General features: G+C 43.7%; 2 protein-coding genes across 3 annotated transcripts; both read right to left on the bottom strand.

Moving 5' to 3' along the window:
- Nucleotides 1-6,620: 6,620 nt before the first annotated feature.
- c2cd2.L (C2 calcium-dependent domain containing 2 L homeolog) lies at nt 6,621-50,550 on the bottom strand. 2 transcript variants are annotated; one of them, XM_018245876.2, is made up of 15 exons: nt 50,395-50,550; nt 45,042-45,917; nt 29,087-29,185; nt 26,343-26,462; nt 25,125-25,232; nt 17,760-17,861; nt 17,454-17,568; nt 16,919-17,024; nt 16,067-16,131; nt 15,619-15,740; nt 14,906-15,077; nt 12,993-13,106; nt 11,654-11,781; nt 11,057-11,369; nt 6,621-7,110 (listed from the first exon to the last, which is right to left on the bottom strand). In XM_018245876.2, exons 2-15 carry the CDS (start codon nt 45,288-45,290, stop codon nt 6,893-6,895), a joined length of 2,031 nt encoding a protein of 676 aa, XP_018101365.1. In that variant the 5' UTR covers nt 45,291-45,917; nt 50,395-50,550; the 3' UTR covers nt 6,621-6,892. The 2 variants fall into 2 exon arrangements, with proteins under 2 accessions (XP_018101365.1, XP_041437446.1); XM_041581512.1 differs by lacking the exon at nt 50,395-50,550 and adding an exon at nt 49,816-49,963.
- Nucleotides 21,752-23,169, bottom strand: LOC121399811. Its single transcript, XM_041581513.1, has 2 exons — nt 22,624-23,169; nt 21,752-22,556 (listed from the first exon to the last, which is right to left on the bottom strand). Exon 2 carries the CDS (start codon nt 22,446-22,448, stop codon nt 21,813-21,815), a length of 636 nt encoding a protein of 211 aa, XP_041437447.1. The 5' UTR covers nt 22,449-22,556; nt 22,624-23,169; the 3' UTR covers nt 21,752-21,812.
- Nucleotides 50,551-56,064: the final 5,514 nt, after the last annotated feature.

Here is a 56,064-nt window from a genome sequence, read left to right as displayed (position 1 = left end):
AAATCTTAATTTTCAGTGACTTTCGGCGCATGCGCAAAATCTAGGACAGCAGCCCCGGGCCCCCTGGTCCGACCCTGGAAATGTGTAATTTACACATCAGATTTTTGCATCACTCCCATTATATTTGAACCCATGTGACTACGTCCGACGCATGTGGAGTTTAGTCCAAAATAGTGGATTCGGTGCATCCCTAATATATATATGTGTGTGTGTGTGTACAAGATACTGTTTTATTATTACAAGAGAAAAAGGAAATCATTCTTTTAAATGATTAAAACTGGGTCTATTGGAGACGTCCTTCCTGTAATTCGGAGCTTTCTGGATAACGGGTTTCTACATAACTGATCCCATAGCAGTATATGAGCAAAAGCCTATAAAACAGTGTAACATCCCTTATAGAAGTGGGGGGAGTTGGGCTGATGGGATTTCATTTCTCATGTTATTCTTTACCCCAGACCTATTCGTCCTTTCAGCTGTAGAATTATATATAAATGGCGCCACACGAGATGCAATAAAAAAACTTTTTTCTTTTTAATTAAAAACAAGGCAAATACATTTTCATTCTGAGCACAGGAAACCTCCCCCGGGAATGTATCAATGTGGACCTTCTTATTTTGTGGGTGTTTCATAGGCTGGTGCAGAGGGAATACACGTGTATGTAACATGCGTGTGCGTGTAGCTTCTGCCTTTCTCACATGTAACACGTGAGTGAATTAGCAACGTTCCCTGCTATGTTTTTTTTAATATCATCCCAAACAGAGAATTTGTCCAACATTCCCATTCCTGCCAAGACGTTTCCTTCAGACAATCTTATTCCTAACGGCACCAACACTGAATTATAAATAAATCTCTGTATAACGGTGGCACAACTACGACCAGCTTTGTTATGTCCTGCACCTCAATCAGCCAGAGAGAGAGAATTATCCTGCCACAGTCATATACTGATGTGGTTAATGTACCAATAAAGGAAAGTCAGTATTTCTCTGTATCATCCAAAGTGTTAGGGCACCATTTTTGTAGTGATAGATAAAAACATTTCAAGAATTATGAACCAGCCTTTAAATTGGTTCATAGTCTGTACAGAGAGATCCCATAAAACTATGGCAGTGTAGGTATCCCCTGTACTAAGCACAATTCAGCAGGAACAGCCCCTAAGTTTGCTCATAGCCTGTACAGAGAGATCCCATAAAACTATAGCAGCATAGGTATTCCCCTGTACTAAGCACAATTCAGCAGGAACAGCCCCTAAGTTTGTACATTGTCTTAAAGGACCAGTAACATCAATTTTTTTTTTTCAAAAATTCGTTAGTACATAACGAAAAAATAACACCAACACAAATTAAAATTTAAAATAGCAAAGCCTTTATTAAGAAATAACTTACAGAAACTCCACTTCCTGTCCTCTTCAGAAACGGCGAAAAGGTGACCATCCTTCCTGCAGCGCTCGATTTGTCCTCCCTGGCTAGCTCCAATATTCTACTGACAGCGTGTGAAGTGAGGTGAAGCGAGTTGAAGCTGCGGATCAAGACCCTGCGGGACCGACACATGAAGACCTTTCTGCTGTACGAGTGCAAGAAACACCCACGGGAAACCAACTGGTGCAGGCAGCCAAAGATGCAGGCAGTTTCCTGGGAGCAAGCGGTTCTCCCTCCACAGGCAGCTGAGCGCTGAGGTGTCACCCGGCTGACTGAGCGATTTCAGGAAAAACTCAGGTTCCGGTTGAGAGAAGCAGTCCTGATTCCGGATCTCTGTCCCCATGCCCTCCCGGTTGCACACAGTTGATCCCAGTATCTCCACAGCTCAGTGCTGTTTCTGCAAGTTATTTCTTAATATAGGCTTTGCTATTTTAAATTTTTATTTAAATTTTGTTATTTTTTCGTTATGTACTAACGAATTTTTGAAAAAAAAAAAATTTGATGTTACTGGTCCTTTAAGTGTCCACATTGTAGATCAGTAAGTCACAACATAGCAGACAGCCTATAATATACCCCCCTCCATCTGCGCAGCCCTGTAAAAGTTTCAAAAGGGAATATGATTTCCAAGATGGAAATGCATCGTTTAAAAAACAAACTCATTAATAGTCTTTATTGCATATCTTCATTTTATTTTTCTTAAAAGTCAATAGTTCAGTGTTTTATAAAACTTTTCTTACAGCAGAAATGGCAACAGAACCCAGTGCCGCCCCCTCGGAGCACAAGCCTGTCACTGCCTTGAGGGATTTGATACGGAATCTTTGGCTCTAAACCCTGTTTATAATAACAATATACTGGTGGGTTTAACTTAAAGGGGAAGTTCACCCCTATATTAACTCCTATGGGCAGATTTATCAAGGGTCGAATTTCGAATTTGAAGTACTTAGAAATTTAAATTCAAACCGAAATGTAATCAAAGTTTTTTTTTGGCTGAATAGGTCCGTTACCAATCGTACTATTCAAAGTTGTTCCAAAAAAAAGTCCACCAATTGACTCAAAATAGGTTCATTGGCTAAAACAGCAATTTGGCAGGTTTTAGATGGCGAATGGTCGAAGTCGACAGAGACAGTACATGATAAATTTCGAAATTCTAATTTTTTTCAAATTCAAATCGAATTTGGACTATCCCGAGTTGAAATACACAAAAATTAGCTCAAAGTTCGATTTTTTTTTTTCACTTCGAAAATTCTAATTTTTTTTTTCACTTCGACCTTTGATAAATCTCCCCCTTAGTATGTTATAGACGGGCCTATTCGAAGCAACATTTCAATTGGTCCAAATTATTTTATTTCGTATGGCTTTACAATTTGTTTCCTATTCTGTCTATATCCAACTAAAAAACAGATCAACTGTGAGGCTTCCGTCTATGTTCTATTTCATTGCTTATCTTATTATCTGTCCCTTTGCTGCTATTCTTCCAAACCCCTGCATAGTTGCTATGGTAATTAAGCCCCAGAAACCAGTAAGGAGCAGAACATTTCAAGCCTCGAAGTTGCAAAACAAAACATTTAAATATTTTAAAAAAAACAAGACTAATTGCAAGTTACATTGTGCAAAAAGTTAATTATAAGGTGAATTTCCCCTTAAGTCTGATAAATTGGGAACGGCGAGGGGGTTGACTAAAAAGACATTTGTTGTGTTTTCTTATATTTAATTGAACAGATACATGTATGTAGCGTGTTAGCTGTGCATTTAATTTGCAATAAAAATGGGCAGTTGGGCACAAAGGGCCAGATTTATTAAGGGAGGGGCTAAATTGCACCAGTGCAGGAGGCCACAGCATCAGGGTCTTTGTATTCATTTTCTAACTGGTAGTTCACTGGATAGAGTTTATTAATGAGCGGTGGCCATAGACCTGCCACCCCCTCCATGTTTTTTAAGAACCAAATGTATTTATACCCCATGGGGGGGGCAGAAGGGGGAGTGGTCAAAAATCCCCCAGGTTGCTTTAGGAAGCTGCACTTGTACAATTTAGTACATTAGTAAATGATCCCTGATGAGTCTTATTTATGTGCATGCCTGTATATAAATAAATATATATATATACACAATTATCTGCGCCAAAGTAAACCACGCCCACAAAACGGTAAAACCCATGTTCTTAGTTGTATTCGCATGAAGTGCTGAACAGACACGGGACTGTGGAAAGAGATCGATTTCATCACCTCCCTCTGTAGAGAGAGAGTGACAATAAATTAGGGATGCACCGAATCGAGGATTTGGTTCGGGACTCGGCCTTTTTCAGCAGGATTCGGATTCAGCCGAATCCTTCTGTCCTGCCGAACCTGAATCCTAATTTGCATATGCAAATTAGGGTCAGAGAGGGAAATCACATGACTTTTTGTCACAAAAAGTAAAAATGTTTTTCCCTTCCCACCCCTAATTTGCATATGCAAATTAGTATTTGCATATGCAAATTAGGATTCAGATTCGGTTCGGTACTCGGCCGAATCCTGTGTGAAGGATTCGGGGGTTCGGCCGAATCCAAAATAGTGGATTCGGTGCATCCATACAATAAATAATCTCCTCCTATAATGTCTAGGCAGGGCAAGAAGAAATTGCAGAGTAACACCTGTTTATTAGGTTTATTCAGAATGTTAGGGAAAGACATTTCTCCTGATGTGGGACGCACATTAAAAAAAATAGGGACGGGGGTTTAAAACATTAAAATCGTCATTATAGTTAAAAAAAAAAAAAAAAAGTAAGGAAGGTTGGGAATACGCTAAATTGAAATGTGTTTAATGGGAGTAACAATTCCAGTGCTTAAAAGAAAATAAATCAGTCATTTAGTATCAGTTTATTCCACTCGCTCACATTAAATAAAAGTCAAGTTCTCTGCAGCATGAATAGAATACATTGTTTCTATCTAAAGCTGAGGGGGAGCAGTACTAACAGGCTTGTGATCACCAGACTGATCCCTAGTCTCCTTAGTTGGCAGGGTTTACCCACTAGGGGGCCTAGGCAGGCAGTGAGCTATTAACATGGGCCCTTGGGGGGAGGAGCAACTAAGGAGAAGGGGACCCTATAATGTCTCATAGAACTTCAGTTTGGGTTCATATTAGCAGCTATGGCAGATCCAGATGAAAGGTTGCCGGAACGCTGCTGATCCCCAAAACAGATATTCATACCTGCCATATCCTAACGAATATTTTAAAACCTTTGGCCACCCAAATCCAGAAATAAATCCACCCCTTTTTCAGTAAAGCAAACCCCATTTGCCAAAACTTAAGACCGTCTTGGTGAAAATCGGAGGCAGTATGAGATTTGCTGCAAAATAACTCCGTATGGCTAGTAAATGCAACCTGAAGTTGAACTTTACACTGCAGGAGGGTCGTCCAGGCTAACGTGTTTGCAATACACTTAAATGCATAAGCAGCTAGGTTTAAAGGGGAAATATCCCATTTATAAGGAGAGCTTATCTGTCTGGTTTAGTTTCTCAAAAATAAACCAAATATGATGGCATGCTATACTGTGTGCCACAAACAGCGCCACCTATAGATGACAATGTTCTTATTTTTGAAAAAAAAAAATATTCTTCTGTATTAGTTTCTTAATTCTACCCTGACTGAAGAGTAGAACATTCCTCCTTATGAAGTGGATATTCAAGTACTTGCCCTTTGAACGTTATTCCTCTCGAGTCCCCAGAAGACCAAAGGATACCCGCATTTATGAACGCATATAATGCACTTCTTGCCCATTCACCCCAGGCAGCAGCAGCAGCCCATCCATATTTTAGTCTTTTAGAAATTTAAAATTAATTAAAAAAAAAAAAAAAATCCTATTCCATGATTTATTTAAGCAATAAAAAAAAAAAGACTGAAAACACACCCGTAAGAGTCTTAAGTTCCTATTTTTTTAAGGTGTCATTAGTTGGATGTCCATGCAAGGTTTGCTACACATACCATTACTAATGTACCATACCTCTCAATATTTCCAATTTAAAGGGATACTGTCATGGGAAAACATGTTTTTTTTTTCAAAACTAATCAGTTAATATTGCTGCTCCAGCAGACTTCTGCACTGAAATCCATTTCTCAAAAGAGCAAACAGATTTTTTTATATTCAATTTTGAAATCTGACATGGGGCTAGACATATTGTCAGTTTCCCAGCTGCCCCCAGTCATGTGACTTATGCTCTGCTAAACTTCAGTCACTCTTTACTGCAGTACTGCAAGTTGGAGTGATATCATCCCCCCAGCAGCCTAACAACAGAACAATGAGAAGGTAACCAGATAGCAGCTCTCTAACAAAAGATAACAGCTCTCTGGTAGATCTAAGAACAACACTCAATAGTTAAAGCCAAGTCCCACTGAGACTGATTCAGCTACATTAAGTAGGAGATATAACAGCCTGCCAGAAAGTAGTTCCATCCTAAAGTGCTGGCACAAGTCACATGACTGGGGGCAGCTGGGAAACGGACAATATTTCTAGCCCCATGTCAGATTTCAAAATTGAATATAAAAAAAATCTGTTTGCTCTTTTGAGAAATATATTCCAGTGCAGAATTCTGCTGGAGCAGCACTATTAACTGATGTGTTTTGAAAAAAAAAAATGTTTTTCAATGCAGTATCCCTTTAAAGATATTTAAAGCCCCTCCAAGGGTCCCTCCAAATCATGCCTACTCTTCCCACTTTTTGGAAAACCCTTCCCATGCCGATTCGGATGAGCATGGAGGTATATGGAGCCTTCAACGACGGCAGGTCATAAGAGGTCACCTTGGATGATGTTCAGGGGCCAAGAGTAACAAGAGACCTATAGAGCCACTGGGAAGTTAGGGGCTCACATATACATAAGGGGGGACCAAACACATCTCTGCTACTATGTATCTGCTACATATCTAAGCCTGAACAAGCTACACACAGATCTGGTGACTGGTCCACAGAAGTTCTGTGCCAAACACTAATGCAGCAAACGTTGCACGGATATGAACCAATGAGAATTCATCTTCAACAAGCGTCACTATAACCATTGTACTTAGGAGGCGGGATGGGCCACTGCTTTGGACTGCACTTATTACATGAGTAGAGAAACTGCGCTAAAAGCCGCCTCCCTGTGTTCTCTATAAAAAAATGTCTCTCCGGAGACTCGTGGCACAAGCCTTCTAACGGTGATATCAACACAAGCATAAATATATTGCTACCAAGAGACTGAAGCCCTTCCCCAAGGCGTATCTACTCGCCTTCCATCAAGACGTTGGCTTCGTTGCAAGCAAATGCTATTTTCCTTCCCTGCCCACCAGGGTGAAGAGAAGGTTCTTATGGCTTTTTCTGGGCTTCAAAAAAACCTCACAGTGTTGAGCTATAGGAAAAAGGAGTGTTCACAGGTTCTGTTAATTCCACCTGGGCATGGGGGGTAACTCCATGATTTAGTTTGAGTGCACTGATAGTAATGCTGATATGTAGCCTTGAAATGAAAGGTCTTTAGTTCTCTGTTGGAGTGCCCTGAGGTGGGCTCTTGCCTTTGTTCTTGAAGCGTTTTCTGTGCAGGAGTCGAGAGAGAGTTGCTCCCTTCTTGGGGTGTTCCCCAGATCTTGCCGTCTCCAGGTAGACAAGGTCATTTTGGGACTGACTCATGCCTGGTTCTTTTTGCTGGTGCCTCCTTCGGAAAAACATCTTTGCCCCTTTCTTTAAAAATCCACCTGTAAGACAGACGGATAAAGATCAGTAGTCCAATTTTAGTGTCATTATCTCAAATTATCTTAATAAATTGTCTACTGGCATTGTTCCCTATGATTATCAGGAAATAATAAGGCAAAAAACCCAAAAAATACAATATTTTTCACTGGTTAAAATGGGTTGCCTATGTTTTCTGATCTAATATGAGCATTTTGTGTACTAATGCAGGACAAACATGGCAGGATTTGGTCTTTCAGTTAGCCCAACTTCAACCATACTTCTAGACTATCACCTTGGGAGGCAGTTTGAATAAAATTAATGGATCACAATCAGCCTGTTCAAACCAGAAAATGCACAAGCAGATGAAAATTCAACTTTAGACATTCTGCAACCTCACAGGAGCAAATAAGAAAAGCTTTTGGGTTTCTCCTCACATCCTAAAATCTACTCAGTTGGGTTGATGGCCCTCAGATGATTCGGTTTGTTCTTGCCCTTGGATAGCCAAGGCCTATGGGACAATTGGTTAGACACCTGTCTGGTCAGTCTATGTCAGGGGTGTCCAAACTTTTTGCAATTAGGGCCAGATTTGGTGAGATGAAAAAGTGCGGGGGCCGACCATTCATCTTAACATTCAGCCTGACACCGATATCCCTTCCGAGGTAGCTAACTAGCGATTTAGGCCCTAAATGCGTAATAAAAAGTAGCAACCCTGGGTGTGTCAAACGAGGGCATGGCCATATAGTATTCAGTGCTGTGTACAAATCTTTGTAGCCCCATACATTTGTCCAAGACCCCATTGTTGCAATTGCTTTTCAACCCCATTGGAACAATAGGATGTGGGCCCTGCTTTTTCAATCCCTTCCAGACCCCACTTTGCTCATCATGGAGCCCTATTTCACATGACCTCCAGCTCCAATTTCACTTCCCCATCCTAGCAGCTTCTTACTCCCCCTTCTCTTGATACTGGACCTCTCCCCTTCACCCACCTCCACCATTCTCTCCCCTGTCCCTTTCACTTCTCACTCACACTACCGACCTCCCTCCTGTCCAGGCAGCACTTGGAAGATGGCTGCAAGAAGCAACAAAATGTTGATCATATTTAAATGCTGCCGTCTCAGGGCCATCGATGCTCCCTGCTGCGCTGTGCGGAGGATGCGCGTGCATGCAAGCAGGAGCGCACTGTTTTCTACAGGCGTCAGGTCCTTCTTCTGGCCAGTCGCGTCAGGAAGAGGAGTCACGGGGTGCTGCGCAATCAAACCCTGCAAGCAGACTCAACGCACGCCGCAAGTGCCCCGGCAGGCCCGTCCGACCCTGTGTGCGGGCCATATTCTGGTATACTTTTGGAATTTGCTGCGAGTCAATTAAAAATGGATCACGGGCCAAATAGTTTGGACACCCCTGGTCTATGTCCATCTTAATGCTGCAGGCAGAGGCTCTCGGGTACAGGAAGGGGTGCTGAGATTAAGGTCCCAGTCTTCAAAAATTGTTGATGGCCTCCTCTCTGTAACGTCTACCCTGAATACAATAACTTTATTCTTTTACAAAACTTGAATGGAAGAAAAATGATGTCTTTGGCATTTCTATTTTCAGGTATAAAGAAAATAATTTTAAGTCCCAAATATTGGTTGGTAGGGAGATCTGAAACTAGAAGGAACATTCAAAGTAGGAAAAGCCCAGTAACGAAATGGATACTGTACACACAAGCTTAAGATCTGAATGATATAAATAAGTTAATGGGGGAAGAAAATAGAATGGTAATGTTAAAAGAACAGTGAGATCTGATGTTTGTCCTAAGATCTAAGTTTATGTTGGGACATAAGGCCAGACCCAGTTGTTCAACATGACCAAACCAGAGGAGTTATTGCCAATGTAGCCACACACTGCAGATCTGGTCCTTCAAAACCCTATGGATGAACACGCCATCCTACTGTACCTATTAAAATGGAAGAGTAGTGATTGGTGGACACAAATGGCTATTGCTTACCCTAAAGAGCACTCCCTATGTGGCCTTTGTTGTACGTTCTACAGTTAGTCTTTGAACGTTGAAGGCTTGATGACCTTGATAGGTTGATGACCCCATACAATGGACCAATGCAATCGGTTAAACACATTTTTCAAAGTGTCCTATCAGAATACCATTCTATAGTGGCCCATTCTCCTGCTCTGACAGTAATCTCAAATCACAAAACATTAAAGAACAAAGGAATTGACTTACTGCATGAGCAATTAACTTGTGTTGATGGAAAGTTCCTCTTAAGGTTAGAAAAGGAATGGTAAGAGATAATGAAGAGAGAAGACAAGATAAAGAAAAAACGTACATGATGAACGATGAAGGAAGAAAGAGTGAAGACTGAACATCTGAGCATATTTGACCATATGGTTTAGGTTCCCCACCACCACCAAAAAAGCAGTTCACAAAGCTGTGTGCTGTCCTAACAAGTCTCTAGTCTTGGTCTAAGCAGCTCTCAAAGTCAGGTATTAAGAGTGAAAAAGCATGCAGAGGCCAATTCATAATTTTTTCACCAGCATTTTCCACAGCAACCTGCAGCAATAAAACAAAAACAGAAAGAAATATAGTTTACAGCAGGCCTGTCTATCTTCACACCGGGCCCTCCAAGACACAGCCTGCCAAAAGCTCCATGCAGTGCTTACTATGATGCTGACCCACGTGCACACGATATAGCTGATGCCTCACAGCACTGGCTTAGAACTATTACCTACTTCAAGCTCAGAGCAAAAATGGCCAATTTGGTCAACACTCACCAAAGGTTTCACCTATATTAGAGGACACATTTAGACTCACAGCTAACAGATTTTCCTTTTCCAGAGTTGAGAACAAAATAAATATTTTAGTTGGAGGACCTCATTGGGCCATCTTCTACAACAGAGGTCCCCAACCTTTTCTTTTTTCACCCAGGAGCCACATTCAAATATAAAAAAGTTGGGGAGCAACTAAAGGATGAACAAAGTCCCTGAGGATGCCAAATAAGTGCTGTGATTGGCTATTTGGTAGCCCCTTTTGGACTGGCTATTTAGAAGTAGACTTGGATTTATGCAACCAAGCCTGGAATTCAAAAATAAGCACCTGCTTTGAGGCCACATGTTGCTCGCGAGCCACCGGTTGGAGACCACTGTTCTACAAGGAATGTTGAGTATATCATGATGAAATTGTGTAGAGCTGCCAAAGACAAGGCCTTAATTTCAGATAAAATTTGCATTGCTCTAGTTACCGGGTTATTTATACATGGGAACGTTTTTTTAGCAGAACATGAGCATTGCCTTTGACATTTCTGGAGCCCTATATTTAAAACCTGCCTACACGTTGCACTTGGCTTCCATGAAGGTGCTACTGGTTCAGCAGGTAGTTGTAATCCAGCCTAAGTTAACGCTGCCTCTTGGGCTGGTTAATCACGGCTTCCTTCGACAGTCCTCCAGCTCTGTAACCCCCCCGCCCTTTAAAAGAGGTAATAATTCAGAATGAAGACCGAGCACTATAGGAAGTGTACTGTGATATCACAAGGGTGAGGGGGACACCTCATAGCAAAGAGAACTTCCGATCCTGTATACATTATGGCCAAAAGTATTGGGACAACTGTTTGTCCTATATGTCATTCCCAAACCAAGGTAATGTTTATGAAGTTTGTCCTACCTTTGCATCTCTAACAGCCTCTACTCTTATCAGAGGGCTTCCCAACAGATGTTGGAACATTGTTGGTGGGATTTGCTTTCTAATCAGTCACAGGATGGAAGACCAGGCCTGGCTTGCAGTCCCGAGTATCCAAACATGAATCACTAAGTTTGTTCACAGCATGTAAAGAATAGTATAAACCTTCCCCAAATTCTTATGGAAGAAGCAGAATGTTGCAAGAAAATTGAGGGTAGGGAGGAATTTAAAAGCGGATATGCCAAAAGATTCAGGAGAAAATCTATCTGCCAAGACAAACATTAGACACTGTATCAAGCTCAGACCTTTGGATTTCTTTATGCTTCCTGTTTCAGAGACGCTCAAGTTGCTGATGGATATTCCTTCACAATCTGGGTCCTCTAAACCATTGATGTTCCACTCCTCTAGCTCACTGCCTTGCTCCCATGTACCAAGAAGTCCATCCTCAGAGATAGGAGATGGGAGAGTCGGCACAGAGAACTCCAAATGGTCATTATCTGCAGCTGACGAGGGGGTGGCATTTTCATTTATGGAATGGGGAGAGTTCATAACCGAGTTGTCCATGGCTTCAGCGTAATTCAACATGAGTGATACCTCTTCATCCTGAGATACGGAAGTCTGGATGAAATAGACAGTACAACTGAATGAAAATCAGAAACAAATGCAGGGATTCACAACTAAAATTCAGGACCACTGGTTCTTCCAGCATAAATATTATGTTTCTGGAAAGCTCTAGATCTGAAAAGTTTAAAGAAAGCTAGAATCTCAACCATAAAGCAGGGCAGGACTGCTGCTTACAATGGGGATCAGATAGGATCTGTGCAGCCACTGGGACAGAAAAGCCATAAAGCAGGACAGGACTGTTGGATGGAAGTTCCAACTGAATGTCAAACTACACAGACCTTGGAGATTCCTGAAATAATAATGGTGCTCTTCTTTCTTGGAGACTTGAATGACTGTTTGGAAGATTCCCGGAGCTGACGGATAGCAGCTTCTGCAACAGGATCTGACCCATTCAGAAACAAAAGCTCTGTATGAGAAAGAAATGATAGGATAGTCAATACTTTTTACTATACTCATATATATATTTTAACTTTTGACAACCTGAAGGCTAGATATAGTAATATTTGGGGTGAGTGATTATTTGTGCCCTGGGTACCCCTGGAACTATAGCAGGGTGACTGTTACCCCAATGTTTCTATATATCTGTAACCTTGTTATGAGCTAAGGGGGCCCAGCCTGAAGGTCAATTAGGGTAAGATTTGGGGTGATGCTTATTTGTGCCCTGGGTACCCCTGGAACTATAGCAGGCTGACTGTTACCCCAATGTTTCTATATATCTGTAACCTTATTATGAGCTAAGGGGGCCCAGTCTAAAGGTCAGTTAGGGGGAGATTTGGGGTGAGTGTTTATTTGTACCCTGGGTACCCCTGGAACTATAGCAGGGTGACTGTTACCCCAATGTTTCTATATATCTGTAACCTTGTTATGAGCAAAGGGGGCCCAGTCTGAAGGCCAGTTAGGGGGAGATTTGGGGTGAGTGTTTATTTGTGCCCTGGGTACCCCTGGAACTATAGCAGGGTGACTGTTACCCCAATGTTTCTATATATCTGTAACCTTGTTATGAGCTAAGGGGGCCCAGCTTGAAGGTCAGTTAGGGTAAGATTTGGGGTGATGCTTATTTGTGCCCTGGGTACCCCTGGAACTATAGCAGGCTGACTGTTACCCCAATGTTTCTATATATCTGTAACCTTGTTATGAGCTAAGGGGGCCCAGTCTGAAGGCCAGTTAGGGGGAGATTTGGGGTGAGTGTTTATTTGTGCCCTGGGTACCCCTGGAACTATAGCAGGCTGACTGTTACCCCAATGTTTCTATATATCTGTAACCTTATTATGAGCTAAGGGGGCCCAGTCTGAAGGTCAGTTAGGGGGAGATTTGGGGTGAGGGCTTATTTGTACCCTGGGTACCCCTGGAACTATAGCAGGGTGACTGTTACCCCAATGTTTCTATATATCTGTAACCTTGTTATGAGCTACGGGGGCCCAGTCTAAAGGTCAGTTAGGGGGATATTTGGGGTGAGTGTTTATTTGTACCATGGGTACCCCTGGAACTATAGCAGGATGACTGTTACCCCAATGTTTCTATATATCTGTAACCTTGTTATGAGCAACATGGGGTACAGATGAGATTTACTTTAGAAAGGATAATTATCCCCCAATCCTGACCAAGCTGACCTATTACCTGTGTCGGACGATGACAAGGCTTTGCTGACCACCATGCTCTCAGAAGGCATCGTTTGCACAGAGAAGTCCCTCTCTATCACCTTCACTTTAGGAGGAGTCTTTGCAGGGGATTCTGTAGGGGTAGAAATAAGGAGAAAGTCATAAGTAAACAATCCACAATCAGCAGTTTGGCTTGTCCCCCCCGTTCTCCAATCATCGCTCCTGATGGCAGTGAATGAAGATGCCGTATTGGACAGAAATAGAGATGTACTAACTACCCACCAGGGGGCAATAAAAGCCAACAGAGCCAGAATGAAGTAGAAATGGATCACTGGCAGCCTAAGGAATCACTGTAGCGAATAACAGACGGGTATTGCCAGAAAGCCACAGCAGTTTATGTCCAATCGGCACCTACATATAAACTCTGTTTTTGAAAACAAATGTCCTGAATTATATGATATAGGTTTTTATTGTAAAGTTCTGTTTGTCTCCCTGATTAAATACTATAACTGCTGCTTAACTGGCATCTGTTATACATATAGGTGCCCTTTTGCCCTGTTTCAGCTTGAATGGCTGCCCCCGTCCCTACACAGCAGCTTATCTATAGAAACTATATCTGAGCCTGTGAAGCAAACACACGCTTTGTACCGGTACTTTATCTTTAAATACATTGGAAAACCTTTCTTTTTTAATTGTTTGGTGTTACATTTCCTTTATACAGTATATCCTCACACTGCACAGATGTTGTAGCGACTGCTATTCCCAAATCGGATATATTTCACGGCACCATTATCCAATCAAATCATGGGAGGCATGATCTAGCCTAATGGTTTGAATAATGCATTGTGTGTGAGTGTCAGACCATCTGCAGAACAGGGTAGTGTATGAGTCAGACACACAGACTGCTGAATAATGTAACAGAAGAGTATAGAGCTTGCACAGCATCTTTAATATGTTTAAATACTGGTTAGTTTGCGGTGACTATTGTACCCATACTATGGGGTATCAGTTGCACCAATACCATTATGAAACTGACAGCTCCACCACTCATTTCTGCAAACTGAATTTCCCCTGTACTCACCATAGCTCTGAGCTTGACCCTTTCTGTCCCTTGTACTCATTACATTTCTCAGCTGAACCCTTCCCATCCCTTGTACTCACCATAGCTCAGAGTTGGACCCTTTCCATTCCCTTGTACTCAGCATTGCTCTGTGCTGGACCCTTCCCTTACGTTGTACTCACCATAGCTCGGAGCTGGACCCATCACAGACCTTGTTCTCTCCATAGCTCTGAGCTTGAACATTCCCATCCCTTACACTCACCATAGCTCTGCACTGGACCCTTCCCATCCCTTGTACTCACCATAGCTCTAGACTGGACCCTTCCTATCCTTGTACTCACCATAGCTCTGCACTGGACCCTTCCCATCCCTTGTACTCACCATAGCGCTGAGCTGGATCCTTCAAGGACTTTGTACTCACCATAGCTCTGAGCTTGAACATTCCCATCGTCTTATACGCACTATAGCCTTCCTATCCTTGTACTCACCATAGCTCTGAGCTGGACCATTCCTATCCCTTGTACTCATCTAAGCACTGTGCTGGACCATTCCCGTCCCTTGTACTCACCATAGCTCTGAGTTAGATCCTTCCCATCCCTTGTACTCACCATAGCTCTGAGCTGGATCATTCACAGACCTTGTACTCACAATGGCTCTGAGCTGGACCCTTCACGGACCTTACATAGTTAGTTACATAGTTAAATTGGGTTGAAAAAAGACAAAGTCCATCAAGTTCAACCCCTCCAAATGAAAACCCAGCATCCATACACATACCCCTCCCTACTTTTATTTAAACCTTGTACTCATCAAAACTCTAATTCCTTGTACTCACCATAGCTCTAAGTTTGACCCTTCCCATCCCTTGTACTCACCATAGCTTTGAACTGGACTCTTCCCATCCAGTCGAGGTTTTGATGTCACCGATGTCACTGTGGTGACCACAGTCCCACAAGGCATCACCGTCCGATCCTTCTCTACCTTCTTTGCAGCGACCGGTGTTGGAAATGTCCAGGATTTTCCATCGATCGGTTCAATATAAAGGAACTGCAGAGTCATAATGAGAACAATAATGATACAAATCAAACAAAACACTGCTAGGGCATGCATCATTCTGATTCCTATCTAGAAATGTAGGAATGTTTTGCACATTCAGATACACATGCACTTTCCTGTGCCGTTTCCGTGTGGTACAGAAACCAAGATTCTCACAGACTATAAAGGGAAGAAGCTTTTGGTGGTTTTCTGTTGTCTGGTTCCAATTCCTGAAACAATGTAGCCACTCAAGTTAACTAACAGATTCTTGAATAAATTGAATCTTGATACTTTGTTTCAAGAGTCAGAACCAGAAAGGAATAGACAAATACCGTTATCCATGCAATATCCATGAGCCCTACAGACTTGCATGGGTGCTCCCCACTGCAGCTATAATTGTTACATAAACCGCATTCAGATTAGATATTTTTTTTTAGATTTGAGCAGGTTTGGGATATCGAGCCCCTAATATCAGTGTAACATGGATGGATGAGCATCTCGGTTTCTCTTTATTCAAGTACAAGGCAGAAAACTAAACAGCTGGGGCACGAACCTGTGCACTGACGGATCCACTCACTGCCTTTCCCGAAGCAGCTCTCAAAGGGAAACTCTGCCTCCCCGACGGCTGCTTGTGGAACAGGTCCAAGGGCACATTCGCTGAGGCTAGAGGGGCACCTATCACCAAAAAATAAACATTAATACTATGGAGATGGATACAATTAACTACAAATATATATATATATATATATATATATATATATATAACTGTAGGACATGCCCTAAGGTGGGAGTTCTGCTTCATAGGCTAAATATTGCTGGTCTAAACACTCTTGTGTTTCCTACAAACAAGACTTACAAGGTCCGATCAGATATCTACTCTTATAATGCTGTATAAGCCAGCTGCTGGTTGGTTGCCGTGGGTTACTAGACCGAGGCAAACTTGACATCACTTTCCAAGTGTTTATTACAGCAACAGCTAATAAACGTGGCAAAATACTTACCCTCTGAGGACTTCCCTGTTTCCACAATCTGTAACTGAAGTTCCCTGGATTTAGCATTGAGCTCACTGCCAAAGTAAAGGAAAATATACCTGTCAACTGCTATACCGAGTTATTATGCACACAGAACGTTCCTTCTCTGTACAAATCTTTAGTTGGGGGGGTTTCAAATTGAAAGTTGTAACTCACCACATAGGAAAGTGGCCCAGGTGCAGCGCCCTGAGCCCTCGGCACGGGGAGCGGACAAACCGAAAATTTCTTTGGAGCAGGCACTCAATGAAGGCAAACTTCCACCAGGCAGTCAGCTGAAGGTAAAAGGAGTTTATTGTGTCTACAGCCTTACGCATTTTGTGTTAACAAACACTTAATTGTGTCCGCAACCTTACGCTTTTCACTTAAGTGTTTGTTAACACAAAATGCGTAAGGCTGTAGACACAATAAACTCCTTTTACCTTCAACTGACTGCCTGGTGGAAGTTTGCCTTCATTGAGTGCCTGCTCCAAAGAAATGTTCAGGTCCTTCTCTGTACACCTGTAATCATTCATCGCTTAGTTATCAATGGGCCTGTATATACATAGGACCTCCCCAACAGCCTTCCCAAATCAATATTTGGCTAAAAGTTGGGGCAGAATAACAATCCAGTTGGTTTCGTTCCTGGCAGGCCCACGTTATGATCCGATGACTTCAATGGGCATAAACCATCATCAGATCAAACGGATTTAGACCAGCACGTGGCCCAACTGGACAAGATCCGCACATTTAGCATCATTTTTGTATATCTATCCAGGTTGTAAGTGATACGGATACCAAGGAAAAGGCAACATGTAAGAAATAGGTGTGTGTCAATAAACGTACAAAATGAATTCTTCTTCCCAAGAAGGACTTGTAGTGTTGGAGGCTGCTGTAGTGACGTTCTGGACGGGGTCATTTATCTGCACAGTGCAAGCTGCACTCGAGATCCCTGCAAAGGACACATATGTATATTCAGCTACGACAGCGCCACAATACTTCTGCTACACACTCTATGTCCATATGAACCCTCTCTCTTCCTACAACCGTCTCCCCTTCCATGTCACAGGTGTGGTTGATAGGTGGGGCCACATGATACAAAATATACAAGGCAGTAGACCGTTCTGCATGAAATATTTGCACCTCTGCCCAACCTTCTCCTCTGATGATTTCAGAATTTTCCTGACCAGGGTCAAACCCAAACTGCCCTTTTGCGACCCACCTCGAGGCTGGCCTGATAAACAAGATACTGTTGGAAACATCAACAGAGGAGGTGGCGTATTGGTGGCGACATCCCAAGAGTTATTTTTCAGCCCAAACTGGTCCCCCTTCAAATTTTGGTGTAACTCAAACCATCTCTACTAGCAAGCCCATCCTGTACCTGATAGATCATCTCCAGAGAGTGTGGCTCTGATCCCTTTCAGCTGAAGCTTCAAGTCGTGAACTCTCGGCGGCTTGGGAGGACACATTAACTGAGAACTGGCTCCATAAATATTCTGAAGAACAGACAGAAATCGGTCATGTAAATACTTCTTGTGGGCAAGTGTAGAGGCAAAAGCAGAGCAACATTTAGCACAACCCCAGTGATTTACTCTTTTTCTTCTCCTTTAGCTACAGCCACTTGGGTTACTATCAAAACAGAGCAAACTCTTTGCACACATCTCCAAATGGAGCCCAGAGGACTTACTCCTGTTGGTCTGGTACTGAGATCTACTGACGGCTGGACCAGTGTCATCAGGTTCTTCAGAATATCTTCAAGAGCTTCCAATACTGCACTTGCTCCTGGGGTCTGCCAATAAATACGTCCATTAGTGAAGAAATATAGAAATTTTTTCATACTCACCGTAATTTCTATTTCCAAGTCACTTCCATGGCAGCATTCACCAACATGGGTTAATCCCGCCTATCAGGTCACTGGACAGGAAAGAGTTAACGATCGGTATAAATACCTTGCTCCTCCCAGCAATCCTCGTCTAGTAACAAGCTCCAGAAGAAGGGAGGGAAGTTGGTGAATGCTGCCATGGAAGTGACTTGGAAATAGAAATTACGGTGAGTATGAAAAAATTTCTATATTTCCCAAGTCACCCATGGCAGACAATTCACCAACATGGGATTTCCCCAAGCTTAAAGAAGGGAGGGACCATTATCGATCAACCAAAAAACTTTATTTAGCATGAACAACAGATTGCAAAATCTTTCTTCCAAACTTTGCATCTTGAGACAGCATCACATTCAGTCTGTAATGACGAATGAAGGTACAAGAAGATGTCCACCTCGCAGCCTTGCAGATGAGGTCTGGCGGGGCCTTGGCTTCCGCCGCCCAGGAAGTAGCCATGGCTCTTGTAGAGTGAGCCCTCAGGTCCTTAGGAATCTCATTGCCTGTCAACCGATAAGCTAGAGCAATGCAGGAGACAATCCAGCGGCCAATCGTAGATTTAGCTGGTGCCATACCCTTTCTAGGGCCCCTCGGAATCAGGAATAACTTGTCAGATTTTCGCCAATCCTTCGTTCGCGTCAGATAATGCGAAACGGCCCTCACCAAGTCCAAAGTATGCCATTCTCGCTCCTTGTTAGACTTTGGAGACGGGCAGAAAGAAGGTAGTGTAATTTCCAAATCGGCATGAAATTGGGAGATTACTTTTGGAAGAAACTCAAAAGATGGTCTCATAATCACTTTGTCCGGATAGACAACTGTGTCTGGCTCTTTTGCTGACAAAGCAGAAATCTCACCAACCCTGCAAGCTGAGGTAATAGCGACCAGAAACAGGACTTTCAATGTCGCATGCCAGTCCGAGGCTTTCCGCAAAGGCTCAAAAGGTGAAGACATTAAGGCTCGTAAGACAATCGTAAGGTCCCAAGGTGGAACTCTGGATTTCTTGAAAGGACACACCCTTCTCATTGCGTTGAAGAACCGGTTAACCAGAGGCTCCTCCGCCCAGGAATGACCACACAATGCAGATAATGCGGAGACTTGACCTCGCAGGGTGCTTGTGCTAAGTTTTCTCTGGAAACCCACAAACAGGAACTGAATCACCTGTTGGACAGTAGGATCTTTTGGGTCAAACTTGTGTTGTACTGCAAATTCTGCGAAACACTTCCAGACCCTGTAATATTGAGCCGAGGTAGAAGCCCTCCGAGCCTTCAATAAGAAATTCACCAGATCTTCCTGGAAACCATATTCTGCTAGCCTCTGCCTTTCAATTTCCATGCCGTCAGTGACAGGGAATCCACTCCCTCGTAGACCACTGGGCCCTGGGATAACAAATCCGGCTGAAGAGGCAGTCTCAGAGGTGGCTCCACTGCCAAACTCTGCAGGAGCGGAAACCAAGGGCGTCTCGGCCAATACGGAATTATGGCTATGACCAAGGCTTTTTCGATATCCACCTTTTTCAACACCCTCCAAATCATTGGAAAGGGCGGAAAAACATAACCAAATATCCTGCTCCAATCCTGGAGGAGTGCATCCACTGCTTCTGCCAGAGGACATGGTGCCCTGGAGAAGAACCTGCTGCACTTGTGGTTTTGTCCGTGGCCATAAGATCGATTTCTGGCCTTCCGAACCTCTGTACTACGCCTTGAAAGGTTAGCAGACATAAACTCCATTCTCCTGGTTGCAAGGTGTTGCGACTGAGAAAGTCTGCCTCCGTATTCTGACTGCCTGGAATATGTAAGGCTGTCAGCCCTTCTAGATTTTCCTCTGCCCACGTCATTATTGGGGCCAGTTCTTTTAGCAGTCGGGCGCTTCTGGTGCCACCTTGCTTCTGCACATAAGACACAGTTGTAACATTGTCTGACTGAATCTTTACCCAGGCATGTAGAATCTTTTCTGAAAAGGCCAGCAATGCCTCTTTCACGGCCCGTAGTTCCAGAATGTTTGAGGAGACACCCTGCAGGTTCCAATGACCTTGAACACTGCGGCCTTCCAGTACTGCACCCCAGCCTCTCTCTGAAGCGTCTGTCGTGATCACCACATACGGGGGGTTTGCAAGGACCATCCCCTGAGTCAAATTTCCTACAACCAGCCACCAACTTAAACTGTCTTTGGCGTCCTCTGAAACTATAATTCGTGAATTTAGTTTCAACTGTCTTGAAGCATTCTCCCTCAGGAAGAATTGTTGGAGAGGCCTCATGTGCCACCTGGCCCACTTCACCATCTGGATCGTAGATGCCATGAGACCTAGGACCGACATGCATGATCTTACTGAGACTCTTTGTTGTTCTTTGAACTGTCTTATTTGTCTCAATATATGCTGTATCTTTTCTTGAGGAAGTGAAACTATTCCTTCCTGCGTATCCAGGTGTGCACCCAAGAAGACCATCCTTTGTGACGGAAGTAAGCTGCTCTTCTCCCAGTTTATTACCCAACCGAACTGTTGGAGTACCAGGATTGTTCTGTCCCTGAATTTCAGAGCTTCCTCTCTTGATGAAGCCACCAACAGAATGTCGTCCAGGTAATGAAATATAGGCACACCTTCTACTCTTAGAAAAGCCACGACCGTGACCAGGACTTTTGTAAACGTTCTTGGGGACGTTGAGAGGCCAAAGGGAAGACAGGTAAACTGGACATGTTGACCTCTGAAAACAAATCGAAGATACTTCCGGTGTGTCTTGTGCACTGGTACATGGAAATATGCGTCCTTCAAGTCCAGATTTATTAGCCATGATTGTGGAGGAACTGCTTGTAGGATGGACGTCAGTGATTCCATTTTGAAGCGCCTGCAGTTGACAAACTGATTCAGAGGGCGTAAATCCAGTACCGGTCTGAATGCCCCCGAGGCCTTCCGGACTAGAAAGAGCTTCGAATAGAAACCTAAGCCCTGTTGGGACTTCGGAACCCATTCCACTGCCCCCGAGTTCAGGAGTTGATCTACATACTCCTGTAACACTTGGTCCGAACCTGGTACCTGCGGGACTGAAGACACCTTGAACACATTGCGAGACGGCACCCTGTGGAACTCCAACTGATATCCTTCCTGAATCACCCTCAGGACCCATTGGTCTCTGATTTTTGAGGCCCAGACCGCATAAAAGGATGTTAGACGTGCCCCCACTCTGCTGGTCTGAGCCGGCCTGATCTCATTGCTTCTTCTCCGTATGGCTTGAGCTGAAAGTAGAACTTCTCCTATTGGGAGGCCTACTTTCCCCCCTTGTGGGCTTCCAATTAGTCTGTCTTCCGGCAGTCCTTCCATATCTAGGCTGTCTTGAACCCCGAAAGGACCTGTTAATGGGGGAACTAGGCCTCCCCCCTTGACGCCTGAATCTCTTCTCCTGCGGCAAAAATACACTCTTGCCCCGGAAGCTTTCTTAATGATGGAATCGAGTTTCTCACCGAAGAGCATCTCTCCCTCAAACGGCAACTGACATAAATTCCCCTTAGAGGCTGAATCCGCCAGCCATGGCTTCAACCACAAAGCCCTTCTTGAGGACACCGAAAGTGCCATAGTTCTTGAAGCTAGATGTACCAGATCTAGAGAGGTATCGGTCATGAAATCCACCGCTAGTTTCAATTCAGACAACATTTCACGTAACCCAGACCTTTTGACATTAGAAGAAATGGCATCTTCCAGGTTATTCAACCACACCTTCATAGCTCTTGATGTGGAGGTCATAGCTACTGCCGGTCTACAAGTTGCTCCTGCCGCTATAAACGTCTTCTTGAGGTTGGTTTCGATCCGTTTCTCCATTGGATCACGGAAAGCTGCTGCATCATCCACTGGCAGCGTCGTCTTTCTTGCCAACCTTACCACCGCAGCGTCGACTTTAGGCGGATTGTCCCACAATTTAGAGAAAGACTCCTCCACCGGATACTTTTTTGCAAACTTCCCCTGGATAACAAACTTTTCTCTGTTCTCTTCCACTCAGAGCTGATGATTTCCTTAATTGAATCATGCACCGGGAAAGTCACCTGTCTTTTCCTGACCGATGGGAAGAATTTATCTGCTGAACTAGACTTAGGTAGCTCTTCCGAAAGACATAGCGTCTTCCTTACTGCCTTTACCAGATTCTCTATCGCTGTAGGATCAAATGCAATCTCTTCCTCAGAAAACACTTCTCCCTCCTCTGAGAGTTCTGAATGTGCGTCCCCTGGAGAATACAATTCTTCATCTGACACATCTGATAGAGACTCATATGGCAAATCTCTGACCCTCTTAGCTTTCCTCTGTACCCCAGAGGTAGAAGCAGTAGCCTCTTGCATGCCTTGTACTACAGCTTGCTTGATGATGGAGACCAGAGCATCCAATTGTGGGGCTCCTGAAGGCTGAGGGTCTGCAGACGCTACTGGGTCCGTAGCTGAAGCCGCTTTCTTTGAGAGAGTAGGCTCCCCTTTCTGCAATTCAGTTGACATATGTAGGCTGAAAATGGAAAAGACAACCATCAGCCACTAATTATCGTTCTCTCTCATTACATCCATATATCCACAGCCAGCTTACCTAGGACCTTTGGGCTGAGATCCTTTTCCAGAGCCAGGCTGATCCATAGTAACCTGTAACACATTATTCCATAAGCATAATTCAATTACAAAAGCAAGATTCCACTGGAAAGGCACTCACAGTCTGTAGCCGAGTGAACCAACGCTCTCCAACTTCCGGCGAAGTGTACAATCACATCCAGCCAAAACGCCAGCCTTGCACACACTGCCAGCGTCTTCTTATTGCGTCACTTCCTGACGCCGTTTTCCCGCGCGTCAGTCCGGACGCGCGTCACTTCCGGGCGCGCGCGTCCATTTCCGGGCGCGCGTCTTCTTTGAGCGCGCGTCTTCCGCGTGCGTCACTTCCGGCACGCGTCACTCCGTTCGCGTCAACTCAGGCGCGCGTCTTACACGCGCTTCCGCGTCCGTACTCGACGCGCGTCCGCGTCAGTATTGGCGCGTGTGCTCTTCCATGGAACAAAACACTTTACCCAGCCTCGAATCCATCTGAAACGGCTGATCCTCTGGACTGCTTCATCCTCCTCTCTACCTTTAGGAGGGAATTCTTACAGCAGCTCCAGCACACAACCCTGCCCAACGGGTTCTTCTCACCACAACCCGTATAGGGTGCACTTGGAGGCATCAGAGGGGAGAGAGAGAGAGAGAGAGAGACCCACTCTGGTATGGTAAGCTTAGCAGCCTTTTAGCCATCTGTAGCAGCCTGTAGCAGTCTGTAGCAGCCTGTCGTGACCTGGACAGGAAAAAAGACGAGGATTGCTGGGAGGAGCAAGGTATTTATACCGATCGTTAACTCTTTCCTGTCCAGTGACCTGATAGGCGGGATTAACCCATGTTGGTGAATTGTCTGCCATGGGTGACTTGGGAAATCAAGTCAACATTAAAAAAGAGCATTAATCAGTGCACTGCCATAACACAGGGAGAATACAGTTTATGAACGACAATGATAAACACACCATGGCCTTATCTTCTTATACTTCTCTTTCTATTCATAAATGGCATAAGCTTGAGGGATACGGGTTGGAATTCCCTTTTATATTTAGTGAAGAGCATTGAACAATTGAAACCCAATAGGAGCAGATGGATCTCAAAAAGGGCACCAGATACAAATTGGAGGGTTTAGGCGGAATAGGTTTGTGTGTTTTTACATAAGTGGATGAGGACTGTCAATGACGTTGGTAAGTAACTGGTGAAGCTGATGGTGGTGGCTCATGTAGGAGCCAAGATGTTCTCATGGCCAGAGTATCAGTAAATGGGTATTTCCAGGCAGGTCCTAGTTCTCCGAGCTCCAGCCAGTGGTTTGTGAGCAACATGTTGCTCCCACCCCTTTGATGTGCTCCCAGTGGCCTCACAACAGACTCATTTTTGCATTTCTGACTTTAAGGAAAGTTTTGGAGGCATAAAGACACAAATTGACTGCCAAAATGAGCTTCCTGTAGGCTGGCAGTTCACATGGGGCAACCAAATGGCTAATTCTAAGCAACCTTTGTCTTCATTGTTTATTTTTTTTTATTTAGATTTTGAATGATTTGCCTTCTTCGCCTGACTCTTTCCAGTTTTCAAATGGGGGTCATTGACCCCATCTAAAAAAATCAAATACTCTGTAAGGCTACACATTTATTGTTATTGCTACATTTTATTCCTCATCTTTCTATTCAGGCCTCTCCTATTCATATTCCAGTCTCTTATTCAAATCAATGCATGGTTGCTAGGGTAATTTGGACCCTAGCACCCAGATTCCTAAAATTGCAAACTGGAGACCTGCCAAATAAAAAGTGAAATAACTCAGAAACGACAAATAATAAAAAATTGAAGCGAATTACAAATTGTCTTTGTAATTTATCAAATAAATATATATAAATATCACTCTTTACATCATACTAGAAGTTGATTTAAAGGTAAACAACCCCTTTAATGTGTGATTTAAAGGGAGTATGGGAGCACAGAAACACCCATCCGTGGTGCATAGTAAGTTCATGTTTATATGCGGCCAGGACACATGAATCACACACATTAAATTGCAAATGACACAGTAATGAGGGTGTGTGTTTTTGTGGAATGATTATTAGAGGTTTAGGGCTGTTGCTCAACCAGTCCTTTTAGGCAGATAACGTGCTGGGCTTAACTAGAATTCATTTTGCAACTGACAGAAACACGGTTATAATTAGTTACGTGAAATGAACATATTCTGCATCATGAACACAAACCATCTCATTGACATTCATGAATTTGATTACACAACACGGATTATACTAGTACAGGTAGGACTTGCTAAATTCCCAAACATCTACATCTAATCAAGGTCTGGTCAGATATGGGTCAAGGAGTCATAATTTGGTCCCTGTAAGGGCACATAAACGGTCAACTTGAAAGAATTTACAGTAAAACTGTTGGATGTGTGTGTTCCTGTAGGTCAGGCTGTTCCCTTCAGTTAATGTTGATGTGTTTGGAGTTCCACCTTCTCAGCAAACACAACCTGCCCAGCCAGCACAATAACAACACTCCCATAGCTGAAGGGATTAAATCTGGCTCACACCAGCACATTGTTTCAAGCCTACACAGCAGGTGTTAGAACTGAAAACATCAAGATGAATCAAAAGAGAACATGTAACAAACACGACTGACCTCTATTTTGCTCTTTGGCTGAACCTGGAGATTGAGATTTGCAAAATTCCCCATAGTCCAGAGGACCCGAATGCTTCCACTGCTTTCCTCTTTCACATGCAGCTCCAGCTGTTTGGGGGGCAAAGAGATACTATGAGCAACTTGGCCACGTTTAGCAAAGGAATGAGGCATTTCTGGGAAAGCTGCTTTAAAAACTAGTCTCCATAAGGTCCATAAAGCTTCATCAGCACAGGACAACCTTGTATTCATCTGACTGACTGGAAAGAGGTTCAGGGTATAGTTTAATTTGACCGGGTTTGTCCCAAAAGAGTGGACCTCTGGAGGGGGGGGGGGAGTGCTGAGAAGGGGCATCAATGCATTAAATATTCAGATTGGACAGACTGGGGTCTAATGTAACCATTGTACAGTATTTCACATTGGAGCCTCTCCACCCAGGATGTAACATATGAATTATTATGACTTCCACCTTTGAGGTCCAACATTTGGTCAGTGTCCTCCTTACTTGTGTAGATGCTAAAGATAGATCAAGAGACTTTTATATCACATAAGTTCCAAGAATATTAAGTGGAACAAATATATGTTCACCGCAATGCCAACCGAACTCATTCTCAGGAGGGGCTTCTAGTTGTAGAAATCTCACCCCAACTGGGCAGCCCAAGAGCAGGGGAGGTTTGCTCCATCAGCTTCATCCAAGCGTAGTTAAAGTTCACACAGGCCCATTACTCAACAGTACAAGGATGGAAGATTAATATTGTCTAGGTGTGTCTAGTTATAGAAATCTCACCCCAACTAGCCAACCCAAGAGCAGGGGAGGTTTGCTCCATTAGCTCCATCTAGGTGTAGTCAAAGTCCACCATTGGTCATAGGCCCATTACTCAACAGCACAAGGAGGCAAGATTAATAGCTTTTAGGTGTATCTAGTTGTAGAAATCTCATGCCAACTGGCCAACCCAAAAGCAGGGGAAGTTTGCTCCATTAGCTCCATCTAAGTGTAGTCAAAGTCCACCAGTGGTCATAGGCCCATTACTCAACAGCACATGGGATGCAAGATTAATAGTTGTACGGATACCTTGAAACTGGCTTCATTGGTTTCCACAGGTCAAGTAATCTATTACTGTTTATCCTTAGGAAACACTGAAGCCTACAGCAAATAAATGTCAAGGCCTAGTAGGACCAAAAACATTGTTACAATCTGCAAAATTGAGATTTAAGACTTACATTGAGCTGGAGAGGGGTGACCCGGACACTGTACACCTGGCATCCTGAGTTGGCTGGGACGGTGCGAGTAACACGCACGGTAAACTGTATGGAGTCTCCAATCACACTGCATGATACGACCTACCAACAGAATGAGTTGGTCAGTTTGGCAAATGCGTAGGTTAGTGGACCATTCAGAACAATTTCCCATAAATATAATGAGCAGGTCCCATACACAAGGGCCCCATATTTATGGCCAGCTTTAATTGCTTGAGGCCCTGCCTTAACCCTGACAATATGGTTGATATGAGGTTGCTTGCATGGCTCAGCCAAGCTACTAAATGACAGCATTATTACGATTATGTTCTCTACACGCTTGGATAGCAAAATTGTAAAGACAGAGAATCATCTGATCTGAATAATGGGACATTTTAGTTCTAAGATTACCCAGAAAGGGCTGAAAATAGATCTAAAAAAAAAAGAATGTGAGTAATCAGGGTACACGTGACTTGCATAATTCCCGGGAAACACTAAACATAATCCTGACAAATGCTGCTCATATGCAGCAACAGATGGCTGATTAGTGTGCCGGGGAGCAGCCTTTCCGAAGTGATAATGACTGCTGCTTAATTGCTAATAGGGCAGTGATGAGTCTGGCGGGGTTCCAGGTTTTTCCAGGGATCCACTCGCATCAAATATAAACATGTCACACCCAAGCTCATTAAACAGCTGCAGTTAATGTGTTAAACCCTTAAATGGTCCAATCAATGGAGAATAAACCTGCCTTATGGCCCTTTAGTGTATGTACATAAACATAGACAGGCTGAGGTTAAACAGAGAGTAGCGAAACTTTGGCCACCCAATTGCTAATCCAAATGTCTGGCCATTAGTCCAAAAACGGGGCCATATTGGGTGCCCATGCAGAGCACAATGCTTTAGAGGGACACAGCCCAATGTGGCACTTGGCTGAAGGTATTTCTAGTCTGGTTAAATCAGTTAAGGCTCAGGAATTCTGAAAGCAACGTGAAGGGCTGTCCCTGCTGGCAAGTCGATGTGAAGATATGAGGAGCATCTCCAACTACTTGTTATACATCACACCCATTTATATATAGTCCAAAAAATCCTTTATAGTCATGCTATATTAAAAATGTATATTTATTGAAACATCTAAAATACAACATTACTCCACATGGAGCCCAACGTGTTTCACGGTTACCCAGCACTTCGTCATAGGCCATCTCAGAGATACATCACACCCATTTACACAACATTCCATTTCATAGAATAACCAAATCAGTGAAGGCAAAAAAACACCGAAATACAAGGAAGACCTCATAGAGACAACTTTAGACCCACATGTGGGTGGAAATTTTGGTGCACCGTTATCATTCTAATCCAATCATTGGCCCCAGCACAATGACCAGATCATAATAGGGGCCTAGGCACACTTGCTGGAAGAGGACTACGTCCACAACCCAATATCAGCTTGGAAAACTGACACTTTTCCCATATTTAACCCGACATAAGCTGCCAATTCAGCCTTTTCAGAGCCAGTTGGCAGCTAATGTTAGCCTGCATATGACCAGCTTTAAGGTGGCCATACATGGAGAGATCCGCTTATTTGGCAATCAAGCGGATCTCTCACTGATATGCCCACCTTGAGGTGGGCAATATCGGGCTGATCTGATCGTGGGCTCTACGGTCCAATGATCGGATCCTATCGGTGGGTAATGGGCGGTCGGATCGCGGGACCACATCAAGGAACAGATGTGGCTGCGATCCGATGGGAAGACCATCGGAGGGCCCCATACACGGGCCAATAAGCTGCCGACTCGGCCCGCGTATGGCCATCTTTATTTTGTTAATACTTCTCTGTCTATTCAGATCGCCTCCTATTCATCTTCCAGTCTGACATTCAAACCACTACCTGGTTGCTAGGGTAAGAGGAACCCCATTAAGTGCATAAAAATTTAAATGCTTAAAGGGATACTGTCATGGGAAAAAAAAAAAATTTCAAATTGAATCAGTTAATAGTGCTGCTCCAGCAAAATTCTGCACTGAAATCCATTTCTCAAAAGAGCAAACAGATTTTTTTATATTCAATTTTGAAATCTGACATGGGGCTAGACATATTGTCAATTTCCCAGCTGCCCCAAGTCATGTGACTTGTGCTCTGATAAACTTCAATCACTCTTTACTGCTGTACTGCAAGTTGGAGTGATATCACCCTCCTCCCTTTCATCAGCAGCAGCCAAACAAAAGAACAATGGGAAGGTAACCAGATAACAGCTGCCTGGTAGATCTAAGAACAACACTAAATAGTAAAAACCCATGTCCCACTGAGACACATTCAGTTACATTGAGAAGGAAAAACAGCATCCTGCCAGAAAGCATTTCTCTCCTGAAGTGCAGGCACAAGTCACATGACTAGGGGCAGCTGGGAAATTGACAAAATGTCTAGCCCCATGTCAGATTTCAAAATTGAATATAAAAAAATCTGTTTGCTCTTTTGAGAAATGGATTTCAGTGCAGAATTCTGCTGGAGCAGCACTATTAAAAGATTCATTTTGAAAAAAAAAATTTTTTCCATGACAGTATCCCTTTAACTAAAGATAATTGTCGAACAAAACATATTTTTACAGTTTTAAAATTGTCCACAGAACACCCAAGAGTATCTATTCAAGGTAAATATGCTCTTCGAAGGTGGACCATAGGATTAAGAGGTTAAATGGAGTAACAGCAAAAAGTGGAGGCCAATTACTCACCTTCTCTTTGTCTGATTTCAAAACGCTCGTTACTTCTTTCACAGACAGTTCCAGGGGATGTTGCCCATTGTCATCCTCAAAGGACAGTCGAAGAGTTCCCTGGAACGGCAGAGACCTGAATTTAGGGCACCATGCATAAACAGCCATTAGCTTGCTCTAATTACAATTAATCGACTCAACAGTGATGTACATGAAACCCACTTAAAGGAAAACTATACCCCCAAAATGAACACTTAAGCAACAGATAGTTTATATCATATTAAGTGGCATATTAAAGAAGCTTACCAAACTGGAATATATATTTAAGTAAATCTTGCCCTTTTACATCTCTTGCCTTGAGCCACCATTTTGTGATGGTCTGTGTGTTGCCTCAGAGATCACCTGACCAGAAATACTGCAGCTCTAACTGTAACAGGAAGAAGTGTGGAAGCAAAAGACACAACTCTGTCTGTTAATTGGCTCATGTGACCTAACATGTATGGTTTGTTGGTATGTTTGTGAGTACAGTGAATCCTACGATCCCAGGGGGCGGCCCTTATTTTTTAAAATGGCAATTTTCTATTTATGATTACCCAATGGCACATACTACTAGAAAAGTATATTATTATGAAAATGGTTTATTTACATGAAGCAGGATTTTACATATGAGCTGTTTTATGCAATATCTTTTTATAGAGACCTACATTGTTTGGGGGGTATAGTTTTCCTTTAATTACATCACCATTTACTATAATTGGCAAAACAAGATGGAGAATGGTGAATTGCTACTTGTAAAGTCACGTCAACCCAACAGGTCCCTTGAGAAGCTCTTGTGCTGTTGGCATATACAGGAGTAGGATCTGTTATCCAGAAAGTTTAGGACCTGGGGTTTTTCTAGATAAAGGATATTTCCATAATTTGGATCTCCATACCTTAAGTCTGCTTGAAAATACTTTAGATATTAGATAACCGCAATAGGATTGCTTTGCTTCCAATAAGGATGAATTTTATCTTACTTGGGATCGATCAAGTACAAGGTCCTGTTTTATTATTACAAAGAAAAAAATACATTTTTTAAAATTCGAGTTATTTGATTATAATGGATCCTATGGGAGTTGGCCTTCCTGTAATTTGGAGCTTTCTATAACGGGTTTCAGAATAACAGATCCTATACCTGTATATATTAGCTAAGAATGATGGAAAAATTCTCTTAAAATATTCCAATGTGCAACTAAACTAGAGTTTGGCGTTGTTTTTGGGGAATTTGTTCGAAAATTCTCTTTTCAGCCTTGGAGATCTCCCTCTCTCTTGTGACCAAACAGGGAGGTGGCAAGACCTAGGGGGGGGGATATATATATATATATATATATATATATATATATATATATATATATATAAAATATATAACACAAAAGCCATGAATATCTTGTAAATTATATCCTTATAAACAGTGAGTTCTGATGTCATCAGTTATAAACGGTGAGTTCTGATATCATTTCTGTCCCGACTCACTGAAACTTGTGTATTATAATAAATAAAGTACCCCCAGTTGCAAAATATGAGGATATTAGAAGTTACCTAGGAGTTCCATGACCTGTATAAAAGCACTCAGCAGATATCCTCATATTTTACAAGAGGGGGTACTTTATACACTATCTAAATACCTCCTAACAAACCCATAATCAGCCCTGGCCATGCCCATATAAGCACAGACATACCCCTGATTCACCTAGAACCCAGCACACTCATAGGTCAGCTCTGCACCATGTTTGCAGTCTCCAAATGGGTAGTGTCCCACAGGCCCGGACTGGCAATCTGTGGGTTCTACTATAAGATGCCATAAAAAATCAGTATTTAGTGGGCTGGTGGGTGTTGTTTGGGCCTCTGTGTACCTGAAATGCCAGGACCTATTTTAAGTCTCAATCCAGACCTGGTGTCCCACATAAAGATTACTGGTAGATTTTGTGGTTCCATTGTTATGTTCTCATTGACCACATATAGGTCTAGTCCTGTGAATACCAGTTAATGTTGTTATTGGCTACACAGAATCCAGTCCTGTTAATGTTGTTCTGCTCTGACTGGTTCAAGAATGATCCAGTCCTGTAAAAGTTCTCATGTTCTGACTGGCTACAGGTTGGTCCAAGCCCCTTTAAATGATCTAAGGATCGTCAGCAACAAGTTGGTCTAGCCCTGAGAACATTTTAAAAGTCTCATTGGTTGTTGCAGGACAATAAATGGCTCCGACTGGCTAAAAATAAATGTTCTAATAATTAGCCAGAAGAAGGCTGTCCAACTGGAGGCATGTGGGCCCCTCCAAGACATCTTTATGGCCCCCAGACTGCACCAGAACTCCATTAATGGAAACTATTGGCCACTTAGGGAAAGCAGCCTTGTTAGCATCAGACTTCAGGTTGAGAATCACATCAGTATAACTATTTGCATTTCCAACCAACCTTACATTATTCCCGGGCCAGACACATTAAGCTCTACGCAAACCAGAAGACCCGTGTCAGTGCCAGCCCCTGGCTATTGCTCTAAGTAATGTCAATGAATTCACTTTCCCACATTATTAAAAAGTGCACGACCAAGAAAAACATGGGAACGTTCTAAGCGCCAGGTTGTCAGAGTTCCAACGTTCTGCCTCAATACAAAGCCGGCTTCATTGTAGCATCAGGGGGAAATTTACAATGCGTAATTCTTTGCCAAAAAAAGGATAAGTTCTTAATTAAGTCACTTACAGATTTTCCCTAGAGCAGTGCAATTTGGGGGAAAGACAGCCCTTTGTCTCACTGTAGACAATCTACAAAGAGATAACCTACAGGGGCCCTTCTTTTGATAATGGACAACATTTATATTGCCTGGAAATTCATGTCGACCTCTTGTTATGCCCCAGTCCACCCAGTTACATCACTGATACGCCCAGCTACACCCCCTAGGTCCATCCAGTAATGCTCTCCATCCAACCCAGCTCCATTCTGCTTAACAAGCCACGCCCACCTATTTTTTAGGTGAAAAGGTGATAAGTCTAGATAGGTGTAACTGTTGGGGAGTGTGTACAGAATGGTGCCTGGGGGTAGGGGCTTTTATTGTTGGATAATGTGTGTAGTAAAGTCAGGGTCGTCCTGGGCCAACGTGACACGGGACAAAACACTGTGGGCCCGGCTCTCATGTGCCCCACGGCCACTACATGCTCCCTCTCCAAGTCTACTGTTCCCAGGGCCAGGCCAAGCCTAGGACACCCTAGTTGCCCCCCACACATGCGCCGTCATGCTGGGGGGGGGGCTGCAGTGACAGGGGAATATAGTTACATAGTTAGTTACATAGTTACATAGTTAAATTGGGTTGAAAAAAGACAAAGTCCATCAAGTTCAACCCCTCCAAATGAAAACCCAGCATCCATACACACACCCCTCCCTACTTTTAATTAAAATTCTATATACCCATACCTATATTAACTATAGAGTTTAGTATCACAATAGCCTTTGATATTATGTCTGTCCAAAAAATCATCCAAGTCCCTCTTATAGTCATTAACTGAATCAGCATCACAACATCACCCGGCAGTGCATTCCCCAACCTCACTGTCCTGACTGTGAAGAACCCTCTACGTTGCTTCAAATGAAAGTTCTTTTCTTCTAGTCTAAAGGGGTGGCCTCTGGTATGGTGATCCACTTTATGGGATCACCATAGGCAGGGAAGAGTGGCAGGCAAGAGAGGGAGGGAGGGGAGAGCGTCAGAGGGGAGGGCAAGGGTGGAAAGAGCAGCAGAGGGGAGGGCAGGGATAGCTGCAGAGAGGAGGGAAGGGGTAGAGATAGCGGCAGAGGGGAGGGAAGGGATTGGTGCAGTGAGGAGGGAAGGGGTAGGGATAGCGGCAGAGGGGAGGGGATAGCGGCAAAGGGGAGGGAAGGGGATAGCGTCAGAGGGGAGGGAAGGGGTGGGGAGAGCAGCAGAGGGGATGGCAGGGTTGGGATAGTGGCAGAGGAGAGGGCAGGAGACAGAGGGCAGTGAACATGAACTATGGGAAGGCAGAAGATCATTTAACAGAGCCCCCCAGTCTGATCCTGAGTAAGGCAATATGGTGCCAGCGGAAGAGGGATTAACAGCGAATCAGTGTGTAATATAAAGCAACTTTCAACTTTGGAAAAAGTGTAAAGAAATAAAAACAGGTAAAGCAAATAAAAAAGAGTCTGGTGGACAATCTGAAAAAAAGTTGAACATCCCCTTTAGGGTAAGGACACACTGGACGATTTGTCGCCAACGTTTTAAAAAAGTAAATCGCGGCGACAAGACGATCGTCTTTTTTGAACAGACGATTCACAGTGACTATTGGCACAGAGCGATTTGTATCCCATTACTCTGTGCGGTACGTGCTCCACCCAAACCGGAAACGGTTTGTGCTTCCCGCTGTAACCTGGCGTCTTTACGTTCTTGCGTCATTGCGTTCGCATTGTAATTTGAATACAATTGCTGCTACTTATCTGTATGTGTGTGCGTGTCTAGGAGATTTCAGTGCTTTTCTAAGTACATGCTATTTCTGATAAATCGCTCGGAAAAGGGTCTCAGTGCGTTTTGGAGCTACAGGCGATTCACAAACGCGCTGTGGGCACAGGAGCTGGCGTCTTTCATTTGGTTTTGTTCAGAGACAAAACGAGCGATATGTCGCCGCGATTTGCTTTTTAAAAATGTTGGCGACAAATCGTCCAGTGTGTCCTTACCCTAAACAGAGCTCAGACCTGTCATACAAGGAGATTCCTTACATTCCCCAGTGCAGACGTCCCCAAACCTGACTCCTGATTATTCTGCGCACACACACTGAACTGTAAACTGTGAGAGCTCTGCTAGAAACCTCGGTTATTATTACACAACATTTACACATTGTATTTCACTGGGACGCGGGGATTAGTCAGAATTATTCAGGTCAAACAACACTTCGCTTTGTATTTATGGGCTGAATCCAAAGCACAAAATCTGCCTGAAAAATCTTTTATTTTGCATTTAACCCCTTCTCCTTAATTCTGCAGAGCAATTGTGGGAGCTGGTGAAGGTATTTAATCAGATTCTCATTCTAGTTCGTTATAATGATCTCCTCCTTATCTGTAAGACTGAGACACAGGCAGCATTTAGGGCATATATGTCATGACAGTGCAGGGTGTTTAGTATTAATGTGTTTGCCCTTTATACTTTACCCTACGGGCAAATTGGGAGGGTTATGTACAATGGGGATGGCACATGGATCATTTCTGCACAATGTTGAAATATTTCTATGGATTCTCCACTTTTCTGGAGGCACTTACAACGTTACCCATTAATGCCCTTCACTCATTCTCCAGAAGGCAAATATTTGGTGTGTAGTTATTTAAAATGAAAGGTGTCTTTTATCTGATGGAATATGGGGCAGTCAAGCCTCTCCAGGAATGAGCCGGGGTCAGGCATTGCCAGATTAGGATCTGCCAGTGTGTATTTAGGAGACAGCTGCCTGGCCCATCAATAGGAACATTCTATGGATTCTTTCCCTACAGCACTTCCATGAGAGATACACAAACGCCTGGGGAGTGAGTGATGTCACAATGGTGGTTTATCCTCCTGGGCCTCCTATGGTTTGTCTCTGCTTTATGCTACAATGAACACATATCCTATGGAGTTCTTCCTGCGGAGATAGCTAATTATTTCTCCAGGCTAACAGTGTTTTCTTCTGCTGTGGAAGATACAGTTCACTAGCGCTGTAAAGCTTTCCTACCATCCATCATGTTGTGACATGTAGCAGCACAGCACGAGCTTGGAAACCCGCACGGGCCTAAATGAAAGGACCAGCACCAACCTCAGAACTGCAACACATGTTTTACTTGTTCAGACTCACTATCCAACCCACAACATGTTTAACCATAACCTGACCCACTACCTGACACATAGGCATTACTAGATATTATATATATGGGCCCCACAGCTAACTATTTTTAAGGCCCATCAAAATGTCTAGAAGTTGACCTGTTTTATCAATATTTATTGAAATTGTTTATGGATTAGGGCCCCTGTATCTCCTGGGCCCCCCCCTGCAGCTGCAGGGTCTGCTTCCTCTGTAGTTACACCCCTGATCATAGACATGCATACCTCCCAACATTTTGGAAATAAAAAGAGGGACACATTTTTTGACCACGCCCATTTTTGTGACCACCCCCCCTAATTACCATGTTCATTTTACAAAATTTGGCATGTTATGAAAGTTAGAACATATTTCTGTTTTTTTTTCCAGTTATTACAGTTTTGCTAATGAAGGTGAATTGTCCTTTAAGCCGAGTCTAACGTCTCCCAAGGGACCTGTTATCTTATATTGTTACAATGACTTCTTTGCTTTTCTCAAAATTGTTACAAAAGTATCTTATCTGCAGCTGTGGCTGTTCTGGGCTCTCTGCCAATTAAGAAACATTGTTAGTTTTTCTGGTTGTTCAGTGCAGAGAAAAACTGGACTTTCCAGTACAAATGAGGGACTGTGGGTTGAGCTGTCAAAAGAGGGACTGTCCCTCTAAAAACGGGAAAGTTGGGAGGTGTGGACATGGAAGTCAAAGGTAGGAATAGAGCGAATTTGAGAAAAATACAGCAAAATTCCAGACCTGATCCAACCCGCTAGGCCAGGGGTCTCTAACCTTTTTACCTGAGAGCCACATTCAGATGTAAAAGAGTTGAGGAGCAACACAACCATGAAAAAGGTTCATGGGGGGCAAAATAAGGGCTGTGATTACCTATTTGGTAGACTCTTTGGCCATACACCTGGTTTTTATGCAACCAAAACTTGTCACTAGGAGCCACATGATGCTCATGAGCCATTTGGTGGGGGATCACTGCACTAGGCATTTAGATCTTCACTACCCGTATTGCATTGTGGGTACCTGCAGTGCTGGACTAGGTCTTGTAGAGCACATAGGAGAACCTAACATCCAAGGATCAGTGTAAGAGTCTTTAGATAAACTGTACTAAAAGATATTGGTCTCGCATGTCTCTGCCGTGAAAATCACAGAGGTTATGGAAGTTGTCCTACAGTAAGGCCCACCCGGATGTGAACCCACCAGGAGACTCATTGGTATTCTGGCAGCCAAGCCCAAGCCTGGGAACCTGGTCCATTGGAGGAAAAGATGGTGGTAAATGGTAGTCAAGATAGTTTTGAAAGCTTTGCTAGGGTCCTACTGGGCCTACAGACCAAACCCTGGTAGAAACCCTAGTAGGCCCCTGTCCTTAAGGGTCATCCATCCCAGGCCTGGTGACTGCCCTAATCTACAAGGGGAGCAGATAATTTTTCAGCAACCAGCAGAAGCAGCAAGATGAGCTATGTGGTGGCGTTGGAGTCCCTTGGGGTGATCCAATCCAGTGATCTCGAGATACCCCAGTCTGATAATGAGCACTGCTCTTATTGTACATGGTGCCTTGGAACTTTTGGGCAGCTAGTGTTCATGTAGATCCCCCTGCATCTACTGACGACTGAAGTGGGATCATGGTAAACCAGGCACTGGAAATAATAAAACCATTATCTGTGGATTTATATTGGCCAACGATACCCAAAAAATGCTGCAGCCCATTTGCACCTCCAGTTGCACAGCCCCGTTCTACATAAACCAATGCACAGAAAATGAAAAATTGGGGTAAAATTGCCGTTTCTATTCTCACTTGCATTTTTAGTACACGCGAATCCTGTGTTGTCACCACAAAAGGGAAATATGAAGGTCGTGCACCTGAATATTCCGGCACATTCACATCCGCACTGGAATAAGGCAAAGGAACAGGCCCCATTAGCAGAACAATATCTATTCACAGCACATTGAGCTCGAGGAGCATCACACGTTTAACTGATCATGTGATTGTTCCAGTTCTCATTCTCAGGTGAACAGAGAACCCAGATAAAGCAGGATGTTTGTTCCTGAAATTAGCCAAGAACAATACCAAAAGCACAAGGTGAGATTAAAGGAACAGTATTATTACAACACAGTGTTTGGAACGGTGCCTGAAACAATGTGGGATATTTTGTGAAACAAAGTCATCCAAGATTCTAGCTTTACAACAAAATGGCAGCTGAGATTCTAGCTATCTGTATAACAGAACATTCTGTCCCAGTGGCTGCACAGATCCTATCTGATCCCCATTGTAAGCAGCAGTCCTGTCCTGCTTTATGGCAGCTGAGATTCTAGCTATCTGTATAACAGAACATTCTGTCCCAGTGGCTGCACAGATCCTATCTGATCCCCATTGTAAGCAGCAGTCCTGTCCTGCTTTATGGCAGCTGAGATTCTAGCTATCTGTATAACAGAGCATTCTGTCCCAGTGGCTGCACAGATCCTATCTGATCCCCATTGTAAGCAGCAGTCCTGTCCTGCTTTATGGCTGAGATTCTAGCTATCTGTATAACAGAGCATTCTGTCCCAGTGGCTGCACAGATCCTATCTGATCCCCATTGTAAGCAGCAGTCCTGTCCTCTGTATAACACAGGCTGCTGCACTTTGCTTCCTTGTTTTCAAGGCCTCTATACCAATAACACCACAATCACAAATGTCTTCAGTCCCAAATCCCATGTTCTCTCTTCCCGGGTAACACAGGCGGTACCACGGCACTCACAAGCACAGCTGTCTAAGCCCAACGATTGGCTGAGCAGCTGTTTGGGCCGGAGCCAGAGAGACGCAGAGCAAACAATCCCTCAGTCACAGAGAAGCTCAATGACAAATGACAAACTCTGCCTTCCTATTCCAGATGCACATTTCCTACAAAAGGCCAAGGGGTTTTATATGTTGTATCTCAGGGGAAAGTGATGGTCCACTCTCTGTCCTTCTCTGTGACGTCCCACTTATCTCCCCCACACTGCCTGCTCCTCGGAGAAAGTGCGGCACGGCCATCACACTGTCAGGGCGGTTTATCAACGAGCTCAGAAACGATTCAAAGCCCATTAAGTGCCTCATTTAAATTCATTCTGCCTCGGGATCTTTCCAGTTAACTAAAAGCCTTTTAGTAGCACATAAAAATAGCTCAGGAGAAGCGCTTAGAGATCTGTCATTATGATGGCATGTGATGGCCTCTGACATCATCGTCTGCAGGAGAAATCTAGCGACTCAGCAGAATTGGGGGTTTTTTTTAGGACCTGGTTACTAAAACTGGAAACTCAGACAATCTGACTATAATATAACTGAATCTATGACGGCAAGACCTGGATACAAGGAACAGCTTATATATATATATATATATATATATATATATATATATAAAAATGAAGTGCAAGGTATATGTTTTATTGAGCAATTACAGGAAGATAAAGTAATTGGAAACCCTATATGCTTATCATTAATACATGGCCCCAAGGAGTTATAAATAAAAAGAGCAAGGAATGAGGAGTGTGGGAAACAGAAAAAGCAGCGCACACAGATGTGGGTTTGGGAGGGGGCCCCTAGTTATATTATGACTGGGTCCCCAGAGCTGCTTGTTCTACCTCTGGGGAAAGGGGATTCCCAACCTGAACCCGCAATTTGACCCGCATGTTCCCGCTCCCTGACCCGCAATAAGCCAACTAACCTTTAGAACCAGGGGGACACGCGAAACCGGAAGTGACGTCACATTTGCCCGCACGTGACGTCACTCCGGTGCCGAATCTTCCCAAAATAAATTAAAAAACTAGAAGAACCATAAGGGTGGATGGGAGGGATCAAGTCTGCACCTTTGTTGGGCACCAGTCGGGTTACAGACTGCCCGCACGACCAAGGAATCGGGGACTTTTTACCCGTGGTTACTCGGCTGTAACCGACCTGATGCAGGACTCCATATAAGACAAAATGACTAGCGAGCCTATGTACCCCCCACTCATAGGTGTGACTTTCCTTTACCGAATTCTTTCTCATCGATGCCATTCGATGAGAGCCACAAATACTGTGGTTTCGTTTGTTTTCATTTTACTTTGTACATACCGTTTCTCACCCACTCCCTACTGAAGCTCTGCACCCTCATTAAAGTGTCTGTAACATTAGCCTTGGGGTTAGGGCCACCCTTATAGAACTGACAGGTTAACAATATAAACATGACAAAAATAGTGAAAAAATGTGTAATGGATCGTAACTGACATTATAATTGCACAAACCGCTTTGGTGTCCTGTTCTTTTGGCAGCATGCCTGGTGGTGTCTCAGTGAGACCTGGATTTTACTATTGAGTGCTGCTCTTAGATCTACCAGGCAGCTGTTATCTTGTGTTAGGGAGCTGCTATCTGGTTACCTTCCCATTGTTCTGTTGTTAGGCTGCTGGGGGGGGGAAAGGGAGGGGGTGATATCACTCCATATTGCAGTACAGCAGTAAAGAGTGATTGCAGTTTATCAGAGCACAAGTCACATGACTGGGGGCAGCTGGGAAACTGACAATATGTCTAGCCCCATGTCAGATTTCAACATTAAATTATAAAAAAATCTGTTTGCTCTTTTGAAAAATGGATTTCAGTGCAGAATTTTGCTAGAGCAGCACTATTAACTGATGTGTTTTGAAAGAAACATTTTTCCCCCATGACAGTATCCCTTTAACATATATTTTTAGAGACCCCACTGTAAAATAAATGTGTTTATACAAATAAACCACTTGAATTACGTATATAGAACATACATAACGACCAGTACCGGTACAAAAAGGCGAGGAAGGCCCTGTGCAAAAGAGCTTACAATCTAAAGGGGAAGGGAATGAGACAAAAGGTGTGGGAGTGGGCAAGATCAGAAATAAGCAAGTTAGGGTAGGCTAAAGGTATTAGAATGTTCACACAACTAAATGAATTGGGTTGTTAACCTGTAACTATCTTTTAGTATGATGTAGCGATTGACAGTGGTTTATGTTTTTTTATTATTTTTGTTGTTTGAGTTATTTAGCTTTTTATTCAGTAGCTCCCCGGTTTGCAATTCCAGCAGTCTGGTTGCTAGGGCGCAGCTTGTTCTCCCTCCTGCTGGGTAATAAACCCAGTCTGTATACTGTTTGCAAACAGTTAGAGTTTGTTCACCTTTAAACTAACTATTAGTTTGATGTAGAGAGGGATATTCTGAGACAATTTGCAATTTGTTTTTCATGTTTTATTATTTGTGGTTCTTGAGTTATTTAGCTTTTTATTCAGCAGCGGTTTGCAGTTTCAGCAATTTAGTTGCTAGGGTCCAAATTACCCTAGCAACCATGCATTGATTTGAAGAAGAGACTCGGGTTTGAATAGGAGAGGCCTGAATAGAAAGAGGAGTAATAAAAAGTAGCAATAACAATTCATTTGTAGCCTTACAGAGCATTTGTTTTTTTAGAAGGGGTCAGTGACCTCCAATTTGAAAGCTGGAGGAGTCAGAAATAATTTAAAAAACTATAAAAAATATTAATGAAGACCAATTGAAACGTTGCTTAGAATTGGCGAGTCTATAACATACTAAAAGTTAACCACCCTGTTAACATACCTCCCAACTGTCCCTTTTTCGGAGGGACAGTCCCTCTTTTGACAGCTCAGAGCTTTAGAACATTCAAAATGAACCAATCAGGGCATGAAAACGTAACCACACCCAATCTATACATTTAAAGGGATACTCTCATGGGAAAAAACATTTTTTTCAAAATGAATCAGTTAATAGTGCTGCTCCAGCAGAATTTTGCACTAAAATCCATTTCTCAAAAGAGCAAACAGATTTTTTTATATTCAATTTTGAAATCTGACATGGGGCAAGACATTTTGTCAATTTCCCAGCTGCCCCAAGTCATGTGACTTGTGCTCTGATAAACTTCAGTCACTCTTTACTGCTGTACTGCAAGTTGGAGTGATATCACCCCCCTCCCTTTCCCCCCCAGCAGCCAAACAAAAGAACAATGGGAAGGTAACGAGATAGCAGCTCCCTAACACAAGATAACAGCTTCCTGGTAGATCTAAGAACAACACTCAATAGTAAAAAACCATGTCCCACTGAGACACATTCAGTTACATTGAGAAGGAAAAACAGCAGCCTGCCATAAAGCATTTCTCTCCTAAAGTGCAGGCACAAGTCACATGACCAGGGGCCGCTGGGAAATTGACAATATGTCTAGCTCCATGTCAGATTTCAAAATTGAATATAAAAAAATCTGTTTTCTCTTTTGAGAAATGGATTTCAGTGGAGAATTCTGCTGGAGCAGCACTATTAACTGATTCATTTTGAAAAAAAATTTTTTTCCCATGACAGTATCCCTTTAACAAAGCCCGCAAGTGCTGGAGTATTTCATCCGGATCCCTACAGACAAACTAGATTCTCGGAGATTTCTACCACTTCTCACCAGTTCCTGCTCATGGGAGACTGTTTGCATAGGGAGCAAGGGAAGGGCTCTGGTATCAGACACACTGAAGTTTGGAAGGAATAACTGCTGAACAGACAGAGGCCCAGCCCTTCATTTAAATGAACTAAAAGACCTTTGTTGCCTAATCTGATACATATCTTTTGCCTTTCATAAAAATAGACACACCCTGCTTTTGAAGGGAAAGGAAAGTCTGTTTCATTTCTATTATACCTGGATTGCTGACCACATGATCTACTGGAGTGGCGTCACCCAAGCCTTTTTTTTTAATCAAAATCAAGGTGGCCTGGCCTTATTGGCTCAGATTCAGGCCTTTAAAGGAACAGTAACATCTAAAAATGAAAATGTTTTAAATTGAATATCAATATAATGCGCTGTTGCCCTGCACTGGTAAAACTGGTGTGTTTCAGAAACGCTACTATAGTTTATATAAACAAGCTGCTGTGTAGCCATGGGGGCAGCCATTCAAGCACAGGATACACAGTAGATAACAGGTAAGTACTACTATAGTTTATATAAACAAGCTGCTGTGTAGCCATGGGGACAGCCATTCAAGCACAGGATACACAGTAGATTACAGATACGTACTACTATAGTTTATATAAACAAGCTGCTGTGTAGCCATGGGGGCAGCCATTCAAGCACAGGATACACAGTAGATAACAGATAAGTACTACTATAGTTTATATAAACAAGCTGCTGTGTAGCCATGGGGGCAGCAATTCAAGCACAGGATACAGAGTAGATAACAGATAAGTACTACTATAGTTTATATAAACAAGCTGCTGTGTAGCCATGGGGGCAGCCATTCAAGCACAGGATACACAGTAGATAACAGATAAGTACTACTATAGTTTATATAAACAAGCTGCTGTGTAGCCATGGGGGCAGCAATTCAAGCACAGGATACACAGTAGATAACAGGTAAGTACTACTATAGTGTATATATACAAGCTGCTGTGTAGCCATGGGGGCAGCCATTCAAGCACAGGATACACAGTAGATAACAGATAAGTACTACTATAGTTTATATAAACAAGCTGCTGTGTAGCCATGGGGCAGCCATTCAAGCACAGGATACACAGTAGATAACAGATAAGTACTACTATAGTTTATATAAACAGCTGCTGTGTAGCCATGGGGCAGCCGTTCAAGCACAGGATACACAGTAGATACCAGATAAGTACTACTATAGTTAATATAAACAAGCTGCTGTGTAGCCATGGGGGCAGCCGTTCAAGCACAGGATACACAGTAGATAACAGATAAGTACTACTATAGTTTATATAAACAGCTGCGGTGTAGCAATGGGGCAGCCATTCAAGCACAGGATACACAGTAGATAACAGATAAGTACTACTATAGTTTATATAAACAAGCTGCTGTGTAGCCATGGGGGCAGCCATTCAAGCACAGGATACACAGTAGATAACAGATAAGTACTACTATAGTTTATATAAACAAGCTGCTGTGTAGCCATGGGGGCAGCCGTTCAAGCACAGGATACACAGTAGATAACAGATAAGTACTACTATAGTTTATATAAACAAGCTGCTGTGTAGCCATGGGGCAGCCATTCAAGCACAGGATACACAGTAGATAACAGATAAGTACTACTATAGTTTATATAAACAAGCTGCTGTGTAGCCATGGGGGCAGCCGTTCAAGCACAGGATACACAGTAGATAACAGATAAACTCTGTAGAATGTAACTGTATACTACAGAGCTTATCTGTTGTTTTCTGCTGGGTATCTTGTGATTGAATGGCTGAATGGATTGAATGTAATTAAAAGGGAGTCTATGGATAATGGGTTTCTAGATAACAGATGCAAAAACCTGTATACTATTGAAAAAGAAAACATAGTGTACAAAGCCGAGGTTGACTTTCATTCCCCTTTAAGTGAAGCTGTAGAACTTGTACATCGACGTCTGCCGTTTCATGTTACTCCTTTAAGAAGCCAACGTTATAAAGTGAATCCTTAGATCCAGATATGGGAGAGAAAGTCTTTAGAGACTCACTGGAATTACAAGTTTTGGTTCTTGTTGAGAAGTCTGAGGGCGATCACTGTGGCAAAACCGCATCACAAAACAGGAAGTTAACCCAAGAGTGAACTTAAACGACTAAACGAGAAATTAATGACACAACTGTATCCATTCTTACATGGAAATCTCTCTCTCTCTAGGATTCCTGCAAATGCAAAACGCAAGATTTCGGAGCATTTTTAAAACGTAAAGGGGAAGTTCAGCTAGAAAAGGAAATTGTACTGTTTTACTCAATTGTCATAGGCATGTTGTACCCCCAGGCTTGGACATCAGCCTGATATAATAAAATAAACAGGTTACATTGCCTTGAGTTGTTCAATGGAGGCAGCACACATATCCAGTGGTAAATCAGCTCAGTGCAAATAAGACCATAGGACTAAAAAAACAAATGATTTGCTGCTTCTTTAAACTTCCAAGACTGAGGGAATAGCTGCAGAACACCCTTCTCTCTATTACTCTCTGTAAATAAAGCAGAAGATACAATGGTCCTGCCACTTTCTATTGTCTAGGACAGGGGTCCCCAAGCTTTTTTTACCCATGAGCCACCTTCAAATGTAAAAAAAAAAAAAAAAAGTAGGGGAGCAACACAAATCCCTGGGGTGCCAAATAAGGATTGTAAGGGCCATCTGGTACCCCAATATGGACGGGCAGCCTATAAGAGGTTCTATTTGGCAGAACACCTAGGGGGTTATTTATCAAAGTCCGAATTGATCTCAATATTTTCTGCTATAAACTCCGATCAAATCCACTCGGGTTTTTAACCCTTATTTTTCATTTGATTTTTGAGATCTTTTCAGATTTTTCACCGGGAAACTCAGATTTTTGGGATATTGCACGAAACCCAGCGCACATCAAAAAATCATTGGGACTTCTCCCATTGCCTTATATGCAACCTCCACAGGTCTGAGATGCCGGATTTTCAGATGCCGGATTTTCAGATTCCGACTATTCCATCCTCGGGGTTTAATAAATTCCGAAAAAAATTGTGATTTTTCAAAAGTCCAATTTTATATTAAAAAAATCACAATTTTTTCGTGATTTTTGCATTCAGAGTTTAGTAAACAAGTAAACAACCCCCTTAGTTTTTATGCAACCAAAACTTGCCTCTAAGCCAGGAATTTAAAAATAATCCCCTGCTTTGAGGCCACTGAGAGCAACATCCAAGGGGTTGGAGAGAAACATGTTGCTCACCAGCCACTAGTTGGGGACCACTGGTCTACAACAACAAGCTATGACTGATATGTACTACAGGTATGGGATCTGTTATCCAGAATGCTCGGGACCTGGGGTTTTCCAGATAAAACATCTTTCCGTAATTTGGATCTCCATACTTTAAGCCTACTATAAAATCATGAGAACATTAAATAAACCCAATAGGCTGGTCCTGCTTCCAATAAGGATTAATTATATCTTAGTTGGGATCAAGTACAAGTTACTGTTTTATTATTACAGAGAAAAAAAAAATTTCAGGTTATTTGGATAAAGTGGAGTCTATGGGAGATGGCCTTTACGTAATTCAGAGCTTTCTGGATAATTGGTTTCTGGATAACGGATCCTATACCTGTATAAACCTTTTTCATATACAAAGGAACGCAGCATTTGACAGTGCAACCAATCACAGCTTTCCAAGTGATACTTACGCCTCTTTTTCCAGCTTCCTCATTGAGGGCATTTATCCAAGCTCTCAGCCACTGGCTCCTCCAACTGTTCAGAGACAGGATCCAGGAAAGGAGAGAATCGGCTTCACTTTGAGCTTTAGAAGGAAATTTTCCTCTGAGTCTCCAGATGCCGCCAAGAATATACTGGAACAGGTAAACCCCAAGGGTGACCAGGGCAGCCACGAAAAGAGACACCAATATAAACCACTGAGCTTCACCAAACCACGACATGACTCAACAGAAGGTTGGAAGAGCCAAGAGAAAGATCAAATACAGGGAGGGGGATTCCGGCACAACTCCCAATTATAATCCTTGGGGAACCGGCCAATTTGTAGTGGACGTTTTCAAAAAGTTAAAAAATAAAAATAAAACAAGACAGGGCCTGCTGGTTTCATTGTTTCTAAGTGTAGACCATGTCAGGACACCGACCTTGAGGCTGGAGACGGTAATTTCCTCCTGAGCTCCTCCATATCCAACAAAGAATGTGAAAAACACTGTCTTACGGGGCACAAGGCAGATATTCCCGGTAAGAGCAAGGGGAGGAATGCTGTACAAGTGCAGGAAAGCTTGAGTAGTTTCCCAGCATTACTGTTCCTAATGGGAGGATGTCGTGCCACGGACGTTGGCAAGAGCAGTGCTAGAAAGTCCCTGGAATCAGCTAGACTGGGAGTCCCATCTGAGCTTTGCTTCCCGCAAAGGCTTGAAGGTGAAAGCGAAACTTAAAATAAACAGGAAGCCCCCGTCTGTAGAACCCTCCAAGTGCCGGTTATTATCTGCAATCCGGAAACAGACACCATCTTCCTTCAGCTCCGGAGGTTCCCGTTGGTCTCTTGATCGGAGCGGACAACGGCACCAGAACTGAAATGAGCAGAAAGCACATTTTACTGGTTATAAAGAATCAGCTACAATGGAGTTTAAGTGGAACTGTTATTAAAGGGATTCTGGAATGATTTTTATGGTGTAGTTTTTATTCCTAAATGACACTGTTTACACTGCAAATAATTCACTCTACAATATAAAATTAAATTCCTGAACCAGCAAGTGTATTTTTTTAGTTGTAATATTGGTGTGTAGGTGCATCTCAGCTCATTTTGCCTGGTCATGTGATTTCAGAAAGAGCCAGCACTTTAGGATGGAATTGCTTTCTGGCAGGCTGTTGTTTCTCCTACTCAATGTAACTGAATGTCTCTCAGTGGGACCTGGATTTTACTATTGAGTGCTTGAGTGTTTTGAAAAAAAAAAAAAAAAAACATTTTTTCCCATGACAACTCAAACTAGAGTGGGTGCTTAGTAATTTTTTCCTAATTTTTACTATAGTTTTTGAGCTGTAAGTGGTTTATGAGCTTCCTCAACGTGACATTTAAGCTGGCCACCCCCATCCAAACTGGTATGACTCAAACGTTGGCCCAGGCCTACAGAGATCTGTCAGATCAGGACTGCACTAATGTGGTCCTTAGTCACATAGGCAGGCCAATTAGCGGGCTCCCTGGGTCAACAATCAGATCAACCTCATTAAAGGTGGCCATAGACACACAGATCCTATCGTACGAATCGAGGATTCGTACGATTTTCGGATCGTGTGTGGCGTGTGCCGACATCTTTCGTCCGGCAGAGATCGGTCATTTGGTCAATCGGTCAGGGTTGATTTTGACTCGACCGATCCCGCCAGAGCCCATTGCGCATCGTAATCAGATCGTAATGGCATATCGGGGAAAGATCCGCTCGTTTGGCGATGTTGTCAAACGAGCGGATCTTTGCGTCTATGGCCACCATAAGCCCAGCAAGTGGGTGGCCATATTATGTAGAGATCACCAAACAAGAGTTCTCAAGGCATATGGCCAATGTTGGACAGGGGGGGGCCCGGGGCCCACCGGGGCTGCTGCTTTAGGGGCACCTACACTCCCCCCCCCCATCAGCTACACTCCCGGCCCCAGCCATAACCCCCCGGGCCCCGGCATATATTTGATCAATCAATTCAATATCTTCCAGCCACAATCAAGACTGGGTGGGAGATCAGGGGGCAGCACACAAGGCTTCAGGTGGGGAGCGGATTTGGGTAAGCAGGGCCCACCGGGGTTTTTATGGGATTCCCTCGAGCCCAGTCTGACTCTGCATATGGCTAGCTTAACTTCTGCTGAAAGCAACCAATTAGAGCAGAGAAAGCCTGTCATTGACTCACAGCATGAGTGTTTGAGTGTAGCCATAAATAAGTTAGACTGAGGAACATAAAAACTGTTAAATATATAAACAATTCTAAGAAGTAATAAGATATGAAAGTGGTGTACTAAACATCTGCTACAGTCGATTTAATTCTAAAAGTGTTGATTCCCCTTTAAGGGAATGATTTTGTTTTGTACCTGTAAAACTTACGTAACCTACAAACCTACTGCCACAATTATATCCACAATTCCATGTCATTCAAAGATGCTGGGAGTTGTAATTTAATAAAGCTCCTGGGCAGGGCCGGCAGCTCTTCTTGAGAAGTTGTGAAGCTTTTCTTACAGTTGCTTTGCAGTAATCATTAACCCTGTTCTGATCCATTGAACCCGAGGTGTAGTAAAAGCTAACACTGTAATTACTATAAAGCAATCAAGAGGCTCAAATGTAACACAAATACTATAAAACTCCCTTTTTTTTCTATCCATACAATTATATGTTTGCTTTGCCTTGTAAACTTTCCTGAGACAGGTGCCATTGTCATTAGGATCCTGGGACAGAATGCTCTGTTATACAGATAGCTAGAGTCTCAGCTGCCATAAAGCAGGACAGGACTGCTGCTTACAATGGGGATCAGATAGGATCTGTGCAGCCACTGGGACAGAATGTTCTGTTATACAGATAGCTAGAATCTCAGCTGCCATAAAGCAGGGCAGGACTGTTGCTTACAACGTGGATCAGATAGGATCTGTGCAGCCACTGGGACAGAATGCTCTGTTATACAGATAGCTAGAGTCTCAGCTGCCATAAAGCAGGACAGGACTGCTGCTTACAATGGGGATCAGATAGGATCTGTGCAGCCACTGGGACAGAATGCTCTGTTATACAGATAGCTAGAATCTCAGCTGCCATAAAGCAGGACAGGACTGCTGCTTACAATGGGGATCAGATAGGATCTGTGCAGCCACTGGGACAGAATGCTCTGTTATACAGATAGCTAGAATCTCAGCTGCCATAAAGCAGGGCAGGACTGCTGCTTACAATGGGGATCAGATAGGATCTGTGCAGCCACTGGGGCAGAATGCTCTGTTATACAGATAGCTAGAATCTCAGCTGCCATAAAGCAGGGCAGGACTGTTGCTTACAACGTGGATCAGATAGGATCTGTGCAGCCACTGGGACAGAATGCTCTGTTATACAGATAGCTAGAGTCTCAGCTGCCATAAAGCAGGACAGGACTGCTGCTTACAATGGGGATCAGATAGGATCTGTGCAGCCACTGGGACAGAATGTTCTGTTATACAGATAGCTAGAATCTCAGCTGCCATAAAGCAGGGCAGGACTGTTGCTTACAACGTGGATCAGATAGGATCTGTGCAGCCACTGGGACAGAATGCTCTGTTATACAGATAGCTAGAGTCTCAGCTGCCATAAAGCAGGACAGGACTGCTGCTTACAATGGGGATCAGATAGGATCTGTGCAGCCACTGGGACAGAATGCTCTGTTATACAGATAGCTAGAATCTCAGCTGCCATAAAGCAGGACAGGACTGCTGCTTACAATGGGGATCAGATAGGATCTGTGCAGCCACTGGGACAGAATGCTCTGTTATACAGATAGCTAGAATCTCAGCTGCCATAAAGCAGGGCAGGACTGCTGCTTACAATGGGGATCAGATAGGATCTGTGCAGCCACTGGGGCAGAATGTTCTGTTATACAGATAGCTAGAATCTCAGCTGCCATAAAGCAGGACAGGACTGCTGCTTACAATAGGGATCAGATTGGATCTGTGCAGCCACTGGGACAGAATGTTCTGTTATATAGATAGCTAGAATCTCAGCTGCCATAAAGCAGGACAGGACTGCTGCTTACAATAGGGATCAGATCGGATCTGTGCAGCCACTGGGACAGAATGTTCTGTTATATAGATAGCTAGAATCTCAGCTGCCATAAAGCAGGACAGGACTGCTGCTTACAATGGGGATCAGATAGGATCTGTGCAGCCACTGGGACAGAATGTTCTGTTATACAGATAGTTAGAATCTCAGCCATAAAGCAGGACAGGACTGCTGCAAAGATACTTATGTATGAATGCTTCTCCCTGAATTAATACAATTGGAGCTGCATGTTTAATTGTGTAAGTCACATTTTAATACCAAGAGATTTGCTGCTTGCACACCCTGGGCAGCAACCAATCAGAACAAGTTTTTTTTTGTGGCAAGGAGCTTTTGGTGATGCCCGAGGATCGAACTCTATATCCTCATTATCAGTATGGGGAATTTCCAATTCATTGGAACTATATCATCAGACTCCAATATACAAGTGAGGGGGGGGCACCTTAAAGCTACAGGCTGATCTCACAGAGCGACAATGAGCTCACGATCATTCGTATTCATTAATTCTGGCTGTTGAAATAACATTCCCAGAAACTCTGTCAGCAGGTTAGTGACAGCACTTTACTTTATAGATGTTTTGTATAAGAACGTTATAAAACAAGTTACTTTGTTGCCATTGAAAAGAAAAGAAATGGGGGGGCAAGAAACACAATGTCGGCTGATTGTTCCATAGAATAAAGTGCTGCGCTTGGCAGTGACTTACAGTAGCGGTAAGTATATACCCCATGGGGGGCCATTCAGTGCCCTCTCTGTATTCTCCCTACATGAGGCCGGGGCAGACACAGGGTTAAATAAAAGTGAAACAGACCAATCACACAGCAGAGGTGGGGGGAGCCCGTTGAGATGTGAAGTTTCCTGGCAGGACAAACAGGAACTCAGTCCTTATGGGCTCAGGATGAGAGATAACTATAAGATATATGTATAATATACACTGATAGTGCTGCTGCCCCAGTATTCACCTCCCCTCCTCCTCCCAGGACTTCCTGGTGTCCCAGTACAGTGACAGGCGGTTTAGCAGTTCTGTGTATAAAGGGGGAGCCCAAGCTGATCCTTCTCTCTATACAAAGTACAAGGATCAATCCTTCCCCCCTCTACTTGGAACATCCCATCTCTCTCTCTCTGTTCATGAAGCTGCTGATCTGCCCAATGTCACCCTCCAACTGTTCTCTTAAAGTGCCCCCGACCGACAAGCCTGTGAGTCTCCCCTGCTCGTGCTGACACAACACTGGCTGTAAGTAGCACCCACCCGGCACCCACTGCCCTGCGGCCCCTCTGTTCCTACCTGTGCATGTGACTCAGCAGTCCCCCGGCTCCCAGGCCTCTCACACTGCAGCAGCGGCGGCGGCGGCCGGAGGAAATGTGAGTGTGTGGGGGCGTGGCACCGAGGGCGTGTAATTTGCATAGGGAGTGTGGCACTGGGACTGAAGGCGTGGCTAAGGGAGGACAGTGTGTGCTGATGGCTGAGAGATGATTGGTCGCACAGACTGGGCATATTAACGTCTTAGTGCCCAGCAGGAGGGGGAACAAGTTACAGACTGGGTCTATTAACTGCTTATTGCACAGCAGGAGCAGGTTACAGGCTACGTTTTAACTGCTTAGTGCCCAGCAAGAAGAAGATCAAGTTACAGGCTGAGTTTATTAACTGTTTAGTGCCCAGCAGGAGAGACCAGGTTACAGGCTGGATTTATTAACTGCTTAGTGCCCAGCAGGAGGGAGAGCAGGTTACAGGCTGGATTTATTAACTGTTTAGTGCCCAGCAGGAGAGACCAGGTTACAGGCTGGATTTATTAACTGCTTAGTGCCCAGCAGAAGGGAGAGCAGGTTACAGGCTGGATTTATTAACTGCTTAGTGCCCAGCAGGAGAGAACAGGTTACAGGCTGGATTTATTAACTGCTTAGTGCCCAGCAGGAGAGAACAGGTTACAGGCTGGATTTATTAACTGCTTAGTGCCCAGCAGGAGGGAGAGCAGGTTACAGGCTGGGTTTATTAACTGTTTAGTGGCCAGCAGCGGAAGAGCAGGTTACAGGCTGGATTTATTAACTGCTTAGTGGCCAGCAGGAGGGAGAGCAGGTTACAGGCTGGATTTATTAACTGTTTAGTGCCCAGCAGCAGGGAGAGCAGGTTACAGGCTGGGTTTATTAACTGTTTAGTGGCCAGCAGCGGAAGAGCAGGTTACAGGCTGGACTTATTAACTGTTTAGTGTCCAGCAGGAGGGAGAGCAGATTACAGGCTGGATTTATTAACTGCTTAGTGCCCAGCAGTAGGGAGAGCAGGTTACAGACTAGATTTATTAACTGCTTAGTGCCCAGCAGGAGGGAGAGCAGGTTACAGGCTGGATTTATTAACTGCTTAGTGCCCAGCAGCAGGGAGAGCAGGTTACAGTCTGGATTTATTAACTGCTTAGTGGCTAGCAGGAGGGAGAGCAGGTTACAGGCTGGATTTATTAACTGTTTAGTGCCCAGCAGCAGGGAGAGCAGGTTACAGGCTGGACTTATTAACTGTTTAGTGTCCAGCAGGAGGGAGAGCAGATTACAGGCTGGATTTATTAACTGCTTAGTGCCCAGCAGTAGGGAGAGCAGGTTACAGACTAGATTTATTAACTGCTTAGTGCCCAGCAGGAGGGAGAGCAGGTTACAGGCTGGATTTATTTACTGCTTAGTGCCCAGCAGGAGGGAGAGCAGGTTACAGGCTGGGTTTATTAACTGCTTAGTGCCCAGCAGCAGGGAGAGCAGGTTACAGGCTGGATTTATTAACTGCTTAGTGCCCAGCAGGAGGGAGAGCAGGTTACAGGCTGGATTTATTAACTGCTTAGTGCCCAGCAGGAGAGAACAGGTTACAGGCTGGATTTATTAACTGCTTAGTGCCCAGCAGGAGGGAGAGCAGGTTACAGGCTGGATTTATTAACTGTTTAGTGCCCAGCAGGAGAGACCAGGTTACAGGCTGGATTTATTAACTGCTTAGTGCCCAGCAGAAGGGAGAGCAGGTTACAGGCTGGATTTATTAACTGCTTAGTGCCCAGCAGGAGAGAACAGGTTACAGGCTGGATTTATTAACTGCTTAGTGCCCAGCAGGAGAGAACAGGTTACAGGCTGGATTTATTAACTGCTTAGTGGCCAGCAGGAGGGAGAGCAGGTTACAGGCTGGATTTATTAACTGTTTAGTGCCCAGCAGCAGGGAGAGCAGGTTACAGGCTGGGTTTATTAACTGTTTAGTGGCCAGCAGCGGAAGAGCAGGTTACAGGCTGGACTTATTAACTGTTTAGTGTCCAGCAGGAGGGAGAGCAGATTACAGGCTGGATTTATTAACTGCTTAGTGCCCAGCAGTAGGGAGAGCAGGTTACAGACTAGATTTATTAACTGCTTAGTGCCCAGCAGGAGGGAGAGCAGGTTACAGGCTGGATTTATTTACTGCTTAGTGCCCAGCAGGAGGGAGAGCAGGTTACAGGCTGGGTTTATTAACTGCTTAGTGCCCAGCAGCAGGGAGAGCAGGTTACAGGCTGGATTTATTAACTGCTTAGTGCCCAGCAGGAGGAGAGCAGGTTACAGGCTGGATTTATTAACTGCTTAGTGCCCAGCAGGAGAGAACAGGTTACAGGCTGGATTTATTAACTGCTTAGTGCCCAGCAGGAGGGAGAGCAGGTTACAGGCTGGATTTATTAACTGTTTAGTGCCCAGCAGGAGAGACCGGGTTACAGGCTTGATTTATTAACTGCTTAGTGCCCAGCAGAAGGGAGAGCAGGTTACAGGCTGGATTTATTAACTGCTTAGTGCCCAGCAGGAGAGAACAGGTTACAGGCTGGATTTATTAACTGCTTAGTGCCCAGCAGGAGAGAACAGGTTACAGGCTGGATTTATTAACTGCTTAGTGCCCAGCAGGAGGGAGAGCAGGTTACAGGCTGGGTTTATTAACTGTTTAGTGGCCAGCAGCGGAAGAGCAGGTTACAGGCAGGATTTATTAACTGCTTAGTGGCCAGCAGGAGGGAGAGCAGGTTACAGGCTGGATTTATTAACTGTTTAGTGTCCAGCAGGAGGGAGAGCAGATTACAGGCTGGATTTATTAACTGCTTAGTGCCCAGCAGTAGGGAGAGCAGGTTACAGACTAGATTTATTAACTGCTTAGTGCCCAGCAGGAGGGAGAGCAGGTTACAGGCTGGATTTATTTACTGCTTAGTGCCCAGCAGGAGGGAGAGCAGGTTACAGGCTGGGTTTATTAACTGTTTAGTGGCCAGCAGCAGGGAGAGCAGGTTACAGGCTTGATTTATTAACTGCTTAGTGCCCAGCAGCAGGGAGAGCAGGTTACAGGCTGGATTTATTAACTGCTTAGTGCCCAGCAGGAGGGAGAGCAGGTTACAGGCTGGATTTATTAACTGCTTAGTGCCCAGCAGCAGGGAGAGCAGGTTACAGTCTGGATTTATTAACTGCTTAGTGGCTAGCAGGAGGGAGAGCAGGTTACAGGCTGGATTTATTAACTGTTTAGTGCCCAGCAGCAGGGAGAGCAGGTTACAGGCTGGACTTATTAACTGTTTAGTGTCCAGCAGGAGGGAGAGCAGATTACAGGCTGGATTTATTAACTGCTTAGTGCCCAGCAGTAGGGAGAGCAGGTTACAGACTAGATTTATTAACTGCTTAGTGCCCAGCAGGAGGGAGAGCAGGTTACAGGCTGGATTTATTTACTGCTTAGTGCCCAGCAGGAGGGAGAGCAGGTTACAGGCTGGGTTTATTAACTGTTTAGTGGCCAGCAGCAGGGAGAGCAGGTTACAGGCTTGATTTATTAACTGCTTAGTGCCCAGCAGCAGGGAGAGCAGGTTACAGGCTGGATTTATTAACTGCTTAGTGCCCAGCAGCAGGGAGAGCAGGTTACAGACTGGATTTAACTGCTTAGTGGCCAGCAGGAGGGAGAGCAGATTACAGGCTGGATTTATTAACTGCTTAGTGCCCAGCAGCAGGGAGAGCAGGTTACAGGCTTGATTTATTAACTGCTTAGTGCCCAGCAGCAGGAAGAGCAGGTTACAGGCTGGATTTATTAACTGCTTAGTGCCCAGCAGCAGGGAGAGCAGGTTACAGACTGGATTTATTAACTGCTTAGTGCGCAGCAGGAAAGAGAGCAGGTTACAGGCTGGATTTATTAACTGCTTAGTGGCCAGCAGGAGGAAGAGCAGGTTACAGGCAATTACTATTAATTGCTTAGTGCCCAGCAAGAAGTAAAGCAGGATACAATCTGGGGTTATTAACTGCTAAGTGGCCAGTAGGAGAAAGACAGCAGGTTAAAGGCTTGGTACATTAACTTTTTTGTGCCTGACTGGTTACAGGCTGTGGTTGTTAACCAATAGTGTCTGGCAGGAGAGAGAGCAGGCCACCGACCAGGATTATTAACAGCTTAGTTCTGGATTGGAGGAAGAGTGCAAGTTACACGCTGTGCTAATTAACTGCTTAGTGCCCAGCATGAGGCAGAGCAGGTTTGAGGTTGGGCTTATTAGCTGCACAGTGTCTGGCAGGAGAGAATCTGAACTTCTGAAACATCCTTGGTTATGTTGCCTGAATGGAGCCTCTGGAGCAATTACATTGGTGAAAGCAAGATTTTAAACCGGTGGGGTTTAATTAGAAAGCAATTAAATATCTTGTCCATATACACTTTCATGTATTTCAACTGTGCGAGTTTTTAGCAACTATTATTTGAGAGTTATTTGGTTATTGCTGGTACTGCTAAAAAAACAGTAAAAATGTTATTTGTAAAAAAAAAAAAAAAAAATGTGATGAGGGAAACTGCCTGAAGCCCAATTTTCCATTAAAAAAAGCATCCCAGGGCTGAATGACTGCTGAACAGAAAGTTTCTATGGGTGCAGTAAAGTACACACACCAAGCCATTTGCATTCCTAGTAACAGCAGGCAGACCTGAGGTCATACCTCCCAACATTTTGGAAATAAAAAGAGGGACAAATATTTTTTTTACGCATGTAGCTCAGCAATTTTTTGACCACACCCCTTTCTGTGGCCACACCCCCTAATTACCATGTTTGTTTTACAAAATTTGGCAGGTTATGAAAGTTTGAAAATATTTCTCCTTATCTAAACAGTTTTTTTGTGTCTCAAAATTGTTACAAAGTATCTTATTTGCATCTGTTAGCTGTTCTGGGCTCTCTGCTAAAAGCCAATAAAGTGAGAAACTTTGTTTCTTTTTCTGGCTGTTCAGTGCAGAGAAAAGAGGGACTTTCCAGTACAAATGAGGGACTGCGGGTTGAGCTGTCAAAAGAGGGACTGTCCCTCCGAAAAACGGACAGTTGGGAGGTATGCTGAGCTGCCCAGAACATCTACAAACCAGTCTATCAAGCTAATGTATTTACAACACAGAACAGAGTTTGCATCCAAGATTCACAACCAGCTGGATAACGGCTGCCTTATCCTCGTCACTAGAATTAAATTACTATTGCTAAACTGTAGCTTTGATGGGAGCAGAGCAGCTGCCAATCCAATGTTAATGCATTGTCCAGGCAATGGAAATGTCCCCATATGAATTAGCGCTTGCAGTCAGAAGTGAGTGTATAAAACAGTCATACAGGCGCTGGGGAACAGCACAGGATTCAATTTACATTGACAAAAGATAAGTACAACTCCATGCTGCCCCCCTCTGTCTCAAAGTGGCATCAAACTCACTTGTAGGAACAATGATTCTAACGGTGCTTCAAAGTCTCCCTTTATATAAATCGAAATGATTTTAAATAATGCCCAGACCATGGGCCTGCTCCATCCCCACTAGGGGTTAATTCCTAAAAAAAATGATGGGCGAGTGGACAGGTCTGCAAAGTAGTCGAAGGCCAAGGAAGCATCACTACATCTCAACCCCACTCAACATCTTTGGAAACATTTGAAATAAGAGAAGGCAAAACAAGTTGTAACATGACAAAAGTCTGGGATGATCTACTGCAATAAGGCGAGTGCAAGCAGTGATTAAAGG

The sequence above is a fragment of the Xenopus laevis genome, chromosome 2L, assembly GCF_017654675.1.
Source record: "Xenopus laevis strain J_2021 chromosome 2L, Xenopus_laevis_v10.1, whole genome shotgun sequence".
Classification (NCBI taxonomy): Eukaryota; Metazoa; Chordata; class Amphibia; order Anura; family Pipidae; genus Xenopus; species Xenopus laevis.
Note: the sequence above shows the minus strand (reverse complement) of the source record. Positions and strands in the feature narration are given on the sequence as shown.

Bases quoted from the DNA above. Each gene is read 5' to 3' on its own strand.
- LOC121399811 (XM_041581513.1), bottom strand. From the start codon at position 22,448: ATGGTTGTCTTTTCCATTTTCAGCCTACATATGTCAACTGAATTGCAG.
- c2cd2.L (XM_018245876.2), bottom strand. From the start codon at position 45,290: ATGTCGTGGTTTGGTGAAGCTCAGTGGTTTATATTGGTGTCTCTTTTC. The intron at 25,233-26,342 runs GTAAGTCTTAAA...CCCCCCAAACAG, and splicing joins TCACCCCTCTCCAGCTCAAT to CTGGAGCTGCATGTGAAAGA. The intron at 16,132-16,918 runs GTACGTTTATTG...TTACTTTGGCAG, and splicing joins TGGGAAGAAGAATTCATTTT to TGAGCTCAATGCTAAATCCA.